Here is a 72,089-nt window from a genome sequence, read left to right as displayed (position 1 = left end):
GCATGCACTATTTATAGCTAAACCCTATAATAATCACGGATGGACTGGCCCAATCCGGATATACAATACTAAGCCCATGACGCAACATAAGATACCCAACAATCTATCCCTTTGCGTCAATGGAGCCGAAAGCTCAGTTCGGTTGAGCTATAAAAGACTTCTTGACAGTCTTGAACACCTTCGGTATGATGGCCAAAAGAGTATGACGAAACGTGATATACCACCGAAGCATGTCCGTGAAGTTCTTCTTGTCTACCTCAGAGTTCTGCTTGTACCGATGGATGATACTAATTGTGTGCTCTAAGCAGTCTGTTGAGAACAGATGTTTGTCAAAAAGAGTGAAAAGAAATCTATTGGCGTCGCCTCTTGTGAACATCACCGTGAGATGTGTAGAATCAATTTGGCCCATCTTCATTTTATTCACATCTCCAGGTTTTGCTGTTGGATTTACAGTTGGCTTCTTATTCATCACTTTAGCTATCTCCTGATCCATTGCAGCTACTTCATGGATATAGGAGGCCAACATCCTCTTCAAATGATCCAGGATCGGCTCATATTCTTTCTGATTGGTGAGCAGTATGTTAAACAACAGGATCCAATCATGAGGATTCAAGTTTGGAAGATCTGCCAGGGATATAACCGAAACCAAGTTTGCTGAACCTCGGGTTATTTTGAAACTAACATTGATAAACTTCCCGACAGATGAAGGTTTCAGCACCTTGACAGTAATAATCTTATGTGCACTCCATGTCAGGTACTGTGGCTGACCGAACTTCAGATAAAAATCGATAAGTTCGCGACGAACTTTAGGATGAGGGAAGGGAACTTGAACAGTCGAATCAAAGCAATGAAAAGTAAATGCCTTTCGTGTTATAGGCATATCGAATTGTGAGTCCCTTGAATTTTCACAATCAAAAGAAGTGACAGGTTCCAGCCAGAATACGCTTGGAAACTCTATTGCCTCTTTGATGAGCGTTTCTCTTGTCCAGAGAGGAAAGAAGGCCTTTTTACAGTTTATAGCATCTTGTTCTTCCTTGTTCTTTCGCTCCCTTTCTTCAGCTTCCTTCGCAACCCGAAGGGTTTCATCCAATTCTTTATCCCTTTTCTTTCGTTGCAGGGCTTCAGCTATAGTTTCGTCTTCATTATCACTATCATCATCCAATCCCTTTTTCTTATCTTGAGTACCAGAACCCAAAGCTTCATTACCCTTCGGTTCGGTTTTAACTGTGACCTTCGGTTGAGTAGCATGAGCACCTTCTCCCCCTTGTTTTGGAGGTACGAATCTCTCCGAAACACCCTTCATTTCATGTAAGAGAGCAAGGGAAGGAAGAAGCTTGGAAGTCAAATGATTCCTGATGGTCAGAGTAAGTATAGGATCATGAGCACTAAGAAGATTAGTAAGCATATTCTTGACATCCCCAGCACAACTTCGAAAAACAGCTCGCGTCTTCAACAACGAAATCTCCTTTTCAGCTTGAGCTAATTGGACTTTCTGAACTTCAATTGTAGAGGCTGGGCGTGCAAGATCTTCCTTTAAGACACTCTCCTTTGCTAAATCAGCTTGGAGTGTTTGAAGATGAGAAGTCACTGAGCTAAGTAGAGAAGTGTTCTCAGCTTGAATGGAAGAACGAACAGACTCAAATTTAGCTTGCTCCTCTTTTAGTGACTTTGATAAAGAATCAATGGAAGAGTTTACTTTGGCTGCATTTGTATCATCATGACCTTTGAGCGAGTCGAGAAAAATCTGAGAACTGTGAACAAGTTCTTTAACTTCAGTAGTGGCCTTCTTGCAAGAAGAAGTGGAATCCTCAATAGCCTTTGTCGATTTGTCAATGGCTCCAGTATATTGCTCAAAAGTTGTGTCCAAAAAGGCCTTGAGCACAATATCGTTGTATGACTTGGAAGCAGTAAGCAACTTATCAAGCTTATCATCAATACTCTGCAACTGTTGTCGTGTGACAGGAGCCTCTTCATCGTCGTCTATTGGAAGCCGATAAGGACTGTAATAAGTCGAGTCAAAATCAACATTATCACCACCAAGAGTATCACCAGAATCGGTTGAAGCTGAGGGTGAAAGAGGTTTTGAAGTAATAGGAGGTTCGGTTTCAGTATTCGCCCCCGTATCAGATACGTTGATGTTTACTGGAGGTTCGGTTATTGTGGTGGTAGGAGTTGTTGTGGTAGTGACTTGTGAAATGATAGGAGGGGGTAAAGGAGTTGTAGAAATTGGTATGGTACTTACTGGTGGTGGTGGTGGTATAAAAGTTGTGGTTTGTGATGTAGTAGGTGGTGGAATTGGAGCAACCGAAACTGGAATAGTGGTTTTCGGTGGAGATGGAGGAGGTGTTGGAACCTTGACATTAAGAGGTTCGGTTGGAGTTGGTGAACGAGGAGGGGTATTACCTCTCGGTGATTCATGATGCTGAATTTCCTCTTCCTCATCCTCCTCATCATTGTCTGAGTTCGAAGGAGAAGGACTCTTTGATTTCTTCGCCATCTTCTTAATCTTCTTTGGAGCCGAAGACTCACCTTTATCAGACTTTCGCTTTTTAGACTTGGGAGCTTTAGACGAAGGACCTTCGGTTGTCTTTTTCTTGGTAGTTGTCCTTTTGCCTCGGTTGGCTGGCTTCTCCACAGCTTCTAAAGCAGCTTGCTGTTCCGGAGTCAGTACTCTCGGTCCTTTGGGAGGAAGCTTTCGGTAATCAGCCATCACCTTACTTTCGGCTGACACACACCTGTACATTGTCTCAGGTATGGAACCATTGTGGGAGAACTTTGTGGCATCAGAGAAGATGATCTTATTCGTATGAAAGGTAGCCACAGACGAGACCAGGGCATCCTTCATTACTTGAATCTGCAAGGAATCAATAGCCCTTCGCGTGATAATGGTCCAGAAGCGACCACAAGAAATTTCAGAGTGTCTCGTTGAAGTGTTGAGACATTGCACCACTTGTGACCATATAATCGACCCATAGTCGAGATTAATCCCATTGTAGAGACCATAGATAATGGTCATAAAACCCTTACTGGTACTATCTGACCCAGCAACCCGCTCCGCTAAACCCTTGTTGAGAAGAGTAAGCAGTCCATTCCATTGTGGCGGCAAACATGATTTCTTAACCTTTGTCACGGTGGTAAGAACATCAGTGTAGCCCATCTCGTAGAGCATTGTAAATAGTTGGGTTGTGGTTATGAAATCCGGAGAGATAACAGAGGCATCGACGGCAAGCTGTAGCAGGGAACAGAATCGTCCCTTCGAAATTGATGCCTTTTGCGAGAAGATTTGAAAGTAGATCCTCTCCTTGTTCTTGTCATAGGTTGCAGTAGAATAAACTTCGGATAATAGAGACATTGGGACAGATTCCACGTGTGTGAGTGCGATAACAAGTGGAGAGTATTTGAGGCATTCAACAACTTGGAGCATGTACGCATCATACAGAAACGGGTTCAGTTGAATGATCATGTTCTAATTGGGTTTGATCACGAGCAATGAGGACGATGCAGTTTGATCTTGAACCGATGAGGAATCCGCCATTGTTGAGATAAGGAAGAAGATGAATAGTTACAAATCGCCTTGTGTATTTTAGAGAATTGTAAGAAGGTACGATTTGTGTGAGAAACCCTTTATATACCGTTGCCAGGAGAGAGAAAGAATCTTAGTGATGATGATACGATCACTGAAACGTCGCCTGAAAAAGCGCGATGTGACAGCTTGGTTTCCCCAGATAGACGTCAGCAAGCGTGGGTTTAGGAACCGTTCAAATTCTCGCGCCCAAAATCTTATCCACATATCGTCTTTTCAAATTCACCTTCGCTCCAGATGTGATAACAACCACTTTCGCACCTAAAAGAAACTTCAAACAAGACATAAGAAACGTCAACCTGAATTTTGGAAAATCACAAAGTATTGTCGTGCAAGAGTGTACCAAAAAGTAAGAAATAAAGAAAAATGTGTATAGGATGTGAGTGATGTTTGTTAGAAGACATAAAGCAGATGATTCCGGGCAAGAATCTCTTCCTTCAAAGTCAAGAGATACTTGAAGTGCTTGCGTGGTTTCTCGAGAAAATACGATCGTGTGCTTGTAAAGAAACACCGAAAGACTTCTTTTAAATAATAGGCTTAGGGTGGCTTATCTTCAACCGAACGTCGATTCTTAACATAAGACCGAACGTTGGATGAAGTACTTGTGAGACCGATGTGGTCTGTTGAACAAGTAGGTTGGAAATAATTTATGGTGACTAAAGATGTTATATAAATCTCAAAAACAAAAACAAACTGGATCTTTTTGGGAAGAAATGCCTTGGTTTTAGACAATTTCATAAAAGACCACTCAAAAATAAAATGAGATTTCGTTAGGTAACAAGTAAGATCTTGAATAGAAAGATTCACCGTCAATTCATTGTTGGTGTTGGATTATGGGTTTCACTCAGCACGTGGTGTACATATCTAAGATCATAAACACAGATTTGATGCAACCATAAACCTCAGTGGTAAAAGCTGAGAGTCTCAAGGGTTACAATGGTGAACCGAAAGTTGATGGAGAATGTAAGGAGGTTGGTTAAGGAACCGAAAGTACCTCTGCTATATAAACGTGACAAAGCAGAAAACTCTTAACTCATTTGAGAAGAGTGAGGTAGCTCTTGACGTGAGTGGATTTTAACAGCCTGATTGGGAAGAAACGATAGGTATATAGCGAATCATTAAGGCCTAGCTCTTAGTCTTAGAGGCTTCGGTCGACATGCAACAGCATGCTTCTAGGGACACTTAACTAGTTCTTAGGAAAATAATCATTCCTGCCTTAGCTCCAAATTATGTTGCACTGAAATACTTGGGACCTAGTTAAAAATACAAGCAAACAAACAAACCACACAAACAAAACAAAACAAAAAAAAAACTTTTAGAAAAATATTTTTGGAGTTTTGAAATTTTTTGAAAAATAGTAAAAACAGAAAAATTAAAGAAAAAATATTTTTGGATTTTTGAAGTTTTCTGAAAAATAATAAAACAGAAAAATAAATCAAAAGAAATTAGCACAAAACACTCTTAAAAAAATAATAATAAAAAAATAGAGTACGAAATAGACTTAAAAAAATAAACAAAATTTACAACCGAAACCAAACCTTAAAAGAATGAAGCGAAATAAGCCGAGCGTTCGGTTCATTTCAGTTCCCTAAAATTCCGGAGCCGAAATAGACCGAGCGATCGGTTCATTTCGGTTCCCGAAAATTATGGAGCCGAAATAGACCGAGCGTTCGGTTCATTTCGGTTCCCGAAAAATCCAGAACCGATATAGACCGAGCGTTCGCTCTATTTCGCTTGTCTAATTTTTAGATAGAGATTTGAGGATTCGGTACCGACTCTGCTTCCATCATTCCCAAACCTTGTAAAATTTTATTGAAGCCTGCTTCTGGTAAGGCTTTAGTGAATATGTCAGCCAGTTGATCTGAGGACCGAACGAAATGTACTTCCACGTTCCCATCTTCTACATGGTCCTTGATGAAATGGTATCTAAGTGCAATATGCTTAGTCTTTGAGTGTTGCACTGGATTGTGACATATTCTTATTGCGCTTCCTGAGTCACAATAGAGAGGAATCTTCTTCATACTTAGTCCGTAGTCTCTTAGTTGGCTTTGTATCCATATCACTTGTGAGGTACAGGATGCTGCAACTATATACTCAGCTTCGGCTGTTGAAAGAGACACACAGGTTTGCTTCTTGGACTGCCAGCTAACAAGTTTACCGTCAAGGAATTGGCATCCACCAGTTGTGCTCTTTCGGTCCAGACCACATCCTCCAAGATCAGCGTCAGAAAAGGCTTGAAGAAAAAATCCAGATCTAGCAGGGTACCAAAGACCGAGAGAAGAGGTTCGCTTCAGATAACGGAAAATGTTTTTCACTGCCACCATGTGAGGTTCTCTTGGATTTGCTTGAAACCTAGCACAATAACAAACATAAAACATATGTCTGGTCTACTAGCCGTTAGATACATAAGAGACCCTATCATTTGACGATAGAGTGTTACGTCAACAACAGGTTTTTCCAAAGACGGTGTTAACTTTGTGCCAAACGCCATAGGAACCTTCACTTTTGAATCTCCCGTCATACCGAACTTTTCCAGCAAGTTCTTCGTGTAGGCCTCCTGGTTGATAAAAATACCTTCTGGTCCCTGTCTTATATTCAAACCAAGGAAAAAATTAATCGGACCCATTGCGCTCATTTCAAATTTAGTCTCCATCATGAATCTCCCGTCATACCGAACTTTTCCAGCAAGTTCTTCGTGTAGGCCTCCTGGTTGATAAAAATACCTTCTGGTCCCTGTCTTATAATCAAACCAAGGAAAAAATTAATCGGACCCATTGCGCTCATTTCAAATTTAGTCTCCATCAACTTCCAACTTCCTGAATTCGTAGAGCCAAAGATGATGTCATCGACATAAATCTAAACTATCATTAGATGTTCCCCTTCTTTCTTTCGGAAGAAGGTTGGGTCAACCGAACCTTGCTTGAATTTTGACATTTTAAGAAAGCGAGTTAAAGTTTGATACCAGGCCCTCGGTTCTTGCTTCAGACGATATACAACTTTATCTAACACATAGCAATGATCAGGGTATTTCTCGTTCACGAACCCAAGTGGTTGCTCAACATACACCGTTTCTTCTAGTTCTCCATTCAAGAAAGCACATTTCACATCCATTTGGAAAACCTCAAAGTTTTTATGAGCAGCATATGCCAGAAAGATTCTAACTGATTCCAACCTTGCTACAGGAGCGAAGGTCTCCTCATAATCTATCCCTTCTTCTTGGCAATATCCTTTCACTACCAACCGAGCCTTATTGCGTCTAACGTTCCCCTCTTTTTCCAACTTATTCCTAAAGACCCATTTTAAGCCGACCACCAAAGCATCATTTGGAGTGGGAATCAACCTCCAAACTCGATTTCGTTCAAACTCATGGAGTTCATCTTGCATGGCTTGTACCCAATCAGCGTGATCAAGTGCAGCATTAACCGTCTTCGGTTCGACTTTGGAGACAAATGAATTAAACATACAGAATTCAACATTAGAGAATAATGCAGTTTGTTTCACTTTCAATTGAGAACGTGTCAGAACTCGCTCAGATGATTCACCAATTATTTGTGCTTTGGGATGATCTTTAGTCCATTTCGTTAGAGGAGGGTAATTAGGGTCATAAGCTGGATCCAACTCTGCATTTACCTCTTCTTCAAGTTCTGATTGATCACCTTCGTCATTTGTTTTCTCATTCTCCCCCTCAAATGGCGAAGCGTATCCCATTTCAGGTTCAGGATGATCCCCCTCGGGTAGAGTTGGATGATCCCCCTCGGTTGGAGTTGGATGCTCCCCCTCGGTTGGAGTTGGATTCTCCCCCTCGGTTGGAGTGGGATTCTCCCCCTTGAACGTTGAGCTGTTGTTTGGAGGGTCAGTTGAGGGTTGACCATCAGTCGGTTTAGGAGGTTCGTTTTCCATCTCTTTTGCAGCTTCATCAATGATCTTTTTCACATTGTCGATTTTGCTGTCCACTGCTTTCGCCTCTGAGTGTGCAACCTTCTCTGGTTCATCAAATACCCTCATGTATTCTTCAAACAGGTTGGAAATGGGAACCGAGACTTGTACTGATTCAGGAAATATTTCCCCCAAGGCACTTTCGCTTCTTTGAACTTTCTTCATGTAGTTGTCATCAAAGGTTACCTAGTATGTTTCTTCAATACGTTTGGAATGTTTGTTCAAAACTCTGTACGCCTTTGAGGTGAGTGAATAGCCAAGAAAGATTTCCTCATCGGCTTTGACGTCAAACTTGTTTCGGTTCTCTTTGGAGTTGAAAATGAAGCACCTTGAACCGAACACGTGGAAAAATTTAACGCTGGGCTTTCGATTGTTCAGAATCTCATACAGAGTGATTGAGAATCTTTTGTTAAGGAAGGATCGGTTTTGAGTATAGCATGCGGTTGCAACTGCATCAGCCCAGAAGTATAGCGGAAGAGAAGCGAAGCTTAGCATGGTTCGGGCTGCCTCATATAAAGAACGGTTTCGTCTTTCAACAATCCCATTCTGTTGTGGTGTATAGGGGGCCGAGAAGTTGTGAGATATCCCCTTGTCAGACATAAAATCCTCGAAATCTTTATTCTTGAATTCAAACCCATTGTCGCTTCTGATATTCCTCACCAAGTTTCGCAGCTGTACTTCCACTTGCTTGATGAACGTCTTCAACTTGGGAGTTGCGTCTGATTTCTGTTTAAGAAAGAAAACCCAGGTGAAGCGTGAAAAATCATCTACTATGACAAGAATGTACTTACTACCACTGAAGCTTTCGATAGCCGAAGGTCCACACAAGTCAATATGTAAAAGTTCAAGAGCTTCAACAATCTTTGTATTCATACGTGTAGAATGGATCTTTCTGGTTTGTTTGGCCATCTCACATGCTGCACATAGGTGTTCCTTATCAAACTTGAGAAGAGGAAGGCCTCGAACATGATCACCAAGCACCAACTTATTAATGTCTTTGAAGTTCAGGTGTGATAGACGTCGATGCCACAACCAGCTTTCATCAGTGTTCGCCTTTGACAGCAGGCATATTGCTGGTTTTCCTCGAATTGGGTTGAGATTTAAAGGATACATCTCTCCCTTGTGTTCAGACTTCAACAGAACCTTTTTGGATTGCTTCTCAATGATTTCTGATCCCTCATCATCGAATGAAACCTTCAAACCAGTTCCCACAACTAATTGTGATACACTGATGAGGTTATGCTGCAATCCTTCTACATAAGCTACTTTTCGAATCGAGAAGTCTCCGTTGATTATCATTCCATATCCTTTGATTGTGCCATAAGAGTTATTTCCATACTTCACACATCCACCATCCTTAAGGGACCGAAACTCCCTCAGCTCTTCCCTTCTTCCTGTCATGTGACGCGAGCAGCCACTGTCTATGTACCATTCGTCATCGAACTGCTCGTCACTTATAACCTGCAAATTCAAGCAGATTTAGGAACCCAAAGTTTCTTGGGCCTTGGTGAGTCTTTTACATAAAAAGGAAGTGCAGTAGAAATATCAACCAAATAAGTTCTTTTTATTAGAGTGGTTTGGTCTTTTCTTTTAATGGTATACACCTTGATTTTGTTTTTATCTTGTTTAAATTGTGGTGTATTAGATGGTGTGTTGTTATATGGTTTTGGGATATTCATTTTAATCCTAGGGTTAGCTGACTTTTTCTTATTATTGATATCAGAATCTGAATCAAGCTTTCCTTTTCCTTTGATGTCCTTCACAGAGTTCGATTTTCTTTGGGAGTAGGAAGGACCGAAACTTGACTTTCGGTTGTTAGCCTTGGCGTTGTGACCGAAACTTGACGTTCGGTTCTGAGCGCTGGAGTTGGAACCGAAACTTGACATTCGGTTCTGAGCTTTGGAATAGTAAGAGCTTGGACTAAAATTTTCTTTCCCTTTTAGCTTTTCCTTTTCTTTGGCAATGGACTATTTCTTGGAAGGAACGTAGTTGGGGTTTTGAGATTGCCAATAACGTTTTCGCTCATTCAGATTTTTCATGTATCTTTGATTTCTTTGGCGTTTCTGTTCAGCTAACTCCTTCTGAGATTTGTGAATATTGAAGCTTGATTTTGGCTTCTCCTTTTGAGTTTTAGCAGTCTTGGAAGGAACATTCGGTGTTTTCTTTGGTTCTTCAGGTATCTCTTTTGTTCCACTCGTGCTTGGTTTGTCAAAACTTGAGGGTTTGTTGATGGGTTCTGCAACGTATCTACCCTTAACCCTCCATGAGGTTTGCTCCGATAAGCCAATGGTTTCGTCTGCGTTATCAATAGGGGCTGACCAGAAATAATCGTCGCACCCTTCAGCATTGTCTTTGTCAACGAAGATTTTCAATTCTGCTGTTTGTTTTGCAGTGACCCCTATAACAACATATACCTGATTTGGCACAGTTTGAACCTTTTGATAAACCATTGCTTTCTCTTTGAGTTTCTGTGGCTTGTCCTTTGACAGGCGAGCGTATTCAACCGAGTTTTCAGATATGAGGGGTTTCTCATTCTCGGTTTCGCTTTTCATAAACTCAGAACAATCAACCACGTCTTCTACCGAGATTTCGCTCATCTCACTTTCCTCATCAAATTCAGACGTATTTTCAATATTCATTTGATGATCTAAAATTAATTTGGTGTTAGATGAGTCAAATGATTGAATGGTCTCGGACTTAATTTTTAACCTATCATTTTCATCTAAAAGATTTTTGAGCATACACTTATGTTCCTTAGAGTCAATGAAGGTCTCTATTTTGTCCAGTCTGATTTTATAAGCCATGGATGTTTCTTCTGTGGACATTATGGATTCACATTCAGCGATGACATCATCCTCCTTAAATTCAAGGAAGGCTAAGATCATCTTATGAATCTTTTTCCCTATTTCACAACTTAAGTGCAACTGAGCAATATTTGTATATAAGCGTTTAGCAATTAAACGAAAAACATGCCTTTGTTTGAAAAACTTTAAATTGTCTCGTTGGGAATAAATAATTTCATCCCTAGCCCTATTTAACTCCGTCTCCTTCAGCTCAATCCACATCCTTCTCTCCTCACTCTTTGAAGACACCCTGCTGAGTTGGTCAGTTAGGTTAGAGTTCGCTAAGCGAGTTTGCATGAGACTACCACTTAAGTTAGAATATTTAAATTTTAATTCATTTAATTCTTCTTCATAGTTTGTTATTGGAACTTTAAGTGATTCAAGGATGGATTGTACATTTTTGATCAGCCGATCACAGTCGTTGATCTTCTCAATTACGGGCATGGCTGCAAAGCACTTGTCCTTAGTTAGGTTCGACTCCTTACTTGCACTTTCGGTTGGTCTACCAGCTGTAACCATCAAACATTTTCCAGCCGAACATGTATCCTTCGCCACATAAGCTCTTCCATGTGTGGGCTTTCTCACCTCTTCATCCTCAGAATCGGTTGACCAGACTTCAACACCACCGAACTCATCTTCATCCGCATTTTCTTGCACAATCAAGGCATTCATTGAACTATTAGTTGCTTTCCTTTTCTTGATCTCTTCCAACTTTCGCATGTAATACGCCTCATCATCTTCACCATCTATTTTCTCAGCCATCTTTCTCAGCATGCAATCTTTGGCAAAGTGGTTCTTGCCATGACAGTAATTGAAGTCAAAACCAGAGTCTCCTGCAAGCTTGCTCTCCTTCTTGTCATCATCCTTATGAGAAGTATTCTTCGCTTCATCTTTCACCTTCTCAGAACTGTAACTTCCCTGCCAGTTTCGGTTCTTGTTGATAGGAAACTTCTTTCGTGCAAACCTTTTTGGATTGGTGACCATCATTGCATACTCTTCGCTTGTAAGGTCATATTCAGACATATCTGACTCCTCCTCTTCTTCTGCAACACTTTTGCCTTTTGAGACAAGGGCTAACGATCCCACACCTGAAACTACCTTCGCCTATTTGGTTACCACACTCTCATGGGATTTAAGAATGCCTACAAGTTTCGCTAGTGAGTAAGATTTGAATTGTTCGTGAGCTTTCACTGTTAAAACCACTGCCATCCATTCTGGTCTCAAACCATTCATGAAGGTTACCTTTTGCTCGATCAATTTTCTTTCTATACCATGCTTGATCATCTTGCTAAGGAGATGATTGAAGCGATCGAAGGTTTGTATCAGTTTCTATTCAGGTTTCTGTTCGAAAACTCCAAATTCAGAGAGTATCAAGGTTTGAATAGAGTGTTCTAGATCTTCATCGGTTGAATAAAGTTCCTTCAACCTGTCCCAGATTTCTTTGGCCGTCGTGCATGAACCAACTAACCGAAAAGTGTCAGATTGCAGAGCAAATCTGATCATTCTCATGGCCTTCACATTACATAACAACTTGTCCTTTTCATCCTGTGGCATCTTATCTACATCCGCCACGAGCTTATTATATTCCTTTTGAGACTTCACTGTCGTGTTCGTTCCAGAGTGAACAAACGGCCCAAGCGTGATAGCTTCCCAGATGAGATAACCATTATCTTTAGATCCAACAACATAATCTTCAAAGTGATGCGCCCGTACTTCATAGTATTGAGTTTAAAGAATGGGAACCCTTGTAGTGGATCCAATGCTGTTAGAGATGTTGATGGGATTAGTTTGCGAATCTTCGTGAGACATGGTGAGCCTTTCCTTAGAACCGCTAGAATCTGACCTGTAAACTTGAGATTAGGGTTTTATCAAACACAAGAGTTACCGTCAACAGGAAGAAGACGACTTCTTTATATTCGATAAAAGCGGAAACCCTAAAGAATTCTTAATACAGAAGGAATGTGTATTGATCACACAGTCTCCTGCTCTGATTCCAATTGTTAGAACAAAGTTCTAGTAGGATCGATAGATTCTAAGCAGAAAAACAATTAAAGACGTAATGATGAACACAGGAATGGTTTAACTGATGTCGAATGATTAAACTTTAACACCTCAGAAGAGCTCGATTAAGAACTTCGACTGTAGAGGTGTTTAGGGTTACAAAGCAATAATAACTATAATCACGTTCGTATCTAAGGCATACATGCATGCACTATTTATAGCTAAACCCTATAATAATCACAGATGGACAAGCCCAATCCGGATATACAATACTAATCCCATGACACAACATAACATACCCAACACCTCCCTTGAGGCAATTCGAGTTTAGATTGATCTAGTTCTTGGTGCGGCTCCAATAGCCATGGAACAGTATCGCTTGGCACCACCAGAGATGCAGGAGTTGTCAATGCATCTTCCGGAGCTGCTAGACAAGGGATTTATTCGGCGGAGTAGCTCACCTTAGGTAGCACCGATCCTGTTTATGAAGAAGAAGGATGGTACACACATGATGTGCATTGACTACCAGGAGTTGAATAAGCTAACGGTGAAGAACCGTTACCCACTACCGAGGATTGACGACTTCTTTGACTAGCTTCAGGGTGCATCTAGGTTCTCCAAGATTGATTTGTGATCAGGGTATCATTAGATGGGGGTCAGGGATGAAGATATGCAGAAGACAACTTTTAGGACTCGTTATAGTCATTACGAGTTCGTGGTGATTCCATTTGGACTCACCAATGCACCGGCAGTGTTCATGGATCTCATGAACTAGGTTTGTAGGTCGATGTTGGATCGATCAGTGATAGTATTCGTAGATGATATACTGGTCTACTCGAAGACCAAGGAGAAGCACGAGGAGCACTTGCGAGAGGTGTTGGAGACCCTGAGGAGGGAGAAGTTGTATGGAAAATTTTCCAAATGTGAGTTCTGGTTGTGTGAGGTGCAGTTCTTGGGGCACATCGTCAACCAGAAGGGTATATTCGTTGACCCGACCAAGATCGAGGCCGTGATGCGATCGGAGGTTCCGAGGATCCCATTTGAGGTTCGGAGCTTCTGGCGTCTAACAGGGTATTATTGGAGATTTATCTAGGGCTTTTCCAAGATTATACTACCTTTGACCCGCTTGACAAAGAAGAACTCTACTTTTTGGTGGAGGCCTGATCAACAGTTGGCTTTTAAGATGTTAAGGCAGAGATTGTGCGAGGCCCCGATTCTCGCGCTCCCTGACGGTATGGATGATTTTGTGGTTTATTGTGACACCTATATTTTAGGTTTGGGAGTTATTCTCATGCAGACGGGTCATGTGATTGCTTACGCTTCAAGGCATATGAAGCCTCATGAGGCGAATTACCCCACACATGATTTAGAGTTGGGCGTTGTGGTTTGTGCCCTCATGATTTGGAGACACTATCTGTATGGGGTTAGGTGCACTATCTACGTTGAGCACAAGATTTGAGGTATCTGATGGATCAGCTGAATCTGAATATGCGGCAGCGGAGATGGTTGGATGTGGTAAATGACTATGATTGCGAGATCATGTACCACCCTGGGAAGGCCAATGTGGTGGCCGATGCTTTGAGCCGTAAGGCAGTGAGTGCACCAATCAGGGATATTTGTCTGAGGATGGTTATCACTTTTCCCTTATTGGATATGATCAAGAGGGCTTGGGTAAAGGGATTGAGAAAGGAGAAATGGAAGGCAGAACGAATCAGGGGGCAGAGTCGTTTATTTTTCAAAGATAATCGAGGGTTGTTGACTCGGTGTGGTAGAGTTTGGGTTCTGAGTACTGGTGGGGTGAGGTTGACAGTTCTAGAAGAGGCTCATAAGTCAAATTCTCAATTCACCCCGGGGCTACGGAGATGTATCAGGATCTGAAGCTGAGTTATTGGTGGCCCTGTATGAAGAGGGAAATAGCTTGGCTTGTAGAGCGGTTCTTGACTTCCAGGAAGGTCAAGGAAAAACATCAGAGACCCCACGGCAAGATGCAGTCATTACCCATTCCCATGTGGAAATGGGAAGAGATTACCATGGATTTCATCCCAAAGCTGTCGAGGAGCGCACATGGAGTTGATTCTATTTAGTTCATTGTTGACACATTGACCAAGAGTTCACATTTCATACCAATTGCTGAGAGCATATTTGCTATGAAGTTAGCTGACATCTACATTTTGGAGCTGCTGGTTCGGCACGGGGTGCCAGTTTTGGTGGTTTCGGTGCGCGATGTTCGTTTCACCTCCAGGTTTTGGAGGAAGATTCATGAAGAGTCGGGTACTCAGTTGCATTTTAGTACAACATACTGATGGGTTTTGAGCATTCTAACACTCTTAAGGTGTACATGTAACCCTAAATACCTTGGATCTATGATTTCTCTATTATACATGCAATGATTCTTTTTCCAAGGTATTACCCTAAGTAGCATACAAAACTTTGATACTTGGGTAATAAAACAAGTTAGATAACATACCTTTTGTTGTAGCTCACTATCCTTGATGTATTTGGCCTTTAAGAACTTAGCACCAATAGTGTGAATGCCTCAAATGGAATAACAACACATCTAGGACAAATGATGACATTTTACGAGAATATTCCTTTCACACAAAATCGGCTCATAGTTCTCTAAGAATAGATGCACCCGATTTTGATCATGAAGCAACATATTTATATGTAGAATTCCAAGGGTCATGGGTTAACCCTAATCCATACTCGTGGGTTTATGATCCATGGTTCATGTGGCCTAACTCTTTATGTGTCCATACATAAATTGTTAGGTTTTAAGCACTATAACACTCCTATGGTGTACATGCAACCCTAAATGCTTTAGAACTATGTTTTCTCTAATTATAAATGCATTTTCAGATTTCTAAAGCATATAACATAACTAGCATACAAGTCAAAGTAACAACTAGTTAGATAACTTACCTCTTGTGTAGTTCTTGACCTTGGAAGCTTGAGCACCTCAAGTGTTGTGCCTCTAATGTGTCACAAACACCATTATGCAAAGGAGGCTTAAGAGAATAAGACTTGTAGCTTCAAAATCGATTCTATGCCCTTGTGAATATGTGTTAGCCGATTTCACCACTAAGGGAACTCTTTTATAGTGTTTCTTAAAGCTAGAGTTTCATCCATGAAACCCTAATGCACCATGACCTTCCATATCCCTTAGGCTCCATGGGTTAAAGCTCAATGGACTATCCATGAACCATTTAGCCCACACTAATGGATCTTTGGCCCACACTATACGAATGGATGATTTACATAATCAACCCCTTAGATTTAATTAGTCACTTTTGATCACAAAATTAATTCTAAATTAATTGTTGACCAATACTAATTAAATAATATGATTTCTCAATTAATATATTATACTTATAATATATTAATAAATCACCAATAATCTTTTTCTCAAAAGTCCATCCTATTAAATTGCACTGGTGAAGGCAACCCAAAAGGACCATCCTACAATCGGGTCAAGTACATACCATATATAGTTATGGGCTTAGAAACCAAATCCAACAGTCTCCCACTTGGATAAGTCTAATAACTATAACTGCCAATGTAACTTCACGATCCGATTAGAAATCGTAGCTTCCAAAAGCCGTTGTCGAACTCTGACACAGTCAGTGACTGTCCTTAGATAAGTGATCATATACTCCTCTGTTCTACAAGATATCAGCCGACAAATACATGGAACATAGTCATACTTATTGTCCTGGAATTACTTTCCCGATTTCCGATTACTTTGACATAGAACATAATTGAACACATCAATTTCGTTCTGACCGGGTCCGGTACATAGGTCAAAACAATTCATCGAGGGGCCTAGATATCGCTTTTGATCCTTCTTAGGATAAAAGGAAAAAATAAACTTTGACTCTATATGCTTGTCTTAACTACTCGTTAAATCATGCACAACGATACATTTTATGACATCAAGTTACTGATGCGTTTGCATATCATCAATGCACAACCAATTTGTAGTCAACAACTCATATATCTTGGTTTGAAGATTATATGATATTATCATCTCACAATCACTCGTGATAAATTCCATGAAGTGATTCTGATGAGTGCGGGTTGATCCAATGCTCAAATTCTTATTTCACAAGCACTCATGAATGGTGCAGCAGACTCTTGCCATGTCTAACTCCTTAGACATCTACAGCCAACTCATGACAGTCTAGCCTCATACCTACTTCCAATGTATGATCGACTGTGGATAGTTCGAATAATTATATTATTCAGGAAGTCTAAACATGCAAAATGAAACAATAGTAAATAATTAACACAAGACAATAACTTTACTTATAAATAAAACTCCTTTTATTCAATCATCAAAATGTCAATTACAATTTAGTTATTACAAGTTTCTAATTTATCTAATTACTAAAACTAAGATTGTCTTTTAGCCCAATGGCTCTTGCACGCTGCAAGTGCTTAACCCTATTCAGTCCTTATGTAAGGGGATCTGCTAGGTTGTCTTGTGACGATATCCTCTTCACCATGAGGTGTCCTTCTTCTATCTGATGTCTTATGAAGTGGTACTTTCTGTCGATATGCCTTGATCTACCATGATCTCTCGGTTCCTTGGTTAAGGCAACCGCCCCTTCATTATCGCTGAAAACTTCTATGGGCTCCTTTATGGATGGCATAACTCCAAGGTCTCCGATGAAGTTCTTCAACCATATCTCCTCTTTCGATGCTTCGCTTGCTGCAATGTACTCTGATTCGCACGTTGAATAAGCCACAGTCTCCTGCTTGGAATTTTCCAAGTTATTGCTCCTCCATTCAGGGTAAACACCCAGCCCGACTGAGAACACATATTGTCTGTGTCAGTCTGAAACCCAGCGTCACAATACCCTAATATTCTCAATTCATCACTCCCACCGAGGGTAAGGATCCAATCCTTAGTCATCCGCAGGTACTTAAGAATGTTCTTAACTGCAATCCAGTGAGCTCTACCAGGATTCCCTTGATATCTACTGACCATGCTCAAAGCAAAGGCCACATCAGGGCGAGTACAAGTCATATCATACATGATTGAACCAACTGCGGAAGCATATCCTATTCGACTCATCTCTGCTATCTCAGCTTCTGTACTCGGACTCTGAGTCTTACTCAGTTTGGTATTGCATTGGATAGGCAAGTCACCTTTCTTGGAGTTCTCGACGCTAAAACACTTCGGAACCTTGTCCAAGTAGGTACTTTGACTAAGACCTATTAGTTTCTTACTCTTGTCTCTCAAAATCCTTATCCCTAGGATATAGGTAGCTTCTCCAAGGTCCTTCATAGCAAAACACTTCCCAAGCCAGGACTTAACCTCCTGCAAGGTTGGGATATCATTTCCTATGAGTAGTATGTCATCCACATACAACACGAGAAAGCTAACTATGCTCCCACTAGCCTTGACATACTCATAGGACTCATCCTCGCTTCTCGAAAATCCAAACTCTTTGACTTTATCATTGAAACAAAGATTCCAACTGCGAGATGCTTGTTTCAATCCATATATGGATTTCTCAAGCTTACACACTCTAATAGGGTATCTTTCATTGATAAAACACTCTGGCTGACTCATGTAAACATCTTTAGCCAACTTTCCATTAAGGAAAGCGGTTTTGACATCCATCAGCCATATTTCGTAGTTATGAAATGCAGCTATGGCCAACATAACCCTTATAGATTTAATCTTTGCTACTGGTGAGAAGGTCTCATCATAGTCAACTCCCTGAGTTTGAGTAAAGCCCTTTGTAAACAGTCGCGCCTTATATGTGGGTATTTTTCCATCCATGCCGGTCTTCTTCTTAAAGATCCATTTGCACCCGACTGTCTTTCGACCCGGTTCATTGTCAAAAAAGTTCCAAACTTGATTGTCATACATGGACTGAATCTCACTATCTATAGCCTCTTTCCATTTAGCAAACTCAGGGCCTGCCATGGCTTCCTTGTAGTTGCTAGGCTCATTCAAATTTACCAATGTACTATCACTGATAAATGTATCACCTTATGTAGTAATATGGAAACCATAATAAAACTCAGGTGCAGTCCTAACTCTGGTGGAACGCCTCAAAGGTACAAATTCATCAATAGGTTCAACAGGAGTTTCCTCCTCGGGTTGATTGCTAGTGTTTGAGGTTCCTTCACCGCTTGACTCTTGAATTTCTTCAAGGTCAATTTGCCTCCCACTGTCCCCTTGGCATATAACCTCTCTCTCACGAAAGACCCCTCTTCTCGCGACGAAGACAACATTGTCACTTGGTCGATAGAAGAGATATCCAAAGGATTTCTGTGGGTAGCCGATGAAAATATATCGCTCACTCCGAGGTTCGAGCTTGTAGTGAGTCTTGTGCCTCACAAAAGCCTCACAACCCCAAACTTTGATATGGTATAAAGTGGGAACCTTCCCAGTCCACATCTCGTGAGGTGTTTTGGAAACCTTTTTGGTAAGGACCAAATTAAGAATATGGGCGACAGTCTCTAAGGCATACCCCCAGAATGAGATTGGTAACGAAGCTCGACTCATCATAGAACGAACCATGTCCAACAAGGTTCGATTGTGCCTCTCAGCCACACCATTCAGCTGTGGTGTCCTAGGAGGTGTCAATTGTTAAACAATTCCACATTCCTTAAGATAGTCGTGGAACTCGATACTAAGATACTCTCCTCCTCGATCGGATCGGAGTACCTTTATCTTCCTACCCAAATGATTCTCCACTTCTGCCTTAAACTCTTTGAACTTTTCAAAGTTTCTGACTTATGCTTTATTAAGTAGATATAGCCATACCTACTGTAATCATCAGTAAAGGTCACATAGAAGAGGCTAGCATCTCTTGCGACAGATCTGAAGGGCCCACACACATCAGTGTGTATGAGATCCAACAAACCCTCACCCCTTTAAATTCGAATGATTTCAAGACTCCAGCCTTTTGGAGTTGGCCTATGCGCTTCTTGTTGACATGTCCAAGACGACAATGACATAAGCATGGTTTATCCAAGTCATTGGATGAATCAATATGTAACACATTATTTCCTAGGTTATCTACAACATTCACAGTTTCATACACACCATTGCAAGGTAAAGCTTCAAAATAAAAGACACCGTTATAATAAGCATAAATACCACCATTATTATTATTAAAAGCAAAGGTAAAACCTTGTTTATACAAACTGTTAAGGGAAATAATATTTCTCGCCATATCGGCCGAGAAAAAACAATTATTCAAATCTAAATTTAAACCATTACTAAGCAATAAAGAATAAACTCCAATCTTGGTCACATGCGACACTTTCCTATTTCCCATGATTAAGTTTATCTTCCCGTGCTCCACATCCCTACTTCCTTATAGTCTTTGCAAATCAGAACAATGTGAATACCACAACCTGTATCAAGAACCCAAGAAATATCATGTGATGTATCATTAGAATGAATAGTGTATATACCTGCAAAGGAGGGCTTGATTTTCCCATCCTTAATATCCTGCAAGTACTTTGGGCAGCTTCGCTTCCAGTGCCCCTTTTCAGGGAAATGGAAGCACTTTGCTTCCTTTGGATTGGTAGAGGGCACAACATAACCATCGTTGGTTCCGCTAAAAGAAGATCCACCCCAAGATTTTCCCTTGGAAGGACCCTTCCTCTTTTTACCCTTACCACTTCTTACCCTTACCATGTCCAATTTCCAGGACAGGGATAGTAGCAGTAGGAGTAGGAGTAGTAGCAACAGATTTTCCTTTCATGTTGCTTTCAGCAGTTATGAGGAGTCCCTGAAGCTTTCCAAGAGTGACCTCCTCCTTGTTCATATGATAGGTCATACGAAACTAAACAAGGAGGTAGGTAATGAAGAATAATATCAATAGCTAATTCTTCATCAAAGTTGACATTCAATTTTAGCAAGCTGTCCACATATCTTTGCATTTTTTGTAAGTGTCCCGTGATGCACTCTCCATCCTTCATTTTAATGGTGATCATGGAGGCTATGATCTCATACATGTCCTGCCGAGCAGATTGATGGTACCTTTCCATCAAATCTTGGTGCATTTCATAAGGCCAGAAGTCCTCATAGGACTTTTGTAGCTCAGCAGACATGGTAGCTATCATTATACACGACACTTTTGCCGCGCCCCTCTCATGAACCCGATACTCCTCAATTTGTTCGGGAGTACCAGTTTGCTGATCAATTTCCTTCAGCTCCTTGTCTAGGACATACTCTTTGTCCTCATATCGAAGGGCCATGCGAATGTTTCTGATCCAATCATTAAGGTTGGATCCATTAAAGATGGTTCTCCCTACTAAGTTCATTAGCGAGAAAGAGCCTGAAGGGTTTGAGCCTGAAGCATTGTTTGGGATAGACATCTGTAAAAGAAAAGGAAAAACGTTTAGATTAGATGAGAATCCTTAACAAATCACCCAAATGAAATATTAAGGCTAGGATCCAACACAATATTCTACAATTGCGAAGAGGGATGACGTAATCCAATTGTAAAATATTTGAAGGTAGGTAAATGACGATTTACCAATTTCCACCATGAAAAACAAAATTACTTATTAGGTTTAAATTGGATTTGAAATTCCTAGATTCTTTTTAGAATCATTGAACTTTCAATGGCATGTTTAAATCTTGATTGTGCCCTCTCAAGTTTGTGATTGGGATGTCGAGGATCACAAACAAGGTGTGAATAACCATGCAAATATACTTGGTACTCTTAATGTTACAAATCACCTAACCAATGTGCCGGTTAACCACAAACGCTCCATTGATCTATGATTAACATTAAGCTACCCTTTGCCATTGTTTATTAGTCCCAAATGTTGGATTAATGTCTAAGTCCATAACTATATTTGGTATGTACTTGACCCGACCCGGCATGGTCCATTTGGGTTGCACTTCACCGGCACAATTTATATGGATAGTCTTTTGAGAATAGTATATTTATGATTTATATTAATATATTATAAGTTCTAATATATTAATATGGAATCATATTATTCAATTAGTATTGATCAAGAATTAATTTAGAATTAATTAAGTGATCAAAAAGAACTAATTAAATATGGACTCTTATATATATGGAATGGGCCAAGTTCATTTAGGTTGGGCTAAGCTTTCATGGATGGTCCATGGAGCTTTTAACCCATGGATCCTATGTAAATGAAAGGTCATGGGTATTAGGGTTTACATGGATGTAACCCTAATCCTCCATAATATATAAAGGGGTCCTTGGCTCACAAAATTGGCACAAGTGTGTGAAAATAAGAGTGGGTCGATTTTAGTGTGCATACATATTCTCTCAAGTTCTTCCAAGGTGTTTTGGTGATTTGTGATTCCATTTGAGGCTTCCACACTATTGGGGCTAAGCTCTTAAAACTTGAAGACATCAAGCTACATCAAAAGGTATGTCATCTAACTAGAACTTTGTAGTATAGGTGCTTCATAATATGCTAGTTAGGATGAAACCTTGGAATATTAATTATTTGCATGTATAATAGAGAAAACATAGATCCAAGGTTTATAGGGTTGCATGTACACCATAGGAGTGTTAGAATGCTCAAAACCCAACAGTGGTATCAGAGCCATGGGTTGTTTTCTGTTATATTGATGCAAATGTTTTATTTTCAAGTTGAAAAAAAAAGGAAAAACAAAACATGACGTTTGTCAAATTTTAAGATAATTACTTGTTTTGTGAAAAACGAATTATTTGTAAAATTTGAATCATTTGTTATATGAGTTGAATTAGGTCAAATTTAGTAAAAGATAAAATGATATGATTATTTTATTAGTTTTAAAAGTTTGATCTAAATGTTTTAAGGAGTTACATATTTTGTCATAAAATTTTGGAGCTCAAAAGTTTTTTTTTTAAAGTTGTGATCTTAAGGGTTTTTGAAACTTCCATAAGTTATGGATATGAAAGTTTTTTTTTTAAAAAAAATTTGATTCAAAGTTTTTATGGAGTTACAAAATTTGGTGTTAATGTTTTAAAGAATTCCATAACTTGTTCTTAAGTTATGGAACATGGAAAGTTTCATCATAAAACACCATTAATTCCATAAGTTATGGAATCCAAAGGTTTTCAAGAGTTACAAAACTTGCCCTCAAGTTTTGGAATTTGGAAAAAGCTTTTTATGAAAAAAAAAAGAATTGAATTCTAAAACTCTTGGGTTCATAACTTAAACAATTAATTAAATGGTTTTAATTTTGAATTTAATAATTGGAATTATGATGTTTTATTGAATAATTCAAATTAACTCTTATGGACTTTATTAATAGTTAATTAAAGCGTTTAATTAAAAGAGTATTATTAAATTCATAAATAAAGATATGGTTTGAGTGTAATTAAATTAAAAGTTTAGTTTAATTAATAGATTAAACCACCAAGTATTTTAAATGTCTAAAATACACCCTTATACTATTATAATATTAAAAGTTTAATATATTATGTGTATAAGAGTAAGTCGTCTTACCAATAGTAGGCCTCATTCATGAAGCCGGTCTATAAGGGGGGGTATAAGGTTACTGCCTATAAAATGGCAGTTTAATGGATGTCTACTCTCACCCACCGCTTCCTTGACCGGTGGAGGGTCGTTAGCCGAACGGGTAGGACAAGGACTATAATTCTCCCTTCATTAAAAGTATTAATGATAAATACTAAGTAACTAAACTCTTAATAATACCTAATCTTAGTTACTTAGGAAAATGTGAATTTGGTGCTAACCCATGAAATTACACTTTGCACTTTGCTTAAGTCAGTTAGTGGAGCGTGTGTGCTTAACCGGCACACTAGCTTGATTTAACAAGGTAGGCAAAGGGTAACTTAATGTTTATCATAGTATCGGTGGAGCGTGTGTGGTGAACCGGCACATCGATTGAGGGGTAAATATTAAGGGTACCAAGTATATTTGCATGGTTTTTCACACCTTGTTTTGTGATCCTCGGCATCCTAGTCACAAAACCTGAAGGGCACACTCGAGATTGAAACATGCCATTGAAAAGTTCAATGAATCTCAAAAGATCTAGGAGTTTCAAATCCAAGTAAAAAAACCTAATTAAATTATTTCGTTTTTCATGGTGGAAATTGGTAAATCGTCATTTACCTACCGTCAACTATTTTATAACTCGGATTACGGCATCCCTCTTCCAGTGATAAATAGGTTGTTGGATCCTAGCCTTAATATTTCATATTGGGTGTTATATTAAGGACTTTAGATCAACTATCTTGAATATCTCCCAAAAGATGTCGAGTTCAGACATCTATGATCTTCCCAAATCTCTTGGAACTTTACTTTCTCCACCTCCTCCAATTATTCTCCCTAACCCACAAGTTCAAGGTCACTCAAGCCCTAATGGCAAGCAAGGTCTATGTGTGATCACATCTTAGAGATGAAGTCACATATTGACAAGCCGGGAGAGTTGGGTTTCAAAGTCTTGAGAAAGTTGGATGTTCAATCACTTTCTAAGTCACATAGTGAGTTCCTTTGGGACTACTATGATACAGACTATGACATGAACCTTAATGATCATATCTATTTGCTTGGTGCTGCTGAATCAGCAATGATTTGGAACGATAGTGAAGTAAATTTGATTAGAAGATCAACTTCCCAAAAACTTTATGGACAGTGACAATGGTGACACTGGAAATCCAGAAAAAGCATTTTCTTCCCAATGGAAAGGGATTGGCCATAGTCAACCCGGTTGACCAAATGGTAAAGAGAAAGGCTAAGTCTGAGATAGTCCCATTACCAAAGGGTCCATATGTTTATTTTGCCAAAGGAAGGGGCGTTGATTGCAAAACTGCCAAATTTACCTAAGGATGTTAAAGTCAATAAATTTGACTCTACATCAGGTAGAGCCCATTATCTAACTCTGTTAAGTTCTATTCTGAGATCCTCATTACATGATGTGACTGGGTCACATGTTGATGTTTTAAGAATCAAAGAATAGAGAGAAATCTTAAAGGAAGTATATGCTGATTCTGATCGCGAAGGTGGATTTCGATCGCATCAGAATTTTGAGCAGTTGCTTAAGAAGTTATGATATATTGCTAAGGAATAGATAACAACAATTTTCCATATGGATTGTAAGGATAAGTTTTTCCGCAAAGTTTTAAAATAAAAGAAAATTGTTTAATTTTGTTTATTTGAAGTATCCTTACAATGGCATTTGTGGAAAATTGTTGCTTATATGATTCCACTGACAACAATATTGGAAAATGGATTTGATTCTTTCATTTGTGGTAGTGTCTAAATTTACCAAATCAGGAAAGTTCCTCATCACCCAAGTTTCAATTGGACCGAAACTTGGAATCATGCAAGTTGAATAGTATGATGAATGAGAACTTTCAAGCATTGGAAAATCAAGACTAATTACTTGTTCACATGGATGTGTGAGTCAAGTGAAGGACTAAAGGGATCGAGTACACATTCTTGTGCACTGGTCACATCCACCACAAAGCTCGTTAAGACTATTTGATTTACTAAAGTTTAGTAAATATGGTTATACTTACAAGTTTAAGTATAATTCTGAAACATTGGAAAAGTCTCAATGTATGGCAGAACGAATGGGAATAATCAAATTAGGCAGAAAGATAAAAGTTTCTCAAATCTGAAAAGATGGGAGAGTACTTTAGTATCATGTTTGTGATCATCTTAATGATTTAGAAATCATATCACAATTAGTCCTCTAAAGGTCATCTTAGTGCATTCTTATGACTAAGAAGAGGAGTCATGAATTGTTGAAATGGTTAGATCAGGAAGATGAGTCATACTTCGTTCCAAAACAATTCTTAGAGTCATACTCCAAGATTGTAACTTGAGTGACATATCTTAAAGAAAGGTTTAAAACACTTGTCAAATGTAAGAGTAATAGTGTCCTACTCTTGTACATTTGAAATTGGTAAGTTGTGATGTTTTGGATAAAACAAAGACCAACTAAGGCCAATTGTGTGAAGTGTTTGTCTTGATAAAGAATCCACACTATCTCTTGAATATTTGGCAAGATAGTCTTATATGTCAAGAGGATAGTGGGAGTCTTAAAGATCCTAAAAAGAATTTCAAGAACTAATTAAGAATAAAACCTGAGGTTCTTCACTAGCACACGACTTGAGGTTTATAACCTATCGTGTTGACATCTTCTGTGCCCATTCCAATTAAAGTTGGCTTTGCATAGGAGTTCTGAAAGTTCTCAATTGGTTGCATAACAACTTGGAAGCAATGGCAGGCCCTGTACTGCCAGGTGGCAAGAAGTTAAGATTGCATAAGTTCAGTCCATATGAGTTTGGATTTGTCATTATCCTTGTCTTGTGACTATGGTTTTGACGATTCACATGGATAACAACACATACACCATAAAATCTAAGGGTCATAAGGTTTCTCTCTGATTCATGAAAATGATGGTGAGGAAACACTTCCACCAAGTAGATTTGAAGCAGATGGCAAAAGGTCTAAACAATTGAGACTATGATTACGACATCCCTTTTCATAGTTCTGAAATTGTTTAGACACACATGCATGCTATCTAAGGAAAGGTGTATGATTTTGATAAAGTTTTATCAAAGCATCTCGTATCAGAAATCTGAACTTTGGTAAGAAAGTCAATAAAGTATTGATTTCTAGAAGTCCAGCTGATTTCTGAGTACATGTCAAAGCTAGTGGGAGCATAAGTGTTATGCTAATAATCATCATGTTAGTGTTGCAAGTTAGCAATGTTAATTATAGAAAACAAAAGTTTCAATTCGTGAGGCTGCAGGGATTGAAAAAGTTGTTTTGCTATAATTAAGGGAGAGGATATACTTCATTTCAGTTCTAAAGGCTTAGATTGAGACCTTAATCATCTTTAGTCAAGAATATATATATGAATTTCATGTTGGATTGGTTCAACCTAAGGAAATTCTATATATTGCGTTCTCAAAATTCGATTATGATTATGACATCCCTCTTCATAGTCAAATTTTGAAAACATGGCAAATAAAAATATTGTAGTAAAAGACTGGTCTAGAATCATGTCTTTATGTGAGACATCATGAATCGTGTACCATTTGATTTGGGTACAGGATCGATTGCATGTGCTATAATATTTGTCATTTCTAAATTTTTCCAAATGCCCAGAGGCATTAAGAAGGGAAAATGTCTAGAATTGGATATGACTAAAATGATTAAGCAATTGTCGAGGACATTCTGAGGTTTACCAAAGATTGGTTGCTCAGGGACAGTTGGAAGTATAATGCTAATTTTGGAAGGACCATATTGACATATTCTGAAAAGAGGCATCTCTTATTCAGAAGTGATAGTCAAAATGAGTATATGGAGTTGTCTCCATAGTTGGAAGTTATCTGTGTAAGATTAGAAAACTTAATGCAAGAAGCATGTCCAAAGCAATGTACTTTGAATATGAGACTTAGTTTCCATGGAGTTGATCTCCATTGGAATACCTTATAATGACTGTTGTCACACCCCGCTAAAGCGGAAACACAGGGTGTGGCAGTACAAAGGGTTTCATCGCATAAGTTAAAAGACAACACCAACCATAGTATTAAAAATCATTACAAATTCACAATGGGTTTGAACAACTTTTAAAAGAAATTACAATGTAAATTGAAATACAACACATGCGAATGCTCCTAAAGGTGAAGTGTCCCTAAGTGCCACTTACTCGATGATTCCTGAAAAAGCATGTAAAACGAGCGTCAACTATAAAAATAGTTGGTGAGTACTCACAGATAAACAAAATGATACTGGTTCCATGAATTGAAATCAAAGTTTTGATAAAAGTTTCCAATAATAAAAGTATATTGTTAAGATGAGTAAATAAGTTTGTAAAAACAAAGTTCTTTGTCATCATGAGAGATAAGGTATGTTGCCCAAATAAGATGCAACATTCATATTCTCATGGAAGATAAAGTTCGTTACTCAAACGAGTAAACAAGTTTCATTGCTAAAATGAGCAATCAATTTTGTTGCTACAAGGAGCAAACAATTTCATTGCTGAAACATGTATATAAGTTTTCAGAAATAAAAGTTCGTTGTTGTAATGAGAAACAAAGTTCATTGCTATAATTAATAACAAGTTTATTGCTATAACGAGAAACGAGTTTGTATGTGTATGAGCAAACAATGAGTCTCAACCAAACCTATGACTGAAGCCCTATCAAGATCTATGCTTATCGTTCCATAGATGAATATGGTATCATGCACTCCAGCAATAGGGCGAGTGAGGAGTTGTCAATTCCTAATAGCGCTATCCACAATGACCATTGGCTCAAAGAGTTAATGGTTAGAGATAAGGGAAGGGCCTTAATACGATAAGTTCTCATGTTCCGTGTTGCATAGACATACATAGAGAGACATAGCAATAAAATAGCAATCATGTTTGATACAAATCAATTTAAATACAACATTCAAATAATAGTTTTTCGGGACATGCTTTTCCACCCCAAAACATAAAAAAACTGAAAATAGGGGAGTGCGTGAATACTCACAATATGCAAAATATAGCAACCAAGTTTATATGAGTCAAATAAATACAACGAACATAAATAGTTTAGGACATGCTTATCCACCCCAAAACGTAAAATCCGAAAATAGGGGAGTGGTGAATACTCACAATGCATTGAGATGATGCAAATGATGCCTTGATCTACGCTCCACTCGTACCACTATCGTTTTCCTACAACGATGTTACACACTAATGAGTCTCTAATTGAAATCTAATACTAGTATACTTACTACTACAATAGAATTATGCCAATAATGTGTCAAAATTTAATATTGATAAGTTACAAACATTTTTCTGTGGAAATTAAGTTTCAAAGAATCAATTGTTATATAACAATTTAAGTGGAAAATTTCCATTATTGAAATGTTAATATTTAACATTTTAGAGGTGTTCCAATGATTAAATATTCAAAACGAAATCAATTTAGTTCTAAACTTTCCCAAACTTTGTATTTCATTTTTAATTGAAGTCAAACACCTTAAGATAAATTTTCTTGAATTTTTGATTTGTCTAACTATTTTTCACCATTTAATTCCATGAATAATCATAAAATCATGGAAAAATAGTAAATTATCATGAAAAATTCTTGTAATTTTTGTGTAACTATTTTACAGTGTACATAATCTAGGAAAAATATTAATATGTGTTTTCAAAAAGTTTAACACCATTTTTCTGATTTTTGTACATTTAAGTGTATTAAATCTTGGGAAAATAGAAGAAAAATAGCATACAGAAGATAAAAATCATCAAAATTTTTATGTATCATCCTAACATATTATAAGAGTTTCTGGTAAATTTTCATGAATTTTGGATGAGTAAAACTATTTTTCCTGTTTTTAGTCCATTATAAACACAAAAATTCAAGAAAAATAGATATACATTTTCAAAAATTCCCAAATTATTTTTCGGAGTCTTAAATATAAGGTACAAGCTGCGAAAAATAAGAAATAATATTTTCACATTCCCTAAAGTGGTTTTATGATTTATTAAAGCTAAATAAAAAGAAAATTAAAAACCATACTAAACAGTAACAAAAATCGATGAAACCTTATGAGAGATGTTTATTAACATAAAGGGTCATCCACAAATATTTCCAGAATTTATTTACAAGTTTAAGTATTTTATATGCTTTAACACTCTATTTTATTATTATTTTCATGTAAAAATAAAGAAAATATATATTGAGCTGAAAATTTCCAGAATGCAACTTCAAACGATTTAATAACAATGAAATTTTTTTTTTCTTATTTTTGATGTCGAAAAACATTCCTAAAGGCTCAAACAATTATAGAGAAAACTTGATTCTTGTGATTTTGGGTAAAAATTATTGATGTTACTTTGAGAATTTTTGCAACATGTTCCAAAGGCTTTTGAATGAAGATATTTTTATACCTCTTAATACATGATATTAAGAGTTCAAAATAATTTTTGAATGACTTTTAGTGATGAATAAGATCTTTGAACATGCAATACAAAACTAGTATTCACAAAAAGGTGCTGATTGAGCAACAGTTTTGTAAAAATTGCTAAAAATCGAAATATTTGAATTTTCCAGTGAGGTCAGATGGGTTTGAAAGCTAACTCAAGATATTATATTTCAGAAAAAGAATCCCGAATTTTGGTTAAGAAATGAGTGAGATATGACAGTTTAAAGTCAGGTAAAGAAATCTGGCAGATTGCATGCATGATGATTGGTTAGAAAAGTGAGTTTTCATCATTTCCTTGAGTAAATCTTTTGAAGTATTTTAAATATATCATGATAAACTCATACTTTAGTCATGTTTCCAGAGATCAAAAGATTAAAACTTATCAAAATGTATACATGCATTTATGAACAAAATTTTGTTTCTCAAAAACTCTTAACTTGAGTTTGATGTTTTAATCCTTAAAATCAATTTTTGCACTAAGATCATGAACATGCAACCTTGTTTATCATACATGCATGGTGTTAAAACACATCCATGATGTTCTAAAACCATTTTAACAAAAAGAAAACAAGTTTGGAGAAGATGAAGAAGTAGAAGTCGGTTTTTGAAGTAAAATGCACATGCATGGCTTAAATCATTGTTGTGGATCTTCAAGAGATGTATGTTCTTTACCTTAAATTTATTTGTGGCTTGAAAAACCCTTATGAATCTCCATAATTTCGTGGTTAAGAGGCTGTGGTTGTGGTGTTTGGAGAAAAAAAAATTAGAGAGAAGGTAGAGAGAGTTTTCTAGAAAGAGAAAGAAGAGAGATGTGTGTGTGTTGGAGAATGAGAGTGTGAGAGAGAGATATGGGAAGAGAGGGGTCCGAAATTTTGAGTATAATAACCCTTTCTCATTCATTTTGTTTTATAAAATTTAAGTTATTTTATAAAATATCTAAATTTTATATAAAATGTGCACTAAAATCAAGTTTTTATTCATGAAACCTTGATTTTTGACTTATAAATTAAGGATGAATGTTAATGACTTAAATTTTTATTTTCCTTGATTATATTTCCCTGAATTTAATTGTTTTAATATAATATTATAACTTTCATAACTATTTTTATAGAATTCTTGATGTTAAACTTTATAAAATTTAAGTTTTAGGGTTTTTAGGGTTTTTGAGAGTTTGTAAAAATTTGGATATCAAAATAAATAGAATATTTGAGACTTTAAATTATCTTATGGTATTATAACTCTTTTATAGTTATAAATAATGTTTGTAATTTATTTTTATCGGTTTATTGGCATTCTATGTAGTGATTCCGAGATTCAAGCGAAATTGAGGAATCAAGTATACTAGTCCTAGTCTTCAACTTTGACTTAAGTTTCTATGAGACTTTGACCTAATTTCTACTTCTAGGTCAAGTGCATGATGTGTGTATATGATTCATGAAAAGGTGTTCGAGTCAAAGAGTGACCCGAATATGGATAGCCTCTACAGTTAAGTAGTTGTAGAATTCACATATCAATGTGAAATCTAAGTACATTATCCATTGTTTCTAGTTGCTTCCAAGTTTCTAGTAGGTTATAACTGAGCTTCTAGTCACTAAGTCCAGTATGTGTCGTGCGTATATGTGCAACTAAGTTTATTCAAATCTAGAATCGACTCGAATTTTGACGGTTGTCACATTCTCCCCCGGTTGAAAGAATTTCGCCCCGAAATTCAATTCGTGACGTATTGTATTAGAACTCAGTCGAATACAATTATATAGTTGGAGAGGTGGTGACTTGCAGTGTTCTTTGATTATTCCGGGTTTATTTCCTCAAAGGAAGAACCCAATTCTTTAGCTATAGTCAAATTAATGTTTCCTTAATTTGAGTTCTACAATTTAGATTGCGAGAAATTAGGATCATGGAAATCATGATCCAAACATGGCGACCTAGTCGAAAAAGATCATCTAGTTAGATATTATCTGAATTAAGAGAGCTATAAGTTTTGCTGAAGCACTAACTGCACTGAGCGTTAAATCCGCATTGATACTTAAGTCGCGTTCTAAATTAGCACTAAGTGTAAATTCGCCATCTAATAAAGAAGGGATTAAGAACAATTTATTCACTTCCGGGTTGGCTACTAAATATGGAAAATATATATAATCTGAAAAAAGAAGGGGTAGCACGAATGAAAAAGAAGCGATCGAGGGTAAGTTCCTAAAGATACGCACTACGGGTAAGCAACGAAGTTTTGGTACCTCTCGAATGTAAAGGCTATTTAAGTGTCATCTATAAAATAAGTTACGAAACGATCGAGGATTTCCGAAGCAATATTTACTACCACAGTTACTCTTACAATAATAGAACTATATTCGAAGAGTATATATAATTGGAGAGTCATTGTTTCTAATGAAGGCGGTGAAAGTTTATGATAAATTAAATCACATTGTGTAGATAACATTTTAAGTGCTTAGAAGTGATAAAAATCTCACTGTTATCAAAATGTGTGTTTAGAAATGATAATTAATCTCACTATTATCAAAATGTGTAATAATTCCAAGATAATGAAGATACATGTGTGGCGATCCAACAAAGTAGTAAAATAATATAAAGATTAATTAAGGTTAAAGGTTTAAGTCGTCATTAAAGGAATTTGTATAGAAATATTTGTATTAAACTTTTGAGAAATTGTCCAATTGTCAAAGTCAGGACAAATTCAAGTTTACGAGGAGTCAGAATACTTATGAAAACAAGTTTGAGAGTTTAGGAACTCACTGAAAATTGCAAAGTAAAATACTATTTTAAGAAAGGTGTAAAAATGTCAATCTTTGAAAATAGTGCATTCATAGTTTAGTGTTTCTACAAAAACAATCATTTAGAGAATAGATAATCGTAAAATTCAAAACTTTTGATGTATTTAAAGAAAAGAAGAAACATAAGGAAATATATCCTTTACATATATTTTCCGGGTATAGAAAAATTATAAGCATAAGAGTATTCATCTTGTGTATTAATTATAAGGAAAAATACAATGAAAATTGCATTTTATATCAAGTTTATGAATTTAGAACGAAAGGGAAAATGTAAATAAGGATCACTTGTTTATTGAGATTTCAAAATAAAAACAAGATGTATATGATAAAAGGAGTAATTGAATATATCAAAGTTGACTAAATAAAAATTATTCCTCACGGCTATACATGTATTAATCGCTCAAAACGAAAGGATAGACTTCTAGTATGTATGTATACAAACATGATACCAGGAGAAGCAAAATAGACAGAAACAAAGTTAGACAGTGTATTATGTTACTATTATGGGTGTGCGAGATCTAAAGTCATAAGGAGAGCAAGAAATCAAGTGCGGGGGAAAGAAAAAGGAAGGTAGCGGCGGCAATGATTGTTATTGTTAAAATTATAAGAACAATACCTATAGGTAGATTAAAACCAGGTTGAGATGTATTTCAAACTTTAATATTTGATGTATATTGATGACTAAATAGACATGTGAGAGTCTTAGAATGTTTGCTAATAATCACGAGTTACCTTATTAAGTTAAACTCCATTTGTGAAAAAGAAGAAGCACTACAAACGGTAGTTGAAAATCTGACAATTTGACTTTTTAGAATGGAGTTCAATAATAGTTAAAACATATAAGGTAAAGACTCAATAGATTTAGAAGAGTAATTATACATTGTTGAAGGTGTCACTGGAAATTTAAAAGTGAACACTAAGTTTTGCAATGTTGTAAGTTTTATAAACACAGATTATAAAACTAATTTGAAATAAAATAAACAAATAAGGTGTGTTTTGAAATGTAGGCATCAGTGATGTCTTGTAAACACATTTGGATTAGAAAGTTGTAAAAATACCATGTTGGGTTTCAAGAAAACACATTTAAGTAAAGTACGATGCCTAAATGGGGAAGTAGTCAAAAGTCTTAAAACAAAAGTGGTTTGAAGATCCGATGAAGCTTTTACACATAATATGAACTTTAACGTCATATGTTTAAGTTTTATAGTAAAGAGTTTAAATACGATTATAAAAGAAAATGTTTCTAGTTTTTCGAAGACGTGTCAAAATGGTAAGCAATGTTTAAAATGGTTTATATGCCCTTAAAAGCACATCAATCCATTGAAATGAATTTGAAATGAAATTGAAATAGCAAGGTTAAAACCAATATTGGTTAAATTGAGTTTTGAAGAAAAGTGTTAAGTTAAAGCAAGTTGTCAAACGATTTTTAGCGAGAATATGGCTTACATTGTTAGGAAATGTCTAGTAAGTTGTATGAAGTGGTTATAAAGTATTTCATCGATGATAAATAAAACCGATGAAACAAAATAATTTTTCGATGGAAGATTATGAAGTAAGGAATAAGTATATTAGTGTAGCTGATCGTACCTAAATACTAAGGCGAGTACAAGGCGAGTATAAGACGAGTACCGATGTCTTTTTCCCTAAGATAAAGGGCAAGAAAAATTGTTTGAAAAACGTTTTATGGTGTCAATGCAGTTTCGTGGCCTTTTATAGAGGTCAAAGGGATATCCTATGTTAAGTTTTAACCTGAAGGTGGAAACAACCTAAAGCTAAATCGTAGCGTAGTAATAAGGTCTCACGTATTAGTAGCAATAGGTTAAACCTTCGTGTCTCCTTGTGAGTCGAATCCGGAATGCCCACCAATGGTATCCAAGTGATTACTTAGAAACGACTCATCTACCTCCTTACGCGATGCTGCAATTTTCATCCGTGTCGGTATCGGAACGCTTTCCTAGTTGTAACTCTAGTACGAAGACGATGAAGAGGTATTGAGGAATAATTGGTATAGGTTTCGACTTAAGATTATTACTAGTGTATATCTAGCTACTAACCTTACATCTAAAGTCAATAGCTACTGAGGAATACTCATTCTCAGTACTAAGTGCATTGCTCCTAGAGTGGCTAGTGATATAACCTAAGTGGTTAACCTAGCACTTGATAAGGGATAAGATTATTTCTAAATAAAGGCATTGTTATAAAAGTGAACTTAGTTTCTAAGTGTATCTAGATGAATGCCTATAATATGCAATGCCCGTACGCACACCGAAAAATTTTTGTTTTTCAAAAGTTTAAGTTGAAAATTGTTTTGAACATAATTCTACTATAACCGTTTCCAGCCTCACATTAACTTTCCTTAATTAAGCATAGTTGGCCAGGCTATACTTAATTAAAGTCTGATAATGCGTACTCGAATTAGTTATACCAGTAGTATGTTCGGTATTTTAAAAACGTTTAGAAAATTTTTGGCTATAGTTGTGGTTTTCCAAAGGAAAACCGGTATTCTCTATAACCTTCGGCTCTGATACCATTTCCTATCACACCCCGCTAAAGCGGAAACACAGGGCGTGGCAGTACAAATGGTTTCATCGCAAAAGTTAAAAGACAACACCAACCATAGTATTAAAAATCATTACAAATTCACAATGGGTTTGAACAACTTTTAAAAGAAATTACAATGTAAATTGAAATACAACACATGCGAATGCTCCTAAAGGTGAAGTGTCCCTAAGTGCCACTTACTCGATGATTCCTGAAAAAGCATGTAAAACGAGCGTCAACTATAAAAATAGTTGGTGAGTACTCACAGATAAACAAAATGATACTGGTTCCATGAATTGAAATCAAAGTTTTGATAAAAGTTTCCAATAATAAAAGTATATTGTTAAGATGAGTAAATAAGTTTGTAAAAACAAAGTTCTTTGTCATCATGAGAGATAAGGTATGTTGCCCAAATAAGATGCAACATTCATATTCTCATGGAAGATAAAGTTCGTTACTCAAACGAGTAAACAAGTTTCATTACTAAAATGAGCAATCAATTTTGTTGCTACAAGGAGCAAACAATTTCATTGCTGAAACATGTATATAAGTTTTCAGTAATAAAAGTTCGTTGTTGTAATGAGAAACAAAGTTCATTGCTATAATTAATAACAAGTTTATTGCTATAACGAGAAACGAGTTTGTATGTGTATGAGCAAACAATGAGTCTCAACCAAACCTATGACTGAAGCCCTATCAAGATCTATGCTTATCGTTCCATAGATGAATATGGTATCATGCACTCCAGCAATAGGGCGAGTGAGGAGTTGTCAATTCCTAATAGCGCTATCCACAATGACCATTGGCTCAAAGAGTTAATGGTTAGAGATAAGGGAAGGGCCTTAATACGATAAGTTCTCATGTTCCGTGTTGCATAGACATACATAGAGAGACATAGCAATAAAATAGCAATCATGTTTGATACAAATCAATTTAAATACAACATTCAAATAATAGTTTTTCGGGACATGCTTTTCCACCCCAAAACATAAAAAAACTGAAAATAGGGGAGTGCGTGAATACTCACAATATGCAAAATATAGCAACCAAGTTTATATGAGTCAAATAAATACAACGAACATAAATAGTTTAGGACATGCTTATCCACCCCAAAACGTAAAAACCGAAAATAGGGGAGTGGTGAATACTCACAATGCATTGAGATGATGCAAATGATGCCTTGATCTACGCTCCACTCGTACCACTATCGTTTTCCTACAACGATGTTACACACTAATGAGTCTCTAATTGAAATCTAATACTAGTATACTTACTACTACAATAGAATTATGCCAATAATGTGTCAAAATTTAATATTGATAAGTTACAAACATTTTTCTGTGGAAATTAAGTTTCAAAGAATCAATTGTTATATAACAATTTAAGTGGAAAATTTCCATTATTGAAATGTTAATATTTAACATTTTAGAGGTGTTCCAATGATTAAATATTCAAAACGAAATCAATTTAGTTCTAAACTTTCCCAAACTTTGTATTTCATTTTTAATTGAAGTCAAACACCTTAAGATAAATTTTCTTGAATTTTTGATTTGTCTAACTATTTTTCACCATTTAATTCCATGAATAATCATAAAATCATGTAAAAATAGTAAATTATCATGAAAAATTCTTGTAATTTTTGTGTAACTATTTTACAGTGTACATAATCTAGGAAAAATATTAATATGTGTTTTCAAAAAGTTTAACACCATTTTTCTGATTTTTGTACATTTAAGTGTATTAAATCTTGGGAAAATAGAAGAAAAATAGCATACAGAAGATAAAAATCATCAAAATTTTTATGTATCATCCTAACATATTATAAGAGTTTTTGGTAAATTTTCATGAATTTTGGATGAGTAAAACTATTTTTCCTGTTTTTAGTCCATTATAAACACAAAAATTCAAGAAAAATAGATATACATTTTCAAAAATTCCCAAATTATTTTTCGGAGTCTTAAATATAAGGTACAAGCTGCGAAAAATAAGAAATAATATTTTCACATTCCCTAAAGTGGTTTTATGATTTATTAAAGCTAAATAAAAAGAAAATTAAAAACCATACTAAACAGTAACAAAAATCGATGAAACCTTATGAGAGATGTTTATTAACATAAAGGGTCATCCACAAATATTTCCAGAATTTATTTACAAGTTTAAGTATTTTATATGCTTTAACACTCTATTTTATTATTATTTTCATGTAAAAATAAAGAAAATATATATTGAGCTGAAAATTTCCAGAATGCAACTTCAAACGATTTAATAACAATGAAATTTTTTTTTCTTATTTTTGATGTCGAAAAACATTCCTAAAGGCTCAAACAATTATAGAGAAAACTTGATTCTTGTGATTTTGGGTAAAAATTATTGATGTTACTTTGAGAATTTTTGCAACATGTTCCAAAGGCTTTTGAATGAAGATATTTTTATACCTCTTAATACATGATATTAAGAGTTCAAAATAATTTTTGAATGACTTTTAGTGATGAATAAGATCTTTGAACATGCAATACAAAACTAGTATTCACAAAAAGGTGCTGATTGAGCAACAGTTTTGTAAAAATTGCTAAAAATCGAAATATTTGAATTTTCCAGTGAGGTCAGATGGGTTTGAAAGCTAACTCAAGATATTATATTTCAGAAAAAGAATCCCGAATTTTGGTTAAGAAATGAGTGAGATATGACAGTTTAAAGTCAGGTAAAGAAATCTGGCAGATTGCATGCATGATGATTGGTTAGAAAAGTGAGTTTTCATCATTTCCTTGAGTAAATCTTTTGAAGTATTTTAAATATATCATGATAAACTCATACTTTAGTCATGTTTCCAGAGATCAAAAGATTAAAACTTATCAAAATGTATACATGCATTTATGAACAAAATTTTGTTTCTCAAAAACTCTTAACTTGAGTTTGATGTTTTAATCCTTAAAATCGATTTTTGCACTAAGATCATGAACATGCAACCTTGTTTATCATACATGCATGGTGTTAAAACACATCCATGATGTTCTAAAACCATTTTAACAAAAAGAAAAGAAGTTTGGAGAAGATGAAGAAGTAGAAGTCGGTTTTTGAAGTAAAATGCACATGCATGGCTTAAATCATTGTTGTGGATCTTCAAGAGATGTATGTTCTTTACCTTAAATTTATTTGTGGCTTGAAAAACCCTTATGAATCTCCATAATTTCGTGGTTAAGAGGCTGTGGTTGTGGTGTTTGGAGAAAAAAAAAATTAGAGAGAAGGTAGAGAGAGTTTTCTAGAAAGAGAAAGAAGAGAGATGTGTGTGTGTTGGAGAATGAGAGTGTGAGAGAGAGATATGGGAAGAGAGGGGTCCGAAATTTTGAGTATAATAACCCTTTCTCATTCATTTTGTTTTATAAAATTTAAGTTATTTTATAAAATATCTAAATTTTATATAAAATGTGCACTAAAATCAAGTTTTTATTCATGAAACCTTGATTTTTGACTTATAAATTAAGGATGAATGTTAATGACTTAAATTTTTATTTTCCTTGATTATATTTCCCTGAATTTAATTGTTTTAAGATAATATTATAACTTTCATAACTATTTTTATAGAATTCTTGATGTTAAACTTTATAAAATTTAAGTTTTAGGGTTTTTAGGGTTTTTGAGAGTTTGTAAAAATTTGGATATCAAAATAAATAGAATATTTGAGACTTTAAATTATCTTATGGTATTATAACTCTTTTATAGTTATAAATAATGTTTGTAATTTATTTTTATCGGTTTATTGGCATTCTATGTAGTGATTCCGAGATTCAAGCGAAATTGAGGAATCAAGTATACTAGTCCTAGTCTTCAACTTTGACTTAAGTTTCTATGAGACTTTGACCTAATTTCTACTTCTAGGTCAAGTGCATGATGTGTGTATATGATTCATGAAAAGGTGTTCGAGTCAAAGAGTGACCCGAATATGGATAGCCTCTACAGTTAAGTAGTTGTAGAATTCACATATCAATGTGAAATCTAAGTACATTATCCATTGTTTCTAGTTGCTTCCAAGTTTCTAGTAGGTTATAACTGAGCTTCTAGTCATTAAGTCCAGTATGTGTCGTGCGTATATGTGCAACTAAGTTTATTCAAATCTAGAACCGACTCGAATTTTGACAGTTGTCAGAACTGTTGACAAGTCTTTGTGACTTTGTACATATTCATTACAGGAGGGTCAGTGCATATAAGTTTAAAATCTAAACAAATTTCGATAAATGATAGGAATTTGAAATTCTCACATTTTTCGATAAGGATTTGGGAGTGTGAAATTAGAATTATTGAAATTATGTTCAATTGGTTTATTTCACAAAGTAAGGATCATAGACAAACATAGAGTGCATACTTGGTGTATGGCAAAGCTATTGTTTAAGAAAAACATAGTGTACATGCTTGGAGCATGGGACAACTAGTGTTTTTAATTCAAGTATAAAGTTAATAAAACTGAAACAATGAATAATGAGTAATCAGTATGGTGATAAATAAAAGTGTTTATTTATATTCATAGGGTTTGATACCATATTTGATTCATTTATTCTTGTGTTTCACTTTGCATGTTTTGACTTCCGGAATAACTAAGTCGCTCTTCCTGAATGATTAAGTTATTCAAAACATCCGCAGTCGGTCATATGTTGGAAGTAGATATGAATCAAGACTGTCATGGGTTGGTTTGTAGAGGTCCAAGTTGGTGGTCAAAAGTGGTGCTACAACACTCATGAGTGCTCATAAGTTCTGAGTATTGGATTCAACCCGTGCTCATTTGAATCACTTCATGGATTTTATCACGAGTGATCATGAGACGATAATATCTTATATTCTTCAAACCTAGAGATATGAGTTGGTTATACATTGATTGCACGAGAACGCATTTGGTAAGTTGATGTTATAAAACGTGCCTTTGTGTATGATTCAACAAGTAGTAGAACAAGCCATATGAGTCGAAGTTTATCCATTCCTTTTACCTTCGGATAAAAGCGATATCTGTGGGCCCCTCGATGATTTAGCGATGACACATGTGAGTGCTTGGCCAAGCCAGGACTGATTTGATTTGTTCAATCAGTCAGTCATCATAAATCGAAAATCGGGAAACAACAAATGGACAGAGAGAATGATTATAATCCATGTCTCAGTCCATATGATATCTAGAATGGAGGAATATATGATCCCTTATCTAATGGACAAGTCATTGACAAGGTTAGAGTTCGACAGCGGCTTTAAGAGCTACGATTGCCAGTTAGGTTTTGAAGTCATACTCAATAATAGTTTTAGACTTATCCAAGTGGGAGACTGTTGGATTAATGTCTAAGTCCATAACTATATGTGGTATGTACTTGACCCGACCCGGCATGGTCTATTTGGGTTGCACTTCACCGGCACAATTTATATGGATAGTCTTTTGAGAATAGTATATTTATGATTTATATTAATATATTATAAGTTCTAATATATTAATATGGAATCATATTATTTAATTAGTATTGATCAAGAATTAATTTAGAATTAATTAAGTGATCAAAAAGAACTAATTAAATATGGACTCTTATATATATGGAATGGGCCAAGTTCATTTAGGTTGGGCTAAGCTTTCATGGATGGTCCATGGAGCTTTTAACCCGCGGATCCTATGTAAATGAAAGGTCATGGGTATTAGGGTTTACATGGATGTAACCCTAATCCTCCATAATATATAAAGGGGTCCTTGGCTCACAAAATTGGCACAAGTGTGTGAAAATAAGAGTGGACCGATTTTAGTGTGCATACATATTCTCTCAAGTTCTTCCAAGGTGTTTTGGTGATTTGTGATTCCATTTGAGGCTTCCACACTATTGGGGCTAAGCTCTTAAAGCTTGAAGAAATCAAGCTACATCAAAAGGTATGTCATCTAACTAGAACTTTGTAGTATAGGTGCTTCATAATATGCTAGTTAGGATGAAACCTTGGAATATTAATTATTTGCATGTATAATAGAGAAAACATAGATCCAAGGTTTATAGGGTTGCATGTACACCATAGGAGTGTTAGAATGCTCAAAACCCAACACCAAATTAGTGTGCCGGTTAACCACACACGCTCCACTAATGACTTAATAAAGTGCAAAGTGTATTTTCATGGATTAGAACCTATTCACATTTTTCCTAAAGTAAGTAAGATTGGGAATTTAATAATAGGTTTAGTTACTTTATAATTTCATTATACTTTTAACGAGAATTAATGTCTTGTCATAATCGTTCGGCTAACGACCCTCCATCAGTCAAGGAAGCGGTGGGTGAGAATGGACACCCATTAAACTGCCATTTTATAGGCAGTAACTTTATACCCCCTTTATAGACTGGCTTCGTGAACGAGGCATACTAACGGTAAGACTGACTTTTCTTATACATATATATATATATATATATATATATATATATATATATATATATATAAGTATTAACATTTAATATTATAATAGTATAAGGGTTGAATTTTAATCTTTTAAAACTCTAGGGTTTTTGAATTAAATGTCTTATTAATGTGACTTTACAAATTCCAAAACTTGAGGGCAAGTTTTGAAACTTTTCAAGACCTTTCATATTCATAACTTATGAACCATTATGAGTTTTAATATCCATGAATGTGACTTTTCATATAACTTGAGGACAAGTTACAATAACACATTTTATTAACAATTAGATCAAATTTTTTGATGAAACACAATCATCACATAATTTTCCTATTGATCTAAGCAAACTCACAACAAGACAATTCATATCAAATACTACATATAATTACTTTATTATCTAAACATTTGAAAATTTCCTTTTAAATGGATGAACACAATCATTACCAATTCAGAAAATACAATTTTTATGATTACAAAACAGTTTTTGGTAATAACTTTTCCATTTCTGGCCAAGAACTCGAATTTTCTGCACACAGGAGCACCAACTTGTCGAGTACATGAACTGGACTCGCCGGGTTGATGCCTTACTAAGTGGACTCGTCAACTCTGTTCATGTACTCGGCGAGTTTATCTGTCAGAATGCAGAAAAGTCGATTTTCCAGCTTTGAAAACAAATGTGCATCAAGTATAACAGAAAGCAATCCTAGGCTCTGATACCACTGTTGGGTTTTAAGCACTATAACACTCCTATGGTGCACATGCAACCCTAAATGCTTTGGAACTATGTTTTCTCTAATTATACATGCATTTTCAGATTTCCAAAGCATATAACTTAACTAGCATACAATTCAAAGTAACAACTATTTAGATAACTTACCTCTTGTGTAGTTCTTGACCTTAGAAGCTTGACACCTCAAGTGTTTTGCCTGTAATGTGTCACAAACACCAAGATGTTTTGCCCTTGTGAATATGTCTTAGCCGATTTTACCACTAAGGGAACTCTTTTATTGTGTTTCTTAAAGTTAGGGTTTCATCCATGAAACCCTAATGCACCATGACCTACCATATCCCTTAGGCTCCATGGGTTAAAGATCCATGGACTATCCATGAACCATTTAACCCACCCTAATGGATCTTTGGCCCACACTATAAGAATGGATGATTTACATAATCAACCGCTTAGATTTAATTAGTCACTTTTGATCACAAAATTAATTCTAAATTAATTCTTGACCAATACTAATTAAATATTATGATTTCTCAACTAATATATTATACATATAATATATTAATAAATCACCAATAATCTTATTCTCAAAAGTTCATCCTATCAAATTGCACTGGTGAAGGGAACCCAAAAGGACCATTCTACAATCGGGTCAAGTACATACCGGATCTAGTTATGGGCTTAGACACCAAATCCAACATGGATCATAAGCCCAACATATAAATATAACTAATTTACACAATTAGTCCCTATTGATTTAATTAGTCTCTTTTGATCGCTAAATTAATTCCAAACTAATTCTTGATCAATACTAATTAAATCATATGATTTCATATTAATATATTAGAATTTATAATATATTAATAAACCATAAATAACCTCTTCTCAAAAGTCCATCCTAACAAATTGTCCTGGTGATATGCAACCCAAATGGACCATGCTACTCTCGGGTCAAGTACATACCAGTTATAGTTATGGGCTTAGACACCTAATCCAACAGTCTCCCACTTGGATAAGTCTAATAACTATTATTGCAAGTACGTCTCCAAAATCCCGACTAGCAATCGTAGCTCTTAAAAGCCGTTGTCGAACTCTGAGCTAGTCAATGACGCGTCCAGTAGATAAGGGGTCATATATTCCTCCATTCTACAAGATATCATATGGACTGAGACATGGATTATAATCATTCTCTATGTCCATCTGTTGTTTCCCGATTTCCGATTTATGACGACTGACTAGTTGAACAATTCAAATCAGTCCAGGATCGGCCGAGCGCTTAGGGTTTTCATTACTAAATCATCGAGGGGCCCACATATATCGCTTTTATCCCTCTAAGGGTAAAAGGAATGGATAAAATTCGACTCAAATGCTCGCTTGCACTTACTCATCAAGTCACACACAACAATATGTTTTATAACACCAAGTTATTGGTGTGTTTACATATGTCAATGTGCAACCGACTTGTAAATACAACTCACATGTGTCCGTTTCAAGAATATAAGATATTATCGTCTCACAATCACTCATGATAAAATCCATGAAGTGATTCAAATGAGTGTGGGTTGAATCCAATACTCGAATCTTATTCCAGGAGTACTCTTGAACATTGTAGCCACCTTGTCCTAGACAAACAGCATACCCGTTCATGACAGTCTTGCCTTAATACCTACTTCCAAAGTATGATCGACTGTGGATAGTTTGAATAAGCTAGTTATTCGGGAATTCAAAACATGCAAAGTGAAACACAATAATAATAATACTAATCCTATATGGCCCAAAAACATTTGATTCATATTGGTTACTCATTATTCCTTGTATAATGTTTTGAATAATCAACTTAATACTTGAATTAAAACAATAGTTATTCCATGCTCCAAGCATGTACACTATGTTTGTTTAAATAATAGTTATGCCATGCTCCAAGCATGCACACTATGTTTGTCTATGGTCCTTACTTTGTGAAACAGATCAGTTGAACACATCTTCAATGAAACTAATTTCACAATTCCAAATATTTATCACTACTGTAAGAATTCCAAATTCTTGTCACTTCCAGAATGTGTTAGATTCTAAACCATCATGCAATGATTTCTTTGTAATGACTATGCACAAAAGTCACAGAGACTTGGCAACACACATTACAAAGTATTCCAATGGAGAGCAATTCCATGGAAAACGAAGTCTTACATTCAAGGTACATTCCTTTGACGATCCTTTTTGCATTAAGTTTTCTAATCTTACACAAATTTAAAGAATAACTTCCACATATGGAGACATCTCCGTATTCCCATTTTGACCATCACTTCCGAACAAGAGTTACCTCTTCTCAGAGTATGTCAATATGGTCCTTTCCAAAATTTAAAATATACTTCCAACTATCCATGAGCAACAAATCTTTGGTAAAACTCAGATTGTCCTCGACAATTGCTTAATCATTTTAGTCATATCTAGTTCTAGTCCTTTATCCTCTTAATGCCGTAGGCATTTGGAAAATTTAGAACGGATGAATATTACAGCACATATAATCGATCCTATATCTGAAGCATATGGGACATGATTCATGATGTCTCACATAAATACATGATACTATACCAGTCTTTTGCTATAATATTTCTATTTCTATTTGCCATGTTCTCATAATTCGAAATATGAAAAGGGATACTGTAATCATGGTCGAATTTCGAGAACGCAATTAACACATCTATATATAGAATTTCCTTATGTTGAACCATTCCAACATAACATATATATATATATATATATATATATATATATATATATATATATATATATATATATATATATATATATATATATAAATTTCACTAATTTTGATTAAAATCTCAATCTAAGCTTTTAGATTTGAAACGAAGTATGAATTCCTCTCCCTTAATTATAGGAAAACAACTTTTCAGACCCTGTAACTTACGAATTGAAACTTTTGTTTTCTATAATTAACATTGCTAACTTGCAACATTCATCATAATTGATTATGCTCCCACTAGTATAATAATCATTACTTTTAGTAGCTTATGCTCCCACTAGGTTTGACATGTACCCAAAAATCAGTTGGATTTCTAGAAATCAATACTTATTGACTTTCATTTTCCAAAGTTCAGATTTCTGATACGAGATGCTTTGATAAGACTTTATCTCGACTTCTCAAAATCATACATATTTCCTTAGATAGCTCACATGTGTGTCTAAACAATTTAAGAACTTACAGCAATAAGTCTCAAATGTTTAGACTTTTTGCCATTCCTTACAATTCGAATTATGAAAAGGTATACCGTAATCATAATCTAATTTGAGAATGCAAATATCATAATTGCTATCTTCTTAAAATCTACTTAGTGAAAGCGTTTCCTCACCATCATTTTAATGAATCAGAGAGAAACCTTATGACATTTAGATTTTATGGTGTATGTGTTCCTATCCATGTGAATTTGTCAAAACCATAATCACTAGACAAGGTTAGTGATAAATCCAAACTCATATGGACTGAACTTGTTCAATATTAATTTCATGCCACTTGGCAGCACAAGGCCCTACCATTGCTTCCAGGTTGTTATGCGAACAATTGAGAACTCATAGAACTCAGATGCATAATCAACTTTAACTAGAATGGGCATAAAAATAAGAACATGTCAACACGATAGGTTACAAACCTCAAGTTGTGTGCTAGTGTCTAACAATTGGTTTACCCTTGATTAGTTCTTGAAACTTTCAAGATCTTTAAGACTCCCACTGACCTCTTGACATATAAGATTCTCTTGTCATGAACCATTCCTTGACAAACAAATATTCAAGAGTTAGTGCGGATTCTAGTCAAGTCTAACACTTCACACCATTAGCCTTAGTTGGTCTTTGTTTTATCCAAAACATCACAACTTAACAATTTCAAATGTACAAAAGTAGAAAACATTTTACTCTACATTTGACAAGTGTTATAAACCTTTCTTAAGATTATGTCACTCAAGGCTCAATCTTGGAGTATGACTCTAAGACTCGATTTGGAACGAAGTATGACTCATCTTCTTGATTTAACCATTTCAACAATTCACGATTCCTCTTCTTAGCCATACAAATGCACTATGATATCCTTAGAGGATTAATTGTGACATGGTTTTCATAATCATTAAGATGATAATAAAACACAATACTCAAGTACTCTCCCATCTTTTTCAGATTGGAGAAACTTTTATCTTTTTTCCCAATTTGATTCTTCTCATTCGTTCTGCCATACATTGAAACTTTTCCAATGTTTCAGAATTATACTTAAACCAGTAAGCATAACCATATTTACTAAACTTTAGTAAATCATGACGAATAGTCTTATCGTTCTCTATGGTGGACCAGACCATCACACACCCAGTGTACCCGATCCCCCAGTCCTTCACTTGACTCACACACACATATGAACAAAGAATTAGTATTAATTTCCCAAAGATAAAGGTTCTCATTCATCACACAATACAAGTTGCAGGATTCCAAGTTTCTATCCATGTGAAACTTGGGTGATGAGAATCTTTCCTTATTTGGTAAATTCTTGACACTACCACAAACGAAAGAATCAAATCCATTTTCCTAATATTGCTATGAATGGAATCATATAAACAAATTTTTTTCACAAAATCCATTGTAAGGAAATTTTAAAAAATAAGATAAATTTCAAAATTTTCTTTATTTATAAAAATTGCGGGAAACTTATCCTTACAATGCAAATACAAGTGAAAATAAGTTGTTATCTATTCCTAAGCAATCTATCATCACTCTTAAGCAGCAGCTCACAAATCTGATCATCGAACCATGCGATCGAAATCCACCTCTTCGCGATCAGACTCAGCATACTCTTCCTTTAAGCTTCCTTTCATTTCTTCGATTCTTCAAAACATCAAAATGTAATTACATTACATCATGTATTAAGAATCTCCAAATAGTAACTTAATAGAGTTAGATAGTCGACTTACCTGAAACAGAGTCATACGTGCTGACTTTACCATCCTTGTGGTCCTTCAGGTAGATACGGCAGCTTTGCAACCAATACCCCTTCTGTTGGCAATAGAAACATATGGACTCTTTGGAATGGTACACAGGACTATCTCAGACTTAGCATTTCTATTTACCATTTGGTCAAATGACTTGACCATGGCCGATCCCTTTCCATTAGGAAGAGAAAGCTTTTCTGGACTTCCAATGTTACCGTTGTCAATATCCATGGAAGTTTGGGGAGTAGATCTTCCAGTAAAATTTGCTTTACCAGTGCGCCAAATCATTGCTAATTTAGCAGCATTAATCAAATATGTTAGATCAATAAGGGTCATGTCGTGGTCTGTGACATAGTAGTCCTTAAAGAACCCACTATATGACTTAGGAAGTGGTTGAAGAACCCAATCAACAGCCACCTTCCTTGAGACTTCGACACCCAACTCTCCCAGCTTGTCAATATGTAACTTTATCTCCAAGAAGTGAGAACATACAAACTTTCCTTCCTTCTAATAGGGCTTTGAGTGACCTAGAGCTTATGGGTTAGGGAGAATTATTGGAGGAGGTGAAGGAAGTAAAGTTCCACTAAAGTACAAGGAAGGGATTAATCTTTCACCTTGATTGCCTTGTGGAAAATCATCTTTATAAAGAAATTTTATTCAAAAGATTCGGGAAGACCATAGTTGTTTGAACTAGACATCTATAAAGGTAGAAATTGAAGTTTAGTTGATTTTAGTTCTTAATATAAAACCCAACATGAAATATTAAGGCTAGGACCCAACACATTATTTTACAATTTGGAAGAGGGATGTCGTAATCCTATTGCAAAATATTTGAAGGTAGGTAAATGACGATTTACCAATTTCCACCACGAAAAATAATTTTAGGTTTTAAGTGGATTGAAGCTCCTAGATTCTTTGAGATTCATTATACATTTCAATGGCATGTTTAAATCTCGATTGTGCCCTTCTAGTTTGTGACTGGGATGTCGAGGATCACAAACAAGGTGTGAATAACCATGCAAATTAGCTTGGTACACTAAATGTTATAACCCCCTAATCAATGTGCCGGTTAACCACACACGCTCCATTGATCTATGATTAACATCAAGCTACCCTTTTCCATGCACTGTTAGTCCCAGGTTAGTGTGTCGGTTAACCACACACGCTCCACTAACGACTTAACAAGGTGCAAAGTGCAATTTCATGGGTTAGCACCAAATTCACATTTTGCTAAGTAACTAAGATTGGGAATTTATAAGTGTTTAGTTACTTAGTATTTCATTATACTTTTAATGAGAATTTAAATGTCCTGTCAAACCGGTTCAGCTAACGACCCTCCACCAGTCAAGGAAGCGGTGGGTGAGAGTGGACACCTATTAAACTGCTATTTTATAGGCAGTAATCTTATACCCCCCTTATAGACCGACTTCGTGAATGAGGCCTACTAATGGTAAGAATGACTTTACTCTTATACATATATATATATATATATATATATATATATATATATATATATATATATATAAATATTAAACCTATAATATTATAATAGTATAAGGGTTGAATTTTAAACTTTTAAAATTCTAGGGTTTGGAACTAAATGTGTCAAAAGAAAACTCTACATTTACAAATTCCAAAACTTGAGGGCAAGTTTTGAACTATTCAAAAACCTTTGGAATCCATAACATATGGGTTTAATATAGGCTTTGATGAAAATACTCTTGGAAATCCATAACTTGAGGACAAGTTATGAAGTTCATAAAAACATTTATGGAAAAAACTATTCAAGACCATAACCTATGAGTTTAATGAAGTCTTTTAAAAGAAAAACTTTTCATTTTCCATAACTTGAAGACAATTTATGGAGTACATTAAAGGCCATAAAGATCATCAAAGAAAAACTAACAAGCATCTCAAATAATGTCCATGATCTGGATTAAACTCATATGAATAAGATAATTCATATCAAACAAATTTCATGTAATTAGCATAATCATATAAACTAATACAAAACATGAAACTTTGACAATTATCTTATAGATTGGATAACCATGACCATTACCACATCAAAAACAGGTTTATAAGTTCAAAAAAAGCTTAGGGTAATGATCCTAGTCCAATTCTAGCAAAAAAAATCGAAAATTTGCATTCTGGAGCACCAACTCGTCGAGTGCAAGAACAAACTCGGCGAGTTGGTCAGAATTGTGCTGGGACTCGGCGAGTCCCCCAGTGGACTTGGCGAGTCCACTGTCCAGAACAGCAGAAAATCGATTTTTCAAGCTTAAACAACAAGTAGCATCAAGTATAATTGAAAACAACCCTAGGCTCTGATACCACTGATGAATTTTGAGCATTCTAACACTCCTAAGGTGCACATGCAACCTTAAATACCTTGGATCTATCTTTTCTCTATTATACATTCAATGATTCTTTTTCCAAGGTATTACCCTAACTACCATACAAAACTTTGATACTTGGGTAATAAAACGAGTTAGATAACATACCTTTTGTTGTAGCTCGCTATCCTTGATGTATTTGGCCTTTAAGAACTTAGCACCAATAGTGTGAATGCCTCAAATGGAATCACAACACATCTATGACAAATGATGACATTTTTAGAGAGTATTCCTTTCACACAAAATCGGCTCATAGTTCTCTAAGAATTATAGATGCACCCGATTTTGATCATGGAGCAACATATTTATACGTAGAATTCCAAAGGGTCATGGGTTAACCATAATACATACCCATGGGTTTATGATCCATGTTTCATGTGGCCCAACTCTTTAGGTGTCCATACATAAACTTAGTCCAACATGGATCATAAGCCCAACATATAAATATAACTAATTTACACAATTAGTCCCCATTGATTTAATTAGTCTCTTTTGATCACTAAATTAATTCGAAACTAATTTTTGATCAATACTAATTAAATCATATGATTTCATATTAATATATTCGAACTTATAATATATTAATAAACCATAAATAACCTCTTCTCAAAAGTCCATCCTAACAAATTGTCCTGATGATATGCAACCCAAATGGACCATGCTACTCTTGGGTCAAGTACATACCAATTATAGTTATGGGCTTAGACACCTAATCCAACACATATCACCCCTAGACTGACGGTCAGAGCGAGCAGACGATTCATATGCTCGAGGAAGCGCTCCATGTATTAGTGTTAGATTTTGCGGGGAGTTGGGATACTTACCTTCCACTGGCCGAGTTCTCCTACAACAACAGTTATCTTGCCAGTATTGACAGACCACCATTTGAGATGGTGTATGGGAGGAGGTGCAAGACCTCGGTTTGGTAGGGGAGGTCGTGCATCGGGTCATGGGTAGTACTGAGGTGGTACTCAAGAAAACTGAGTTGATTTAGTAGGTGCACGACATGTTGAGAGTCACGCAAAGCGGGCCGAAGAGCTATACGGACCGTCAACGTCCAGACCTCGAGATTTAAGAGGGGGACTTGGTGCTTCTGAAGGTACCACCTTGGAAAGGAGTCATCCGATTTCGGAAGCGGTGCAATCTGGGTCCCCGATTTATCGGTCCCTTCAGAATTACCGCCCGGTGGGCAAGGTCGCATACCAGATAGATTTTCCTGATGAGCTTAGCCAAATCCATAACACCTTCCATGTTTCTCATCTTTCCAAGCATATGGCCGATGAGTTCGCGGTTATTTCCTTGGATGATATTCAAGTTCATGATCGAATGAATTATGTTGAGAGAGCAGTGGCGATTTTGGATCGAAAGACGAAGGCCTTTTGCAACAAGATGGTGTCTTTGGTTAAAGTTTAGTGGCAGCATCGAAAGGGTTCCGAATGGATGTGGGAACGGAAGTCAGAAATGCGAGAGCATTACTTGCAGTTATTTGCAGCAACGGACTTTGAGGAAGAAGTCTAGTTCAAGTGGAGGAGAGTTGTAATGTTCAGAATCTTGGAGGTATCTAAATTAATAAATTTTGTATTTTGGGCGGTACCACATCGTGGTGAAGGCATCCCACAACGTGTTGATGGTTGTTGTGTCACATATTTTTAAATGGCTGCCATGGCGTGACAGCGTATGGCCACGTCGTGGCAGGTGTTTAATGAGAAACCCTAATTTCCGAGGTTTGCGCCCTATTTAAGAAAATGTGATGGCTAGGGTTGCTCACCCTCAGCCTCCATCACACTCTCTCAGCCTCCATGAAAACCCTAGCCTCCATTGTCGCTCTCTAATCTTTTTATGTTGATTTATGGGGTTTAGAAGAAGAAGGAGGTGACTTCTAGACTTGGATTCAGCAAGAAAATCTTCTCATATCTTATTGTGCATCTTATGGACTCTTGTAATTCCCCAAGTTCCAAGCTTTATGATTATAGGGTGCTAGATTTTGTATTTTGTCCCCTTTTTTCTAGATCTTGTTAGATAGGATGGAGAGATTTCCTAAATGTTGCAACTTTATGAATCTCTAGATCATTTGGAGTAGTTCATGGTTTGGATATGAAGTTTGGTGGTTGGTTTGTGCCATGCATAAGATTTTGGTCATAAAATCCCATTTTAACCTAAGTTGAGTGCATGACATGCATTGGACATGCAAGTCTAAAAAGCATCAATTGTTAGGGTGGTTTTGGTGTTATAAGCTCTTCTCGAGCAGATAAACTTGAGACTCAAAGGATTAACTGCTTCTTAATCAAGCCCTCACCATTGTTTAGACTTTTGGATCTAATACTTGAGATCTAAACCTATTGGTGAATCTCAAGGGATAAAGGTGGACACTTTACCCTTTTTGGACATTAGGAATGATCAGATCTGGACTTTGGAACCTTTGGAATTGCAAGATTCAACTTATCTCATTAGGACGTTTTGGATCCAATTCCCACGACGTGGCCTTTTCTGTCACGGCATGGCGACTGGGGGAAACGCTACTGTTTTGTCATTTGAAGCCCACAATGTGCCCAAGGATGGCCACGACGTGCAGGGTCAACCTTTACCGTTGAGTTTGACTTTTTGACCTTGAACAAGTTTGACCTAAGGGTATTGTGAGTTATTGTTGTGATTGGTCTCTATTTTTCGAATAGGTGACAGGTAGAGCTGGTATTCGGAGCCGAGACCTATTCAGTTATTTGTTCAGATTGAGAGGTGAGTCTCCTACCAGTAGTTGATGAGTCGAAGGCACCAATGTTGGCCCATTGATTACTGTTATTTGTATGATAGTTGTATGTATGACTCTTGCATGTGTTGTATGTATTTGTATGTATACCGGGCGGGGCCCGATGCCAGGCGAGGCCTAGTGAGTTTGTTGGGTGGGGCCCATCGTATGAATACTGATAGATCTTTCCGGGTGGGGCCCGATGATTGTTGGGTAAGGCCCATTGTATGTATGGTATGGGGTATTTTGGGGAACTCACTAAGCTTTGTGCTTACGGTTTTCAGTTTACGTTTCAGGTACTTCCGATTGGAAGGGGAGGTGCTCAGAATGAACGCATCGCACACACCATGATTTTCTACTTTATTGACTCTGATGTATTTTGGATGATTACTGATATACTATGATTTCCTTATAGATTCATTAAACACGTTTGACTGATGTTTTATTTAATATATAGAAAGATTTTTGGTTCTGGGTTTTGGGATGTTACAAATACTACATGTATGAGAAAAGTTAGTCGAATAAATAGTAGGACTCATTCGCGAAGCCATTCTATAAGAGGGGTATAAGGAAAAAGCTTATAAAATGACCGTTCAATGGGTGTCCTTTTCACTCACAACTCATTTATGTGGTGGAGGTTCGTTAGTCGAACGAGTTTGATAGGACATAAAAAGATTAAAATTATAATTAATAAAGTACTATAACATTCTTGAAAAATCTTATTCTAATTACTTTAGGAAAAATGTGAAAAGTATGCTAAAGCATGAAAACGCACATCATTTCTTTTCTAGTCGTTACTGGAGCGTGTGTGGTTAATCGACACACTAATGTGGCACTATAAAGTAGAAATGATGGCACATAATCAATTTTATGATTTTTGATGGAGCGTATTTTCTTTACCAGCACATCAATGTGAGATCATAAACGACATCGAGTATGTCATGTGTGTTTGCATGGTTATTCACATCTTATTTGTGATCGTCGGCATCCCAGTCACAACTAGAAGAACATGATGTTAAGTTAAACATGCCATCATGAGATTCAATGAATATCAAAAGATCTAAGAGTTCTACATTAGATTGCAATTAGAATTGTACCTACCTAAATAAATTCGTAATTAGATTACGACATCCTTCTTCTCATTTCGAATTGTATTTAGGATCCTAGCCTTGAATATTAATTTGGGTTAAAATATAAAGGATATAAATCCACTAACTAAAAATCTCTCTCTGATCAGATGTCTGGAAATGGTGAAACTTCTGCTACTCAAAACCCTTCTCCAAATTCAAACTTCAATCTCTTATCAATTATGTCAAAAGAAAAGCGCGTTGGTCCAAACTATATGGACTGGATGAGAAAGATGAAGATGATTCTTTGTTATGATAAAAAAGAACATGTTGTCGATAACTAAATTCCTGAGATTGATGAATTGACTTCTACTCTTGAAGAATTATCTATTCATAAACAACATACTGACGATGCAACTAAAGTCGCTTTTGTAATGGTTGCAACCATGGCACCTGAGCTAAGAAAGTTGTATAAGGACTACTGACCATAAGAAATGAGCTGGATCTTGCTGAAAAGTTTCACAAGATGTCACACCCCCGGCTGGCGGCTGAAGCGCAGACGGGTGACAGCGGTTACATAGATTATCTAAATCATAGTGCACAAACTATAAATACCTTTTTATTAACAACATATTTTTATTACATGGGATAAATAAAACCTATCTATCTTCGAGTTGTTTGTCCTTTTTTGCGTTGATCGTTACTTCATCCTAGGAATACATGCGTTTTTGAAAACGTCAACTTGATGTTGGTGAGTTCATATGTTTAAATAAATTTCTAATAAACTCTTTTTGAAAACTTTTTGGAATCTTTTTAATGACTTTGGTTATCTTCCTTGTTTCCTAGGTTTACTACATGGTCACTTCCGGAGCTCTTTTATTACGAAACATTTGATATTTCGGATACTATTAAACCTAATATTTTATATTTTCCTTTTTTCTCCTTAGGATATTTTACCAATCCCAACTTACTATATTTTTAGGATTTTCTACTAATCCTAACTCACTATATATATTTAGAGTATTCTACCGATCCTAACTTAAGATACTTTATAGGATATTTTACTAATCCTAATTTACTATATTTTAGGATATTCTACTAATCCAAACTTACTGTATATTTTTAGGATATTCTACCAATCCTAACTTAAGGTACTTTATAGAATATTTTACTAATCATGATCTATAATATTAACTACTCTAAGGCGTCCCTCTAGGTAGGGTGTACGTTAAGATTTTCAGATTTGTATTACCATGAGCCCCCATAATTGTCACTGTGGACTATTAATATTTTCCCCGCACGACACTTCATCGAATTTTGAATAACGCTTTGTCACACCCCCAAACCAGACGGCGGAAACATCCGGGGGTGGAGGACTTCATTTGTAGTATCACAACACATGCACTATAGTAATCAGAGTACAAACAACCACTGTATTTATAAAGTATAAATATTTACATGTGTTTCATCATTCCATACTGAAATTAAATAGTTGTACAAAAGAAGAAGATAAAACATATATAGCTCCATCTTCTCAAAAGCTCGGGGTGTACCTGTCTACTAGTTCCCTGAGAATACAAGTAATTTGAAAAGAGAGTATCAACATAAAGTTGAGTGAGTGCATAAGTATTTTTGTTTTAAAAGAATGTTTTCTATTTCTTAAATATATAAACTGTTTCCTGCAAATCCTATATTTTCTGTTATATAAGAAAAGTAGTTCATGTTACATAAAACTGATAATGTAAATTAGAATGTAATACTGTAAACCATAACTTGTAAACTAGTACTTTGAATATGTATATAAGTTTAATTTATTATACACTAACGTATTGTTAATATCTTTTATATGAGTTATTATAACCATACTGACTAGATGGCCTGACCCAACGCTATGAGTGCGCTGAAAACATGGTGATAACAATTTGTCACTTACAGGCGTGTATGCCTGACTCTAGCTAGCAGTCCGAGTGTGGGGTTGTCAATCCCAATATAGATCTATACACACATTGTTTCGATCACCGGCTGGAGATTCTGGTTATAATGTCAGGGCTTTACTATATTGTTTAAATGAATTAAACAACCTGTACTACTTGACTCATAAAAGCATATAAACATTACATGTATAATAGTTATGAAAAACTTTACCATTCTGAAGTAAATGACTGATTTTATGTTCCTTAATTAGTATCCTTAACATATATCTGAAAGAATGTATATTCTTGACTAGTTTTGAATCAAACATTTGTTTTTTTAATACAATGTAAACTAGTATACTTGAATCGTGAATTAATGTTCTGTGAATCATAAATTATACCTATTATAATTTATATGTACTTTCTGATTTGATAACGAGTATTCATGAATGTAACCCCTTTCTCAACATGTTACAAAGGGTAATTGAAACTTAATGAATAAACTTTTATACTTGTATACATATACTAGTATATATAAGTAAAATTTAAATGACACTCGGACAAATAACTGATACTTGTAATCCCACATCCAAACAAGGAAAAGGAACCAAAGTGGGTTATCAGTCCTAAACGTTTTAAATCTTATTTATATAAATATATGTATACTAGTATGATTTTTGGGGAAAAATATAAGTTTATAAAAATATTTAAAAGAAGTTTAATATTTTGAAATCCATTTTGGGTGACTTGATGTCATTTAGAAATTATCATTTAAAACCATCTGATTTGATAATAACTGAAATCCATTTTGATAAGATATTAGAAAATCACTTGTTTATAACACAAAAACTTGGTGTTAGACTTGTATTCCCCCCCCCCCCTAAAACAGTAAAGACTATAAAAATACGGGGGTATGAACTCACCTGCAGTGAGTGGTTACGAATAAAAGTTCGGTTTGTAGGATGCTAAGTGCCAAGTGAAGATTTGAGCATAACGGATCCTAATAAGCATATATTGGCACATATATGTATATAATTAGTCTTTATACAACTAATCATGAAAGGAAAACACCCTAGGACTTAGAAAACACTTAGATTGAAGTGTTAGAAGCACCATAGGTTGTATAAAATGGGTGTACGGCTACACAGGGGCGTGTACGACCACCAGGTGTGCTGCCCATTGGGTGTGCGGCCTGGTGTGTGAGGCCATGGAGGGTGCGGCCGCACACTCCTAGGAAAAATGGTCAAAAACGTTATTCCAAGGTCATATCTTGCATCCCCTAAGTGTCCTTGATCATGTGCTAGCATACAACTTGAGTTTGAGGCCCTTAAGCACTAAAATAAGGGGTGTACGGCCACATGGTTGTGTGCGGTCGCACACTCCTTGATGATAATGCTCTGGATGTTTTCTAAGGCTCAAATCTAGCAAATAACATGCAGGAGGAGGGTACTTACGATGTAGAAGTGTTTAGGGGTGTTTGGAGCCCAAGAATTTAGTAGGTGTTCTTGGTGTTCTTGGTGAAACTGAAGAACACTTGAAGATCTACCAAAATGGAGTAATTTCATGGATGAAATCAGTGATCTACACTAGATGGAGTAAGGAATCAACAAATCAAAGGAAAGAAACACTTTCCACTTGAAGATCTAGCTGAAAAATCGGGAGCTACTTGAGAGAAAATGAGTTTTGGTCTAGGAGGGTGAAAAGGTTTGAATGAAGGCCAAGCCTTAACTTTATAGTCGTGAGTGTGCTGCCAGAGGAGGGGTGTGCGGCCGCACACCCAAGTGTACGGCCGTACACTCCTTAAGTTGGAGTGTTTGGCCAATTTTTGGGTCGGGTGAACTTGCGGAACCCAAATCTAAGCTCTAACTTGAAGATACTAGGTTTAGAACACTTAAATTGACTCAAAACAATGCTAGAAGGTAGCAGAAACGAGTATGACTTTGATTGATTTAAATAACAGTACAAGATTGAAATTTCGGATTGTCACATCATCCCCCCGTTAGAGAGAATTTCGTCCCGAAATTAGAGTTTAAACATTTAAGCAAATAAGCAAATACAAATAACTAAGCGAAAAGATGAGGATATTTCTGTTTCATTTGATCCTCGCGCTCCCAAGTGAATTCAGGTCCACGTTTAGAGTTCCAGCGAACCTTCACTATAGGAATACGGCTTTGCTTCGTTTGTTTGACCTCTCGGTCCATGATTTCTATTGGTTCTTCCACGAAGTTGAGGCTCTCTTCTACCTCGATTTCGTCGAGTGGGACAACAAGAGTCTCATCGGACAGACACTTTTTCAAGTTCAAGACGTGGAAAATAGGATGTATGTTACATAGTTGTTGAGGTAGTCGGAGTTTGTAAGTTACGGGACCAATTCTAGCAAGAATCTCGAAAGGTCCTATATACCTTGGATTCAAATTGTCATGCTTTCCAAAGCGTATCATGCCTTTCCAGGGTGAGACCTTCAACATGACGCGGTCACCAACCTGGAATTCCAAAGGTTTTCTTCTTTTGTCGGCGTAGCTTTTCTGTCTATCTCTGGAAGCTTTAAGTCACTCCCGGATTTGTACGATTTTCTCCATGGTTTCGCGAATGATTTCCGGACCAGTGAGAGTAATGTCGGAAACTTGACTTCTAGCTAGCTGCGTGTCACCCACTTCAGCCCAGCACAGAGGTGATCTGCACTTGCGGCCATAGAGAGCTTCGAAAGGAGTAGCCTTTATGCTAGTGTGATAACTATTGTTGTAAGAGAATTCGACAAGGGGTAAATGAGTATCCCATGCCTTACCAAAGTCTATCACGCAAGCTCGTAACATATCTTCTAAAGTTTGAATCATCCTCTCACTTTGTCCGTCAGTTTGTGGATCGTAGGCTGTACTCATGTCCAGCCTAGTTCCCAAAGATTTTTCTAAAGACTGCCACAAATGAGAAGTGAATCTACTATCTCGGTCAGAAATAATAGATATTGGCACACCATGCAGTCTAATGATTTCTTTGAGGTAGGTTCTTGTTAGCTTCTCCATCTTGTCCGTCTCTTTGATCGGTAAGAAGTGTGCGGATTTGGTTAATCTATCGACGATTACCCAAATAGTATCATAACCACTCGATGTCTTGGGTAACTTGGTTATGAAATCCATTGTAATCCGTTCCCACTTCCATTCAGGTATTTTAGGTTGTTGCAATAAACCCAAAGGTTTCTGGTATTCTACCTTGACCTTGGCACAAGTAAGGCACTTGCCCACAAAGGTCGCAATTTCGGCCTTCATGTTTGGCCACCAGTATAGTTTCTTGAGGTCCAGCTACATCTTGTCTGAACCTGGATGAATGGAGTATCGGGTTTTGTGTGCTTCATTCATGATTACGTCTCTGTAACCACCGAACTTTGGTGTCCAGATTCGGTACATGAAACAATAGACTCCATCATCCCTGACTTTGAAGTTTTTATCCATTCCTCTTAAGGCTTCACCTGCCACGTGTTCAGGTTTTAAAGCCTCGAGTTGAGCCTCTCTAATCTGTGTGGAAAGATGTGAATGGATTGTCATGGTCAACGACTTCACTTGGCGTCCTGAGTATTCTTTTCTGCTAAGGGCGTCAGCTACAACGTTAGCTTTACCTAGGTGATAAATAATCTCACAATCGTAGTTGTTTAGTAGTTCCACCCATCATCGTTGTCTCATGTTCAGTTCTTTCTGATTGAAGATATGCTGAAGACTTTTATGGTCCGTGAATACTGTGCATTTCGTGCCATATAAGTAATGTCTCCAGATCTTCAGAGGAAATACTACTACTCCTAGTTCAAGGTCATGTGTTGTATAATTGACTTCATGTGTCTTTAGCTGTCTTGAGGCATAGGATATCACCTTTCCTCTTTGCATAAGAACACATCCAAGCCCTTGATTAGAAGCATCACAGTACACTACAAAATCCTCTGTCCCTTCAGGGAGAGACAGGATTGGTGCACTACACAAGGCCCGTTTCAGCGTTTGGAATGCTGTTTATTGTTTTTCTTTCCAGCTAAAAGTTACACCCTTTTGTGTCAGAGTGGTAAGAGTTTTAGCTATTCGAGAGAAATTCTAGATGAATCTGCGATAATAGCCAGCAAGACCTAAGAATTGACGAATTTCTATAGGTGTTTTGGGTGCTGACCAGTTTTCAATTGCCTTAATTTTGGAAGGGTCAACATGTATTCCTTCTGAACTGACCACGTGACCTAGGAATTCAACCTTCCTGATCCAAAATTCACACTTTGAAAACTTCGCATAGAGTTTCTCCGATCTAAGAGTTTGTAGTACTTGACGAAGATGTTGGCCATGATCCTCTTCACTTCTTGAGTAGATAAGGATGTCGTCGATAAAGAGTATAACGAATTTGTCCAGAAATGGACGACACACTCTGTTCATTAGATCCATGAACACAACAGGTGCATTCGTCAATCCGAACGGCATCACTACGAACTCATAATGACCATAACGAGTTCTGAACGCGTTTTTGGGAATGTCATCCTCTAAAATCCGTAACTGGTGATACCCGAATCTTAAGTCTATTTTGGAGAAGTAGCTCGCACCTTGAAGTTGATCGAACAGATCGTCTATGCGAGGCAGAGGGTATCGATTATTAATGGTAAGTTTATTCAGCTCGCGGTAGTCTATGCATATACGGAATTATCCATCTTTCTTCTTCACGAGCAAGACCGGTGCTCCCTAGGGTGAGAAGCTTGGTCTTATGAAACCTTTGCTAAGGAGTTCGTTAAGCTGGCTGGATAATTCCTGCATTTCAGAAGGTCCAAGACGATAAGGAGATTTGGCTACTGGGGTAGCCCCTGGAATTAAGTCAATTCTGAACTCGACTTGTCGTTCATGAGGCACTCCTGAGAGATCATCGGGAAAAATGTCGGGAAAGTTGCAGACTTCAGGAATGCTCGATATGTCTTTCACTTCTTGCTTCTTGTCTACCATGTGAGCTAAGAAAGCATAGTACTCTTTACGAAGTTATTTCTGTGCCTTGATGCAAGAAATGATTTGAAGGTTCGTTCCGGGTTTTTCGTCGTAAATAATAAGAGTTTCGTTAGTTGGCAAGTTCAGACGAATGACTCTTTCATAGCATAGAATATCAACATGGTTAGGACACAAAATGTCGAAACTTTTGATAGAGACAGACATAAGGTCTATTGGGAATGAAAAGTTATTCAAGGTAAGAATACATCCTATGTATATATCGTTGGTGGATTCAGATTTCCCGTTAGCCATTTCGACTGTGAATGTTTCTTTTAATGGTTGGGAGTTTTGATTTAGCAAATGTTTGAAATTATGGCTCACAAAGCTCTTCTCAGCACCACAATCAAATAGAGTGCATGAGAAGGAACGTTTACGTGACTACAGCTGGGTTTGCCACTACTTCCTCGTGACCCAAGGCTAAAATTCTCCCAACTCCACCAACATTTCCAGCCTTAGGACAATTTTTCTTAAAATGTCCTACTTCGCCACAATTGTAGCACGCTTGTCCTACTCCAGCGGCAGGTACTTGGTTAAGTGGTTGGGGTGGTACTCTACAGAATCGGGCAGTATGCCCTTTTCTGTTGCAGTTACGACACTGCATTTCCCTTGAATTTCCATTATGGTGAAAATTGCACTTGTTGCACTTGGGGAGATTACCAGCATAAGGCTTAGCTGGTACTGGGTTAACAGGAATAGCAGCAGGTACAGTAGCAGCATTAGCTGTAACTAGCTGTTGTTTCTTTGAGGAGTCTTGTGAAAATTTTCCATTTCTCTTGTTCCTACCCTTCTTCTTGTTGTTGTTGTTGTCATTGTTGTTGTTGTTGTTTCCCTTCTATTGTTCTTGGCACAACAACCACTGAGTTTTGACGGACTCCATGGTCGATAAGAGATTGTGCCAGCTCTTTGGCACTGTCAAAAGTAACAGGCCTCGAAGCTAAAACACTTGACTGAATTTGGGGTGATAGTCCCCAAATATATATCTCAATCTTCTTGCTCTCCAGAGCAACCATATCTGGGCACAAAATTGCCAGATCACAGAATCTACTTTTATAGGTTGATATGTTAGATCCAACCATCGTAAGATGTCACACCCCCAACTATCGGCAGAAACACCGGGTGGTGTAATGTCATTGTTCGTATCACAGTTATATAACATACATTGAACAGTACTAAAAAAATACATACCTTTATTGATAATTGAAAGTTACATAACTGTTTTTTATAGAACCTATTACATAATATCCGACTATGGCATACTTCTTAATGAACAGAAAGGTAATAGTAAAACTTCTCCTGTTCGAATACATACCTGCTTTTCAAGTTCATGAAAACACATGCATTTTAAAATATGTCAACATAAAGTTGGCGAGTCCATAGGTTTTGACTCCATAAAATAATACATTTTTCCACGTTCAAAAGTATAGTTTTGAAAGTATCATTTTGACTCTCCAACATTTGGTAGGTATATTAGGTATAATAGTTTACTTATCAATTAAGTGTTATACCTAAACATTCCTTAAACCTAAGGTATAAGTAGGGGGAAACTTATACTTAACATTAATACTTGTATACGACAAAGTATAATGCTTCTAACAATTTGCTACCATGAGCCTGTAACCGCAGCTGTGATATAATACCTCTGATAAAACACACTCATGATTTACCATGAGAAACAAACACACTCATGATTTACCATGAGAACAACACCGTATGCTTCATCGACGCCGGAACAATAACAAGTAAAAGGATAGTTCATCACTCCCTTTTGGTTGACTGTAGCTAACAATCACAAGTGGGTTGGTCAACCCGTATACTAATTATACACGACTTCCTCGCTCACACGGGATTAACGGTTACAGTTCAGAGGATTTCCGCTAAGATCCCCAATCTTAGTTGATGAATACAATTACTCATGTAGACTTCGACGGCTTCCTATAGCTCTAACAACAAAAGCATTTTCATGTCTAAAACCCTAAGTTACTAGACTATGCTTTTAAACATTACTCCTAACTTCATAACATTTAGGCAGTATAACAGCTATATCTTGAAGTAATACCAGATTTTATCTTGACATAAAACCAATAATAACAACATATAATGTTCCTACTTTTATCTTTCCAAAAAACTAACAATAACAACATATAACGTACCAAGTTTTATCTTGACATAAAACCAATAATAGCAATATACTTTATAACTTAACATATAGAACTTCTGAATATAACTTCAGAACTATATCGCACACAACATATATATAGAATCCTAAGTATAACTCAAGATCTACATTAGTATACCACTATAACAATAACATGCTAACAACTTTAGGATAGTTGTATACTTTCATATTCGAAATAACTATATCTCGGTTATTATAACTATATACTATCATATAGACATAATAATAACGTATATATAATATTTAGCATGCGTTTTCCCCTGAAATATTAGAAAGTGGGGCCTTGAAACTCACCCTAGTAGCGTGATTTTATGTAATCTAAGCAGAAACAGTCAGCGTACAAGGTCGTCGGGGCTCGAGATGCAAGATGGTCTCAGCAAAGGAGAGAGGAGAAGGAAGTTTAGGTGTAAGAATGGCTGAAGTCGGACCTTCTATTTATAGTAAGGATTTTGGACCCTCACGTCGTGAGTTTTATAAGGCTGACGTCGTGAGTTTGGGGATCTTATCCCCGTAGACTTGCCATTTGCGTCCCTAGCTTCGGAAGGTGACCATGTGACTCATCACGTCGTGAGATATCCTTGCTCACGTCGTGAGTTTGGACCTTATCCCCTCGCAGCCTCGTCACACACCTTCTAGATTCCGAGATGTGGATAAATGACTCCTCACATCGTGAGTTCTGTGCTCACGTCGTGAGCTCAGTCAGATTAGGGTTTCTGACAGCTGAATCTTCGGAAGGTCGTAACTTTCACATACGAACTCCGTTTTTGACGTTCTTTATATGAACGCGTAGGTATTTACAAGTACTATAACTATCTTGTAGACTCTAATAGCTAATTCTAAGTCTATTTTAAATTCCTCTTATTAATGAGATTTATAGTGTTTGGTTTATCATAACTTCTTCATGCGAAGTCAGATTAAGACATTCTCTATATTTTTGGAATCGTATGGACGTATACTTTGAGTTGTATCATAAAGAAAGTTCATATTTGTATTAGAATTTATCATGAACTACATAACACTCTTATCATATTACTAGTTTAACAAAATCACATTACATGATTGGCATAATCACATGTGATTGTCTATTGACCTATTTTGACTAGTGTTACATTCTCCCCCCGTTAGAATAATTTTGTCCCGAAATTTATCTTATGGATGGGATTTTGTCAAACAGTTGAGGGTATTTTTCTTTCATCTGATCTTAACTTTCCCAAGTAAATTCATGTCCTCGTAAAGAGTTCCATCGAACTTTCACTATGGGAATACGACTTTGCTTTAATCGTTTGACTTCTAGATCCATGATCTCAACATGTTCTTCTACAAATTTGAGTTTCGTATTGACTTGTATCTCTTCGAGAGGTATAACAAGAGTGTCATCGGAAAGACATCTTTTGAGATTTGATACGTGAAAAATATCGTGCACATTACTTAGCTCTTGAGGCAACTTGAGTTGGTATGCGACAGAACCAATTCTTGCTAGAATTTCAATAGGTCCTATATACCGTGGGCTTAGTTTGCCTCGTTTCCCGAATCGAATTACGCCTTTCCAAGGAGAGACCTTCAACATTACTTTATCTCCAACTTGGATTTCCAAAGGCCTACGTCTTACGTCAGCATGGCTCTTTTGACGATCACGTGCAGCCTTTAATCGATCCTTAATTTGCACGATCTTTTCAGTTGTCTCGTGGATTATTTCTGGTCCATTAGGTAAGGTATCGCCTGTACGTTCTCTGGCATTTGTGTATCTCCAACTTCTGCCCAACACACTGGGGAACGACATTTTCGTCCATAAAGAGCCTCAAACGGTGCAGCCTTGATGCTGGTGTGATGACTATTGTTGTAGGAAAACTCAATTAACGGTAAATGAGTATCCCACACATTTACAAAGTCTATTACACAGGCTCGGAGCATATATTCTAAAGTCTGAATGGTTCTCTCAATCTGACCATCAGTCTGTGGATGGTAAGCTGTACTCATATCTACACGTGTTCCTAAGAATTTTTGTAGAGATTGCCAAAATCGTGAAGTGAATCTACTATCTCGGTCAGAAATAATAGAATTTGGAACTCCATGCAATCTGACGATTTCCTTAAGATAAATTCTAGTTAGCTTTTCCATCTTGTCGTTCTCCTTAATTGGTAAGAAATGGGCGGACTTAGTCAATCTATCGATTATTACCCAAATAGTGTCGAACCCACTAGGAGTTTTAGGTAACTTAGTGATGAAGTCCATTGATATCTGCTCCCATTTAAATCCATTCAAGTAATGCCGGTTGTTGAAGTAAACCTGAAGGCTTTTGATGTTCTGCCTTTACTCTAGAACAAGTCAAACATTTGCTCGTATAAGTAGCAATTTCTGTCTTAATGTTTGGACACCAATAATGCACTTTTAAATCTAAGTACATTTTGTCAGAGCCTGGATGTACGGAATATCTGGACTTGTGGGCTTCTTCTAAGACCAAGTCCCTGACTCCACCGAACTTAGGCGTCCAAATTTGGTTCATAAAGTGTCGCGTTCCGTCAACTTTTTGTATAAGTTTCTTTTCCATTCCTCGCAAAGCTTCGTTATTGATGTTTTCTTCTTTTAGAGCCTCAAGTTGAGCTTCTCTTATTTGTGCGGTAAAGTTAGAATGGATAGTTATAGTTAATGCTCGTACCCGACGGGGTTTAATATATTATTTCCGGCTCAAGGCATCTCCTACCACGTTTGCCTTTCCGGGATGATAACGAATCTCACATTCGTAATCATTTAACAATTCGACCCATCTTTGTTGTCTCATATTAAGATCTTTTTGGTTGAAGATGTGCTGGAGACTCTTGTGGTCGGTAAAAATAGTACACTTAGTACCGTATAAGTAATGTCTCCAAATTTTTAGTGCAAAAATTACAGCTCCCAATTCAAGATCACGGGTAGTGTAATTATTCTCATGCACCTTAAGTTGTCGTGATGTATAGGCGATAACTTTTCCTCTTTGCATCAACACACATCCCAATCCTTGATTTGATGTGTCGCAGTATACGACGAAGTCTTTTGTCCCATCTGGAAGGGATAGGATTGGTGCACTACACAACATTTGCTTCAGTTTATAAAAAGCGGCTTCTTGTTTGTCTACCTAGTTGAACTTCGTATCCTTCTGAGTTAGTGTTGTAAGCGGCTTGGCTATTTTGGAGAAATTCTCTATGAATCTACGGTAATAGCCAGGAAGTCCTAGGAATTGACGCACCTCTGTTGGCGTCTTTGGTGCTTCCCAATTCCTGATTGCTTCAACTTTGGATGGGTCAACATGAATTCCTTCGTTGCTAACTACATGACCTAAAAATCGTACTTCACTAATCCAAAACTCACATTTGGAGAATTTAGCGTACAACTTTTCTGTCACACCCCCGAACCAGACGGCGGAAACGTCCGAGGGCTAGCGTGACTTAAATTGAATATCATCACAATGGATATAAATGAATCATAACATAAACATCACCATGGATCAACACATTACAACTGATATTGTTCACATCCAGTACATTGTTTTAAATATTACACATCCATAACATAAATTGTTTAAGAGTTTTCAAAACATAGCTTCCTAACATACTTGATATTACCCTGTAGCTTACCTGTTACCTGAGAATACAAGTTATTTTGAAAAACGTGAACATATGAAATGTTGGTGAGTTCATAAGCAGGGTTGTGATAAAAATGATTTGTGTAGTTTATAAAACCCAGAAAATCCGATATTTTCTGAAGAGACAATTGTTTACCAAAGTGTGAAGATCCATAAGTTGATGCATGAATGATTTCAAAACGTGTATAAAAGGGAGTTTTGTATTATAGTTATAGAAAAATACAAGCGAGTGGTGTTGATTTTCTCGAAAAACCCGATGTTTTCCGATAACATAAAATATAATTGTTTTTCAAATTGCTATACCGCCACAACGAATGATTTTGATTACTCTTCCTTGATTACTCGGATGGTATTGGATTTAATTAATTATGTGAGTCGTTATAACCATGCATAATAATGACTAGTTCGTCTGTCTTGGCATCCTAATGTATGCCAGGATTGATCTTAAGATTTTGTCACCCTAGACTGGCCGAGTCTAACTGTAGCGAACAGCTGAGGTGTGGGGGAGTCACCCCCGTATAGATCTATACACAAACTCTCGCTCTTCTTCCAGGAGACTTTGATTATAACTACAGACTACGAACGACCCTTAGAGGTGTCGCCCGTTATTACTCACTTAATCCAAACAAAATTGATTACTGTTGATTAACGACCTGGATTTGTTTACTTTGATTTCAAATAAGCCTAACAGACACGGAGAAGAGGAATACAAGGTCCTGCTAATTACGCGTGTTATTTAAGGTTGTTGGTTATACGAAGGACACATTGGCCCATTTCATATTTGATTAAATTTGGACCTTACTAGCAATGCTAACGGGCCACCAAGGCCCAATAGCACATATAAGCCATTGAGGGTCCCTTAAACATGTAATTGGGTCACAAGAGGCCCAATAGACATGTGTTATTATCGTCGAACCCAAAAGTCACGTTAATGGGTCACAAAGGCCCATTAAGCATGATTAAGATCTTTCAAGTCCAAATATTTGAATAATTACGTGTTTAAGGTATAATATAATGGTCGGAAGTTTGATTGAAAAATTGTTAAAATCTCAACAGCACGAAACTTGTCGGTTGTTTATAACGATAACTGAGAATATATGTATATTTTTCCTTCTATTTTCATAAGTTGTAATGTGGTATTCTCTTTAACCCAAATATCTTAAAACCAAAATAATTGACTCAAAATATTGATTTGACCCATTCAACCCTTTCTTTAATAAAAATGACAATCTTAGTCCCTTACATAAAGAAAAGACATTTTAGGCCCTTAACTCATTTTCTTGACATTTTTGACCCTAGACTTGTTTAAATAAAGGTTCTTAGCTCAAAATTTACTCTTTGGCAGTTTCAGCCCTTCCAATACAGAATTTTCAGTTAAAACCCAATCTTTTCGCAACTTTTACATTTTTGGGCCAATTTCCAAAAACTTTACATTTTTTATCCTTTTTGGAAAAGAAAAGCATTTTAACCCCTGAATTGGTTTTGTTTACACTTTTTACCTCCTGTTTTGTGAAATTTATCATTCAACCCCTTGAAAATTTGGTTTTCCCCAATTTTGGGCTCAATGGGCCGAAAAGCCAAAAAATTGGCCCATTAAGCTACAAATTACATTTCTAGTCCTTTGAAGAGTATAATATTCATAAAAACATTTATTTTAACTGTTTTGACTCTTTTGATCCTTAAGAAAACCGTGAATGGCAATTTTAACCCAACTTTTGTTTGTTTGACAAATTTAGCCCAAAAATTGGTCATATGTTGCAATATGTTGATTTTAATCTTAGAGGGTAATTTTCTTGACTTGTTTAGTGTAATATACCTTAGATCATGTTTGTTTTCCTTCTTATGCCATAGATCTCGAGATTTCTTTCCTTTTTTTTTACATATTCAACAGATAAGCACATAAAATCACACATACATACATGAAATCATACATAGCATACACATACACATAGATCTACACATTTTACTTGTATTCTCCCCCATAAAACTTGTAGAAACCGAAAATAGAGGGGTATGAACTCACCTTTGCTTGTTGTTTTCGATTTGAAGAAGAAATGGAAGAAAGTGAGGTGATTTTCGGCCCTAGCAAGCCTCTTGGAATGATTTTTGCCCTTAGATGACTCTAAGGAAGCATGATCATGGAATGAAGCCATATAAGAAGGTTTTTTTAACTTAATAATAGGAATCAATGACTTAAATATAATAGTAACTTACTAAGTAGGTGATAATTGTTGAAAAGCTCTTGGAATCACACTCCAAAACCACGAAAATGACAAATGATTGAGAGAGTTTTTCTTTGATATAGAAAGGAAGTATAAGTGAGTTTGGAAGTAAATTGTTTGTGTGTTATGGGGTTCTCGGCCGAGGGTGATAAGAAGAGAGGATAGGAGAGAGATTAAGCACTATTACATAGAGGATAATGGCTCTTAGATGTTTGTGATGGCCTTGAAACATGAGGTATAATTATGTGTTGTCAAATTCCTAATCCATCCATACTCCTTTCTTTCTTTCTTTTTTTTTTGCTTAGCACTTGGGCCGAGAATTACAGAAGAGATAAGAGAATTTGGGCCTTTTGTGCTTAAGTCCATATTATGGGCCCAATTTGATGGTTTTCGGCCCGTTGGCCCTTTTTAGAGTAATTCACGGCCCAATATTCTTCAAGTATGAGTTTTATGGCCCATTAGGGCTATTTAGATTTGTTATGGCCCAATAAGAGTATTTTATTTCATTCTAGGCCCATTATGGCCCAAAATGTTAAAATAAATGAAAGTGGGTCCCACTAGAGCCCATTTAAGAGTTCTAAGCCTAAAATAGTCAAATTGGAAGCTTATTGGTCCATTAGGCCCAATAAGAAAATCCTAATCCAAAAATGAACTTAAATCGGGATTTTTAGGGTTTCCAATCTTTGTTGACTATTTGAATACTTGTATAGGAATTTTGTTGTCATTGATTTAACACAATACCTGTTTTCAAGTTTTAACTACAATGTCACTCTTTGTTAAGTGTTTACAGCGTATCAGAATTCCTAGTTGTGACATTTTCTTTTCTTAGAAGTTCGAAGATTATTTGAAGGTGTTGACCATGTTCTTCCTTGGTTCGTGAATATATCAATATATCATCGATATATACGATCACGAATTTATCCAGGTATGGTTTGCAAACACGATTCATGAGATCCATAAACACTGCTGAGGCATTGGTCAATCCAAAAGACATAACTAAGAACTCATAATGACCATAATGAGTTCTAAATGTTGTTTTTGGAATGTCGTCTTCTTGTACTTTGAGTGGATGGTATCCTGATCTGAGATCTATCTTTGAGTAGTAGCTGGATCCTTGCAGTTGATCGAATAGATCATCAATTCTCGGAAGCGGATAACTATTCTTTATCGTTAGCTTGTTCAGCTCCCGATAATCAATACACATTCGAAAGGATCCGTCCTTCTTCTTGACAAACAAGATTGGTGCTCCCCAAGGTGAAAAATTTGCTCGGATAAAGCCTTTGTCAAGAAGTTCTTGTAGTTGGCTAGACAATTCTTGCATTTCAGATGGAGCCAACCGATAAGGAGATTTCGCTACTGGTGCTGCTCCTGGAATTAAGTCGATTCGAAACTCGACTTGTCGGACGGGAGGTATTCCAGGTAGGTCTTCAGGAAACACGTCAGGTAAATCACATACTTGAGGTATATCCTTGATTTCTTTTGTCTTTCTCTTCCTATCTACAATGTGGGCTAAGAATGCGCTACATTTGTTATGTAGATATTTCTGGGTCTTAGTACAAGAGATGACTTTGCGGTTCTTCCCAGATTTATCACCATAGATAATCAGGGCTTTGCCGTTTGGTAAGGGTAGTCGTATGGCTTTCTCATGACATAGAATTTCGGCGCGGTGTGAAGATAACCAATCCATGCCAATTATGACATCAAAACTACCGATAGGCATTGGCATGAGGTTGACGTGAAAAAGGTAGTTATTAAGAGTTAACAGACATTTTTCTAGGATTTCATGTGTTTTCTCAGTTTGACCGTTAGCGATTTCTACTTCATAGATTTCTTTTAATATGCTAGACTTATGACTTAACAATTTCCTAAACTTCGGAGTTATAAAACTTCGATCTGCTCTAGAGTCGAAGAGTATAGTATCATATAAATTATCTATAAGAAACGTACCAGATACGACCGAAGGGTCCTGGATAGCCTCTCTGCTTCCGATCACAAACGCCCTGCCACGTCCTATGCCTCCTTGACTCCTTAACTTTGGACATTCTTTCTTGATGTGTCCAACCTCCCCACACTCATAGCACTTTCTTCCTTCACCATAGCCTGCTCCAGTATTTGTTCCCTGATTCACTGTTGCAGGTGTTGCGCTCCTGCAGTAACTAGCACTATGCCCCTTTTTCTTGCACGTTGTGCAGACAAAATAGTCACCTGGATGATGACGGTTGCACTAATTGCACCATGAAGATTTTGGTTGTGTGGGTACTACTGTCGTGGCTGCATAATTGGTTGCCACTTCTTGTCTTTTCTCAGATGATTGTTTGGGATTCTTCCTATTAAACTTGCGCTTGTTTGTCCCAGATTTGGGAGACTCAGCCTTTGAGACCACTTATGTTCCTTGGATCTCTGTGAGGGTTAGCTGATGAGCTATTCTCTTGGTGCTGTCATAAGTCGTAGGCTTTGATGCGATCACCATGCCTTTAATTTGCGATGCTAAACACCAGATATATCGTTCAATTTTCTTATATTCAGGGGTTACAAGTGTTGGACACATTACTGCAAGATCATTAAATCTAGCGGTATAAGCTTTTATCTCTGAACCATTCATGGTTAGGGTCCACAATTCTTGTTCCAGTTTATGTATCTCCTCCCTAGGACAATACTCCTCCACTAGCATCATTTTTAGCTCCTCCCATTTCATGGAATTTGCAGTATCAATTCCCATTGTATTCACATGGCTGTTCCACCATGTGAGTGTTGCATCAGCGAAAGTACATGCTGCAAATCGTACTTTACAATCATCTGGACAAAAGCTTATTTGAAAGACGGACTCTGTCTTTTCTATCCACCTCGTCAAATTAACTACCCCTTCATTTCCAAGAAAGCTTTTTGGCCTGCAATTCATAAAATCTTTGTAGGTACACGTTCTAGCGGTCCCTACATGGCCTTCATTTCTAACTCCATCTATTGTGACATTAGATAGAGCCGCAGTAATTCTTTGAGCTATGATTTCTTCCAGTTGTACTGTATTTATTGGGGGGTTTGGTTCTGGTGGTTGTTGTTGTGGTGCTGATGGTCGGTTAGGGTTTAGCCGAGCACTACTCATTCTAGGCATTTTGTTTTAGTTCCTAAAATAATAAGAATTTTATAAGTTTTGTTAATCATTTAGTACACGAGTACTAAATACTTCAATTATTCTTCAAAGTGTAAAACATAATGGACAACACAATGATTACTGTAATATATGCTTCATATTATTACCAGCGGTTACATCAGTTTATTTAGGTTTATAAGAGAAAAGTTTCTATAAACATTGCAAAATTTGCAAGGTTTTCTACATCCTTGCTATAAACTTTCCTCTTTTCGCCTTAACTAGTCTGATTTCTCTATTTACACAACCACGAGTTTTAGCTTATCTACCAGAAACCTAAGTGATGACCTAGCACGTCAGTGACATTAACCACTTTCTCCTCAAGTGCTTGAGTTCTCTGCTCAAGACTTCCCGTGCGTTCTTCATTTCTTGAGGTTTGATTGTAGAGCTCTAACTCTGCAATCCTTGCATTGTGAGTAATCATGTCGTTATAAGCAAAATTTATATGATGATGGACATCCATAACTGATTCCTGATCTCGCGTCCTTTGTCCTTCTAGCCTTCGTACTCTTCCAGAGAGATGAATAGCCCTCCCTTCGACAATTTCCATCTTATCTTCAATTTTCACACTTTTCTCAAACAATTGAGATAAAGTGTTAACTTCAGAAGAATGTGGGAGATGTGGTCGAGATGATTGACTAGTCTCATACATCTTAGCAGCTCTTTCTTCCGCCACCCTCCTATCAACGGTTTGTGCGATCCGTGCAGGTTCATCTTGAACTCTATGACTTCCTGAAGATGTCGCCTTCTGATTCTTCATAATCTTTTGCCATATCGGTATGGATTTACGTGCTGTGCGTTTCATTTTTGCTCATCCTGGAACTTTACGGTAAAGAGTGTTCAGTGGTGGTAAAGATGATCCCACCGACACTGTTTCCTCCATGGATTCGCTTTCTTCCATTGGTTCACTCACTTCCCATTCGTTGGAGGGTAAAGGTGCTCCATCGTCAGAAGGTATTGGATGAAAGGTGGTTGGATTTATAGGGTAGTAAGGATCGCCTACCATCATGGGGAATGAAACTTCCTCTTCTTCATCCGTATCCTCGATGATTATCCATTCTCGTGAATGTGCCATGTTGAATTCCTATACGTTTTGGATCACCA

Source organism: Lactuca virosa, chromosome 8, assembly GCF_052849685.1.
Source record: "Lactuca virosa cultivar CGN04683 chromosome 8, Lactuca_virosa_CGN04683_v6, whole genome shotgun sequence".
In the NCBI taxonomy this organism is placed as follows: Eukaryota; Viridiplantae; Streptophyta; class Magnoliopsida; order Asterales; family Asteraceae; genus Lactuca; species Lactuca virosa.
The sequence above is the reverse complement of the archived record's forward strand: the minus strand, read 5'-3'. Positions refer to the sequence as shown.